General features: G+C 33.3%; 2 protein-coding genes across 5 annotated transcripts in view; both read left to right on the top strand.

The window, feature by feature from the left end:
• Positions 1-8,184: 8,184 nt before the first annotated feature.
• Positions 8,185-28,710, top strand: LOC139523390 (leukocyte surface antigen CD53-like). Of its 2 annotated transcripts, none has more exons than XM_071317403.1 (8): positions 8,185-8,436; positions 18,372-18,448; positions 19,220-19,453; positions 20,286-20,360; positions 22,854-22,964; positions 24,230-24,430; positions 26,395-26,478; positions 28,361-28,710. In XM_071317403.1, exons 2-8 carry the CDS (start codon positions 18,392-18,394, stop codon positions 28,418-28,420), a joined length of 822 nt encoding a protein of 273 aa, XP_071173504.1. In that variant the 5' UTR covers positions 8,185-8,436; positions 18,372-18,391; the 3' UTR covers positions 28,421-28,710. The 2 variants fall into 2 exon arrangements, with proteins under 2 accessions (XP_071173504.1, XP_071173505.1); XM_071317404.1 differs by lacking the exon at positions 8,185-8,436 and adding an exon at positions 13,112-13,163.
• Positions 28,711-53,682: 24,972 nt separating this feature from the next.
• The window catches only part of LOC139523388 (tetraspanin-9-like), a 16,251-nt gene continuing 8,985 nt past the window's right edge, over positions 53,683-60,948 (top strand). The window contains exons 1-2 of one of the 3 annotated variants that reach the window (XM_071317398.1): positions 53,683-53,856; positions 59,466-59,576. The gene's annotated coding sequence lies outside the window, so the exon portion shown is untranslated. The remainder of the gene's footprint in view (positions 53,857-59,465; positions 59,577-60,948) is intronic. The other 2 variants (XM_071317396.1, XM_071317399.1) reach the window with 2 other exon arrangements.

Genomic DNA, 60,948 nt, shown 5'->3' with positions numbered 1-60,948 from the left:
TTACTTGAGTTTTTATTAACTTTAAAAAATAAAGATGTGGTGTGATTGTCAATAACACAACTCTCTACATGAGACCAAAATGACACAAAAATTAACATCTATAGGTCACAAAACGGTCTTCGACAAAGAGAAAAGCCCACACTGCATAGTCAGCTATAAAAGACCCCGAAATGACAAATGTAAAACAATTGAAACGAGAAAACTTACGGCCTGATTTATGTACAAATAAATGAACGAAATACAAATATGTAACACAGCAACAAACGACAGGCATATACATACAGAATGTTGCGGGGTTACACATGATAGCGGGATCCCAACCTTAAATATGTCTTTTGTTTGATTTAAGCCAATTAAATTGCTATTTTACAGTGTGTCTTTTCATATTATATCTAGGTGAGGGTAAATGTTAGCTCTTGTTAAAACGTTTAAACCCGCTACATTTGTTTGCACCTGTCCTAAGTCAGGAATCAGTTGTAGTGGTTATCGTTTGTTGGTGTGTTTCATAAGTGTTTCTCGTTTCTCGTTTTTTTATATAGCTTAGACTGTTGATTTCCTGCTTGAATGGGTTTACATTAGTATTTTTTTTGGGTCCTTCGTAGCTTCTGTTCGTTGTGAGCCAAGGCACCGTGTTGAAAGCAGTACTTTGACCTATAATGGTTTACTTTTTAAAAACTGGGACTTGGATGGAGAATGGTCTCACTAGCAATCATACCACATCTTCAAATATTTAATTAATCTAATCTGTTTATAATTTTGATGTAGCAACCGTATTGTTGAAATTAATCAATAAGGAAACAGTATTATCACTATAAAATTATGAGCTTTTAATAGATATTTCAATCAGATAACATGTCCTTGTGGTATAAACGAACAAATAAGATGTACAGTACATGAAGGGAATGTATCAAACAATTACTTAAATGAATAAATAAGATATTGTGACGTAGATTGATTGACTGCTTGCTACTAGGTGACATTACTGCAGACCTATCATGTTAATCCAATTAATGTATGACTTCCTATCATTTCTACTCGGACTTTCAGTGATTGACCGAATCATGACAAAACGGACAGCAATTATTTAGATCGATTGAACGGCACAGTTTAAGCTGAACTACAGTAGTATGACCATGAAGCTAGAACTCAGATTTTTCCTCGTCATTAACATGCATGAAAGTATTTTTACTGGACGTTTAAGCAGGCAGAAATCAATCAACCAAAGTATTAATGGAGATCGACTTGTCTGAAAGAGGGTCGAAAGATACCAAATGGACGGTCAAACTCGTAGATCGAAAATAAACTGACAACGCCATGGCTAAAAAAGATAAACATACAAATATTATTGCCCAACACACAACATAGAAAACTAAAGACTAGGCAACACGAACCCCATCAAAACCTGGGATGATCTCAGGTGCTCCGGAAGGGTAAGCAGATCCTGAAAGCATATATATAAACCTCTGACTTCAACTTTTTGATATCTTAAAAACCCTTGCCTTACACATATTAGGCTTTTCTCGATGAAGGAAAATCCAGAAAAACACACGATCGGACGCCTAAAATCTATTGCGTGTTGCTTTTTGTCAGTCTATTATAAAGGTTTCCTTCAGTCTCTTCGATTTTTATGTAAAGAAAAATACTGCTATAAAAAGTACCAAAAGTTCAAGGATCCACAAGTTCAGGATTAGTTCAATGGAATATCTGATACCGATATCAAGTTGTAAAGGAATGTTAAAGATAACACAGTGCTAAAAAACCAATAACAAACCAACGCTACGTATATATTATCGACAGTAAAACGCTTGCTGAAGTGGGGCGTCCGTTTGGCTGTGCGGGATGTATCAAGTTCGCAGTCACGTCCGTCAGAAGGGGACGTTAAATCCGATGCCTCGTGTAAAGAGAGTGCCACGCTCTTTGCACGTTAAGAACCCTGGCAACGACTCTTTGAGGGGTCCGTAGGTGGCCTGTTGCAAGGCAAAATTTCTGTCCCTATCTAATATATTTTCCAGTGGCAGTCCAAATTTCCCCAACCATCATCCTAGATGGCATCTTTTACAACAACTTACCTATTGTATTTATTGTGAACTTGTTCTCGTCCTGAATATGCATGAAATATTTGCCACTGGACGTTAAGCAACCAACAATCAATCAATCAATCGTATATATTATCGTATCACAAAACGTTTGCAGCAGCTGAAAACAATCCTAAGGAACTTTACCCGATGATATTAAAATCAAGTCTTTATGCATGCACCATTAAACTTATATTGGCTGGGGGACTTTTTATAATTGAATTTAATTTAACGGTGACTTTTATGATAAACAAAAACCACAGTCTAGTATAAATGTTTATTCTGAGTTTGCCCTAAACAAAATGCTGAAAACAAAAATATATCATTATGCTGTAAAATAATTTGTATATCGATGTTATCTTACCCCCAATCATTCCTTTGCATGAGCAACACACACGACGGGTGCCATTATTGGAGTTGGAAATAGTATCATAAGTACAAATCAATGGTCGTTTGATGGAGGTATAGGGTAGGGTTGAGAATTCAAAAAAAAATATGTTAAACCCCGCCGCATGTTTACGCCTGTCCCAAGTCAGGAGCTTCTGGCCTTTGTTTGTCTTGTATGATTTTTAATTTTAGTTTCTTATGTATATCTCGGAGTTTAGTATGACTTCCATTATCACTGAAGTAGAGGCCAACTAAAGGACACCTCCGGATGCGGAAGTTTCTCGCTGCATTGAAGATCCATTGGTGTCCTTTGGCTGTTGTCTGCTCTTTGTTTGGGTTGTTGTCTATTTGACACATTCCCCATTTCCATTCTCGAATGTATTTATATCAGATAAGATTTCCTTGTGGTCTAAACGAACAAATAAGAATTCCTTGTGGTCTAAACGAACAAATAAGATTTACAAGAAGGGAATGTATCATACAATTATTTAGAATAAATAAAACATTATGACGTAGATTAATTTTCGACCTCCTTCTAGGTGACATTACTGCAAAACTTTCATGCTAACCTAACTAATGTATGACTTCATAATATTCCTCTTGAGATTTTCAGTGATTGACCGAATCATGACAATACGGACAGCATTGTTCTGACAAAGGCATAGTTTAAGCAGAACTACAGTTCTATGGCCATGAAGTTAGAATGCAGATTCTTACTCGTCATTAACATGCATTAAATTTTATATCTTTCCCTGGACGTTAAGCAAGCCGCAAACAAACAACCAACGTATTTAGGGGATCGACTTGTCTGAAATCATATATTCAAACCTTTGAACTTCAGCAAACGCTTGCTTTAAAAATATTCGGCTTTGAGTTTCCTTGGTAGAGGTAAATCCAGAAACGCGCATGATCTGACACATACAATGTATTACGTGTTGCTTTTTGTCAGTCTATTATAGCTGTTTCCTTCCCTCCACTTTATATGTTTCAGGTTGTTTTAAGAAAAAAATACTGCTATAAAAAGTGCCACAATATTCATAGCCAGTTCGATATTGACATGAATCTAAACAAGTTGTGAATCAGTTCATTCGAATATCTGATATCAATATAAGTTGGAAAGGAATGTAAAAGGCAAATCAGTGCTATATAAAATCAACACTATGTATGTATTATCAAATCACGAAATATTCGCAGTAACTGAAAAGAATCGTAAGGTATTATATCTGCTGTTAGTTAAATCAAGTCTTCTTTCCATCTATTAGGGGCTAGGGGGCGTCTTAATGAATTGAATTTAGCAACGTCTTGAATGTTAAACAAACATAGAGTCTAGTCTAATGTTTATTCTGAAATTGCTTTCAAACAAATACAGAAAACAATAATACACAAGTACCCTGTAAAGAAATTTGGGTATCAATGTCCATAATCTAACCTTAAATCCGAACTTGTCATGAGGAACACGAAGAGTGCCACTATAGGTGACCTGATAATAGTATCATCCGTACAACAATAGATATTTGAATCAGATTAGATTTCCTTGTGGTAAAAATGGACAAATAAGATTTACAGTACAAGAAGGGAATGTATCATACAATTATTTGAATGAATAAATAAAAAATTGTGACATAGTTTGATTGACAACTGCTTCTAGATGACAATACTGCAGAACTATCATGTAAACCCCATTAATATATATATATATATATATATATATATATATATATATGACTCTATATCATTTCTCCTGAGATTTTCAGTGATTGGCCGAATCATGACAATACGGACAGCAATTATGTAGATCGATTGAAAGGTACAGTTTTAGCAGAACTATAATATTATGACCACGAAGTTAGATTTCAGATTCTTCCTCGTCATTAACGTACATGAAAAATTATATTTTCTGGACGTTAAGCAAGTCACGATGAATCGACCATAGTATTTGGGGGTCCAATTGCAGGAATGAATATATCAAAAGACTTTTTAAGTTCTTATACACACTTGCCTTACAAATATTTGGCTTTGCGCATTCCTGATGAAGGTGAATCCAGAAAAACGCGTGATCGGACGCCTAAAATTTATTGCGTGTTGCTATTTGGTCCGAGTACACAGTCATTTCTTTTAGACAATAAATGAAAATTAAAACAATCCCACCTGCGCTTTCTCAATAATATTTTTACAGTGTGTTGTACTACTTTTGGGACAAATTATATCAAAATTATAGAAAACTTCATCAGCTCTAACTCAAAATATGGACAATTTTCTGTTAAGGGGTTCTTGAAATCTTTTGACAGCTTCCGAAGTGCTATTTTTTTACCTTTTTCAGCTGGACCTAATCACTACTTTACATTAATATTTATAACCCAAATCTTTTTTTACAGTGGTATTTCACCCCCAACTTGCTATATGAGGCATAAAACATGGAGAAATAAATTTGGAAGGGGTATAACAAAAATTGACAAGTAACACACTGTCCACACTAAGGACTATATACGAAAATCAAAGGACGATAACTGTGTACTCGGACTATTTGTCAGTCTATTATCAATGTTCCTTCTCTCCAATTTATATGTAAAGAAAATACTGCTATAAAACGTACCACAAGTTCAAAGATCCATTACAAGTTCGATATTGACATGAATCTCAACAAGTTGTGAATTAGTTCAATGCAATATCTGATATCAATATCAAGTTGTCATGGAATGTTTAAGAAAAAACCTATATAAAACCAACACTATGTATATATTATTGTATCACAAAATGTTTGCAGCAGCTTAAAACATTGCGAAGGAATGATACCCGATGATAATAAAATCAAGTCTTTAGTCATGCACCATTATACTTGTAGTGGCTAGGGGACTTTTTATAATTGGATTTAATTTACAGATGCCTTTTATCAAAAACAAAAACACAGTCTAGTATAAATGTTTATTCTGAAATTGCTCTAAACAAAAGCAGAAAACAAAAATATATCATTATGCTGTAAATAATTTGTATATCAATGTTCATTATCTTACCTCCAATCCTTCCTTTACATGAACAACACGCGTGATGTATGCCACTATTCGAGCTGGAAATAGTATCATAAGTACAAACCTATTGTCCTTTGATATATATTTAAATCAGATATGGTAAAATGGACAAATAGGATTTACAGTACAAGAAGGGAAAATATATCATACAATTATTCAAATGGATAAATAAAATATTGTGACGTTGATTTATTGACGACTTGCTTCTAGATGACATAACTGCAGAACTGCAATGCAAAGCCAATTAATATATGACTTCATAGCATTTCTCCTGAGATTTTCAGTGATTGGCCGAATCCTGAGAATACGGACAGCAATTATGTAGATCGATTGAAAGGCACAGTTTCAACTGAACTGCAGTATTATGAACATGAAGCTGGATTTCAGATTCTTCCTCGTCATTAACATGCATAAAATAAAAATAAAATTTTTACTGGACATTTAGCAAGCCGCAATCAATCAACCAACGTATATAAAGGGATCGACCTTTCGGAATGCTTATATAACAACATTTGCAACACGATAGCATATACATGTAGCAACACGACGGGTGCCGCATGTGGAGCATGATCTTCTTTCCCTTCCGGAGCACCTGAGATCACCCCTAGTTTTTTGGTTGGGTTCGTGTTGTTTATTCTTTAGTTTTCTATGTTGTGTCGTGTGTGCTGTTGTTTGTTTGTCTTTTTCATTTTTAGCCATGGCGTTGTCAGTTTGTTTTAGATTTACGAGTTTGACTGTCCCTTTGGTATCTTTCGTCCCTCTTTTTTGACTTCAACTTTTTAAGTATTTATACACCCTTGCCTTACACATATTAGGCTTTGCGCATTCTCGAAGGAGGTAAATCCAGAAAAAGTATCGGACGCATAATATTTATAACGTGTTGCTTTTTAAATGTTTATCATTACTGTTTCTTCTCTCCAATCTATATGTTTGGGGAGAAAAAAATACTGCCATAAAAATTACAGCAAGTTCAAAGATCTATTGCATGTTCGATATTAATATAAAACTGAACAAGTTGAGAATTAGTTCATTAGAATATCTGATATCAATATCAATATCAAGTTGTAAAGAAATGTAAAAGATAAAACAGTGCTAAAAAACCTATATAAAATCATCACTATGTATGTATTTATTATCGAATCACAAAATGTTCGCAGAAGCTGAAAACAATTCCAAGGCATTCTATATTTTGATAATTAGATTAAGTCTTCCTGAAACCTTAAAGCGGATAGGGGACTTAATATAGGATTTAATATAGCAATGCTTTGTATGGTCAACATAACACAGGCGAGTATTATAAATGTTTATTCTGAATTTGCCCAAAAACAAATGCCGAAAACAAAAATCTATAAGTATGCTGTAAATTTATTGTGAATAAATGTCTATATATTACCCCAATTCTTACTTGTCATAAGAAACACGACGAGAGAAAATAGCGGAGCAGGATAAACTAATCATTCCGGAATACCTGAGATCAAACCCAGTTTTGTTAGGTTAGTGTTGCTCATCGTTGGTTTTTGTTACGTGTTTTGTTTTGAAGACTGGTGTTTGTATTTGTGTCGTTTTCCTTTTTGGCAATTGTTTTGTCTTCTTTTCTTTACTATTTCTTAGATTTTTTGTCTCTTTTTTATCCCTGTAAAATTTGAACAACAATAGTTTACAAACATTTTTTTGTTAAACCGAAAAAGAACTCAAAATCGATATATTATGATTTTTAAAAAAGGTCATTGTTGTGATGTGTTTCAATAGTAAACTTTCCTCAGAATCAAAGATGCCACCGATAACACACAGACGAACAAATTGGGAATTTAAAATATAAATACGAAAAGACTGACGGAAAATCTCATATCAATGTTGAATTAAATTATTAAAAAAAAACCATTATTACTCCTACTGAGGTTACTAATTCTAGATTTAGGTCTTCAGATATACTTCATCAAAATATAAAGAACTAGATGTGGTGGAACAACACGAATGATCGCACTACTCTAGTGGAATGATGAAATATCCCGTGAATTCGTTCTAAGCAAATGCAATCATAATCCTTTATTGTAAATTGCTACGTCATTCAATTTATGTCTTGAAAACGACATATTACTTTCGATCCCTGTGTCCCTAAACCCGCTTTCGTAGAAGTTTCTACCTGATTTAACTTTCAGATTTGTAAAAACCCTGTCTTTATAAAGTGCTGCTAATTGTTTTCTATTCTGGACCATTCTTGTGGAATCATTTGCCAATACTGTTTCAAATACAAAATAACAGATCATTTATTGAAATCAACCTAGCTGAATAAATAATATTGAAAACTGATTATGTCATCATGTTTATTTTTTCATAACATTTTATCAAGTTGTATTGAACTTTATTATCATACTTGACTTTTTATACTAATGTATGCAATGTATATGTTTGCATTTTGTTTGATTTTTCATGATGAGGGCCTCAGGGAAGATTAGTTATATAGCTAACTGTGTAACCCTCTTAAAATAAAGTATAGTTGTTGTGGTTGTTGTTGTTGTTCCAGCTGCTACATGTAACTTGTGTAGTGTTTTGTAGATCGTTTCCTCATTTTTCGTTTGTTATTGATTTTGTCGGTCCCTCTTCTCTCTTAAGTATCTTCTGCCTCTTATTCTAGGAAGGAAACGTATAGTACAAACCTTTTACTATTCGATTTTTGTTTCGGAAGTGGGTGAATTGAGTTCAAATAAAATATACGATGATTCACTTTATTAAAAAAAATGTTTTTACTTATTTTTATTACATCTACTTAGTCATGCGGAAAATCAAAATAAATGATATACTCCTTATTATAACCTTAAGTAATATCTTCACATGTGACCTAGCAAGGCAGACATCGATTTATCTATCAAGATTCAGATTCTTTCTATAGACAGGTGTAGTAAGAGTATATCATTTTGATTAAAACTGGATGAAGTGTACATTTTAAGGTAATTTTTTTCTTCGTTGTTCTTTAAAAATGTATGTTGTTTGTACATTGAGATAGGCTATATCTTTCTGCATCAACGTGTTTATAAAAGAAAATTCATAAGACTGTCATGACAACATTGATGCTTTTAGAGTAGCTTTCAGTTTGGTAAATTCTGGTTATATAAGAACTAGCGTAAAATCTGTAATATCAACAACACAGTATTTTTCACCAACTACGTAATACTGTCGAAAATATGTCTTGAAGTCTGGTTACATGGTGTCCCTTGATTCACAATTGAACAATATCACGTAAAAATATTATTATATCAAAATTGTCTTCAATGGCAACATGTGTTACTGAATAACATTTTGATGTCATCGATTTGTAAACTTTTTTGTGAGTATATTCTCATAAAGACACTTCAAAGTTTATAAATCAGATTTTCTGATAAAAAAAATTGTAAAGCAATACCAGAGACCGAACATAAACGTCACCTTATCTTATGTACATATACTAGTATGTATATGGATGGAGAGTTGTCTCATTGGCATTCGTACCACATCTTCTCAGTATATGTATGCAGGTTGAAGGACATTAGACGGTGAGAGTTCCAAGTATGTAACGTAAAAAGCAAATACGTAGTGTTTGACCCGAACAGTTGCTTGATTAAAATTTGCTCTTAATATCGGAAATAATTTTAGATAAAAAAAAAATATAATAACACGGCCGGCACTCGGCTAACCGAGATTTGGTCGGTTAATCTATATTGAGTATGCGGCTATATCGGCGGTTGGTCTGTTAATCGGGTTGGCTAAAGTCTGTTAATCAGGTGTTATCGAGAAAAATCGGTGCACGTTCAGTATGTTTCATTGTATAACTTTTTAAATATACTCTTATCAAAAAAAATATTTATGTCTGACAAAACAATTCAATGTACTGAATCCAGTGGTGTAATTATTTTTTTTTTCTAGCTTCGATAAACGATCTTTAAAATGAAAAAGCGGGTTACTCATCAATAAATTTATACACATTTTACACACACAAAATGTACACAAAATGACACGTTGGTTGAATTTACTTGTATGCAATATTTTGAACGTCGAAAAAAGACAGGCATTATGTGTGTTAACCATATTAATATCATTGTGTGAAAAATCTACACGAAAATCTGTATTTTAAAATTTTAAATTTTAGTTTCTTGTGTATAATTCGGAGTTTAGTATGACGTCCATTATCACTGTACTATTATGCATATTTTAGGGGCCAGCTGAAGGACACCTACGGGTGCGGGAATTCTCGCTACATTGAAGACCCATTGGTTGCCTTCGGCTGTTGTTTGCTCTATGGTCGGGTGGTTGTCGCTTTGACATATTCACCATTTCCTTTCTCAATTTTATTTGGTGATATTAATCAATTTTTATTTAAAACCTGGTCTGTTAATGGGTCGGATATATAAAACCAGGTCTGTTAATTGGTCTGTTAAGAGTTATGAATGACAATAAAAGTATAATTGTATTGCTATATGGGGTGTTATCGGATCAAATGGCCCGGTAGGCTCAAGACGAGTGGCTAAAATATACGGAAACATTGAAACATAAATAAACGGAAACATAACAACCCATGAACAATGAACAATTTAGACAATGGAAATTGAAAATTGATAAAAATGGTTTCAAAAAGTGTAATATTAAAGTAATATAAATTTCATCCAAGAATAGTCGCATATATCATGCGGATTCTGTTTAATTGTCATGAATGTCACCAATTCGTCATCTACATTGGTAACCAGTATATAAATCAGAGATAAACGTCGTAATGTAACCAAACAACAGTAAGTAAAATATATTGAGATGCTAAAAATAAAGAATAGAGAAAGAATAATGAGTAAAATAAATAAAATCTAGGGAAAAGTGACATACAAATTTAAAGAATACAGAAATAAACAACACCCCCAATCTAGACCCCCATGGTATACACGAGAATCTGGATGGAGACGCATTATATAGAATAATATATAAGGACAGTAGAGAGTGATGCATTGCTTAAAAAAAAAGAGAGAAAAAAATATTATTGTTTAAGAATACAGACATGAAACATCCCTGGGTGTCGAAACAGTAACGGATTGCAATGTTCTCAAATTGGTGATAAATGCTAGACGTTTACATGCGGACAACTGCAGTTCCTCTGTACTTATGTAGAAAAGAACTAAACGGAATAAAATGAATTAAAATTTAAGATAACCAAATATAGCTGTATTTGCTCCTTTCCATTTACTTCTTTAGAATGATTTGTAAAAAAAACTTATGATGAAGTAATAGAAGAAAAGAATGAATTGGATGATGCTGACGAATTAGGGTTTAACGTCCAGTGACAAATAGCATGTGCATAGACACTTTCAGTCGGATTTTAGAACGTGCTACTTTGAACAGACACATAAATTCATGCATATTCCAGTGGCCATATTCACGCTATATTGAAGTGACACACCCTTCAATAAAATGCAAAGAAAATCAAAATCAAAATGCTCTTACTAGAAGGATACTGTTGCACCGTATTGTCATTTTTTTTACTCAAGAACATCTCATTCTTAACTTTTTCAATGGGAAAATATAAAGGTAGCAAAACTATTGTCGTGGCTAAATAACTCTTAACTGACACAATTCTAATTGTCCAACACATTAACAGACTTTATTCCCATATTTTTCCATAAAACGTGCTATTATTCACGTTATTTTACAATTATGAAATATTTACTAATGCCAATTTTTTTTTTAGAACCAAAGTACTATTTTGTGTCCTTTAAAAGATATCTAAAATTGTTTGTTTCGCCTTTTATTAAAAAAAAATGCTATACTTATAAGCATAAATACTGCATACTTGCGCGACGCCTTTTAGTTTTACTGAAAACTGCGCAGACTATGAAATTATTTTACAGGTGGAAAATGTTCTGTGATATATATCATTTTGTCAGACACTTTTCTTATTTTGATTTGGTTCTTATAATTTGCCAAAAAATCTGTATATTTAACAGAGTTTAACATTAAATTGTGCATTTTACTCTTAACAGAAGTATAACCAACCCGATTAACAGACCAACCGCCCATATAGCCGCATACTCAATATAGATTAACCGACCAAACACTCGGTTAGCCGAGTGTCGGCCGTGTATCTATGATGAGTTTATTTACAAGCACTGAAGTTTAATTTTAATTCCCCGAGGGTATCACCAGCCAAGTAGTCAGCACTTCTGACATGAATTATCATTGATATAGTCATATTATAAATTAACTGTTTACAAAACTTTTTAATTTTTGAACTACTAAGTTTTTTTTTCTACCTCAGGAATAGTTTAAACATATTTATTTATAGTGGATTGGGAGACAAGTTTTGCAACTTATATTAATCCCTTTCCACTTTGCGGGAATAGATTACCTTAACTGTATTTGAGAAAAACGTTTAGGAATTTTGGTCCTCATGCGCAATGCTCTTCAACTTCGTAATTCATTTGGTCTTTTTAACTTTTTTGGATTCGAGCGTTACTGATGAGTCTTTTGTAGACGAAACGCGCGTCTGGAGTGATTACAAAATTTAATCCTGGTATCTATGATGAGTTTATTTAGTATACTTTAGTAACAAGAGTCAACGAGGCAAAGATAAAAATAAAATCTTATAGAAAAAAAAACAATTACAACAAAGATACAAGATACATAAAAAAAAGTTACCACTGATTCCTGTGAAGAAAGGATATTTGTCAAGAGACAGCAACCTCACCAAACGATATCTAAAGGGCAAAATATATTTAAAAACAGACTGGTGTCTTTCGAATATGTAAATCTCAAAATGTCTTGATTATAGGGGTACATTCAGTAAATAAATATACGTCATCAGGAACCACCGATTTCGGGGAGAGCTTTTCTGTATAAAAAAAAAACTGAAGTCCTGTGCTCTTCTTGTTGGTAGATAATGTTTGGAATAAAAATTAAAATAAATGAATGCTGAATGTCATACTAACTTTTTTTTACTACAGGGTTGAAAAGTAATGGGGGTCAATAAAGGAATTAAGTGTGAATCGTCTGTGTTTGTAAACAATGCCATGTGAATGCCTAAAAATCCCGTATGACCCTACGTTTTATTGTTGCAAAAGATAGGGCTACATTTATACTTGAATGATATATGAAAGTTTTTAAATTCAAAGGTAAATCAGGCATAAACTTAATTCTAGACATAGATTTGCATTAAAGTCAATGGGAGATTATTTTTACTGAATTTACTATAAGTACATTACGGTTCCTATTTTTAATCAAGACGTGTAGTTCACAGTAGACGCGTCTTATCCTGTCGATGATTTCGGTCTCACTCCGATAAGAGTATATGCGATTCCCTTCTGGAAAGAAGTATTGTATATCGGGTAGGTCTCCTTGCGTCTTAATGACAAAGTCCACCACTTCCCCTAGTCAAAGATACGTGAAAGGAATAACAAGTATCCCCTTAAACAAGATCAGCCTCCATCTGCATCGTTAATAATAAAAATATAAACCGATATACATGTACTATTATCCACATTTATCTATATGTTTGTTTATTTTTGTGATCCGGATCTTTGTTATAAGCAACAGGATCTGATGCAAAAATTAAGTCATTGAGATTTGACGATTTGTAATTGGTATATATTTATATATATAAAGTCGGATCACGTCAAACTAGCAGTTACTATACTTGACTGGATTTAACTTTTTAAAAGCTACAGTAAGTTTCTTCCTTATTTTTATTTCATTTTTTGATTAACGAAAGATTAATTTATCAAATATAAATGTATTTCATTTGACACCACCAGCCTATTTGAACATAATTTTAAAGAGGTTGGTATCATTTTCCATGATATTTGTCAAAACCCTTTTCAATCTGTAGTAAATTTTCGCAGCATAATGTACTATGAACTTTGAAGTTTGAAATATGATAAGTCTTATTTTTACCAAATCACTAAATCATTTTATAAACGACTGAAGATAGACAAAAAAAACAATATTCATAGATATGGACATTTTTTTAGTATTTATCCCCAGAAATGTACAAAAGAACATCATTAACCTTAAGCAAAATTCTACTGGACGTTAAGCTGTATATAATGCCAAACTTAAGAATGAAACAAGTTTTATTTTGTATCAAAATACGTTCATCAGTAAAATGAAGCACTGAATAATACATTAAAATTATGAAAATATGTCAAATTGTAGAATAAAAATTTTAAGTTTATGAAATTTACTTTTACATCTTTAAATTCAAATTTGTTTAGATTTTTGACGCTCTAGATGAAATAACTACAGGTATTGCAAGTCTTTACATATTCGGTTGCAAAGGAAAACACCCATTTTGTATTAAATATATATACGTACTACAGTAAAAACAGTTTGTTGTTTTGTTCAGAAAATTTAATTAAACGTATTACTTAAAAGTTAGTATTCAATTTTACTCAATAAAATCTTGTAGGAGGTTTGCGTGTATCTCTTTGTAAATAGACCCTTATCCAACGTTATATTTCGATAACAAAAAATTTCTGTTAAAAGTGTTTATAGAAATATAGGTACATAAGATAACTAGGCATTGCTCTTTGATTTTTATAGCCTTTTGTTGAATTTAAAATGAATGTTGTCATGTTAAAGATTTTTTGACAACTAAATTTAAGAGATGATGCAGTTGGTGTAAAAAAAAGAGGTTTAATCAACTATCGAATATGTATGTTTCTAAGGTAAACATTAATTTATGTCTGCATCATCTACAACTATTTATTTGAATTTGTTTTGTTTTTTTAAGTTAGAAAAAGATTAATGTTGCATGTCTTAATCAACCCATTGAATCGATAACGTCATCAAGATTCATAACACGTATAAATAAAAAAAAAAAAAAGATGTGGTATAATTGCCAATGAGACAACTCTCCACAAGAGACCAAATGACACAGAGATTAACAAGCAAACTGTAAACTGTATTGTATCGTACTATTAGGTATTTTGTTATGTATCCTAAGGGCAGATGCATGGGCGAAGTTGAACGTCATTTTTTTTTATGTCATTGGTAAATTTCAGTTCATGTTGATTATTTGGTCCTGTCTCCCCAGACATGCTATATCAACTTTGAATCTTTTGCTTAGCTAACATGTTAAAGTAATTCAATTATAATTCAATATTTACTTAATACAATCATTTGTTAAAGTCATATCACACTGAATTAACATTTTTATAATATATAATCATATATGTATCCCTGGAAATTTTTATCGGTGGCTAGTGGCTTTAAGTCAGGTCAATCTATGTCGGAAAGGCTTAAACATCTACAAAATTGCACCAGGAACTACTTGAGTGTTGATTGTCCACGATGACATCAAATTTGATATACTAAAAGTCTACAAAGTTTTGATTAAAACTGTCGATTTTTTAAAAATTCAATGAAAACTTGGAAAGTGTTATAATTATATAAATGGGGCTACATTGTTTGCGAAATATAAAACAACTCAATATGTGAAACACCACAAACAGGATTATACAAGGAAGTAGAGAAAAATTGTCATGAACAGAAATTAGAATAGAATAAGATTATATCATAAAATCGACGAAAAAAGGAAACCATTAAAATTTGTCAAAAGTAACTCTATTTTATAGATAACAAAGATAATCCCATACGGAAACTTACAAAATTTCAAGACCAGTTATTACTATTTTGAGGCAAAAACTAAGATTATTATCATGAAATCTCAGAAAACAGGAAACCGGGAAATTTGTCAATTGTTGCGCAACTTTACAATCAGTTATTTAAGTTCTTTTTAGATATTTAGTTTACAGTAAAATTGACATTTACACAGTCAGTTTGTTAATAATTATGTTCAGGATGTCACTGATGAAATTCACAACATCATCCCTTTCATGAATCGAGTCTTTTAATAGTTACTATAAACTAGACTAAAGTCAATTCTTGGAAAGTATTGATAGTAAAACAATTTTTAGAAACATGCATCTGTATTCGAAAAAGGGATGTTTCTAGTTATTATGTAAATGTATGAGAGGAAATGAATAAGAAAGTGTATGCAAAATGTAAAATATGTCAATCATGCGAGACACTCAGTTGTAGTAAATGTCAGTTTACCTCATAATAGTAAACATAGGAAGATGGGTGGATGGATGTTTAATGTTTATTGGCAAATAAAAAAGAATATCAGAACCAGTATATGATAATAAAACCTACTTTCTACTAGACTGACACTCGAAGCCGGATTTTGACCAGCTAGTTTACAAGCTGAAGATAAAAGTCCACAGAAAGACAACCCTCACTATACCTAGACACATTTTTCTGACTCCGAGCCGACAAGTCTTTGCAACTTAGTTATATTCATAAATGCCGCATACTAACTGTATTATCTTTGTACAACTTTATTGACATGTCGTAAATGTATTTAAGTGATACCAGATCATGAGATGCTGTTGAAATGTTTATAGCACATCCTGTTTTGCTTGCCCAGTTAAAAATAAAGTATGGAGAAAAACCGTTGAAATATGAAATGACTTCAGTAATTTGTGATAATATCCTCTTAAGCAACCCAGGCCTTTGATATGTGATTGCGGCTGTAAACCTTTAATGAATAGTGGTAGTGCGAATCTGTTGTTTCTTTTAAGCCTCTCCTATCAACTTCTGTGACAATACCTGTGGTATGTTAAAGGCCCAATATACTTCACAAAGGCGCTTTTATACAAAATAAGTAATGAAATGTTAACACATATGCCAGTACTAATCTCTATTGAAATATTCCGTGACTTTTGTAACGGTCGACAAGATATTGTTATCCTTGAACTTACAGTATATGAAATTCAGAGATACATGTCTTTATTGTTAATGTAGTTGGATATATGTCGATTTTACAACAAAACATTACCAGTTATAATAAAATCCACTAGAGATTAGTTTCATTTTCTAAAATAAAAAAATCAAGGTTTGTCGGAAAATTTTTAATTAAGAAATTATCAGGAGTACATATATCTAAATAATATTGGATGAAAAGGAAGATACTAGATTTAAGAAGATGTGGTATGAATGCCAATGAGACAACTCTCCATCCAAGTCATAGTTTGTAAAAGTAAACAATTGTATGTCAAAGTACAGTCTTCAACAAGGAGCATTGGCTCACACCGAACAGCACGTTATGAAGGGCCCAAAAACATTATTAGTGTAAAACCATTCAAACGGAAAACCAACTGTCTTTTAAAGACAAAATGCGCCTAGAAAGACTAAACAGGGAATATACATTTTGGGAAATACCAGAGAAGTTAATTCCAGACGCCTTCATATGTGAAAGGTACCGAAGGGATAATCCAACTCATAAAGCGAAAAAGTAGATATATGTCACACAGTGAGAAACGGAGAAAACATGTCAAATATAGATCTAAAAGCAACAAGATCGGGTTTTTCCACAAAAACGAAATGTGAGTTCTGCATTTCTACCCGGCCCTTTTTATAGAGGGGATGCAGCTAAACTGCATGGTACTAATAAAGAAATATATTTTCATGGAATTTCATGTTCTCTTTGAATATTCCAACCATTTGTTTCGAGAGAGAGAAATACTTTTGTCGGACTCAATAAATATACAAAAAAAATCAATGTTAAAATCAAATTATATTAAATTCCATTGTATCCCTTTGGTGTTTTATTGTCATTGAAATCAGGCATTTAAAGACACTGGGGGGAGGGAGGGGGGATAATGATGAATATCCCACGTCTCTTATTATTCATATCTACTGTTTGTGATTGTAAAAGTTTGCGGAAAGATGACTCCATTTTTTCCTTTGATTTATTATGGAGAACCTCGTAAAACTGACATACAAGCACCAGAAGGAATTGGTGTCATGAAACAGTCGATTTCAATTTAAGTGCATAAACATTTGCGCCAAAAAGTTAAATGCTGGTTGCGCCACAAAATAAATACTTCTTTGTGCTATGAAACAAGTTACACAAGTGGCGATTGAAGTTTCAATGCAAGTTTTATCCCATATACAAGGCTCTTGAGTAATTATATAATCTGCAGAGTAACGTCTTTTGTATTGCAAGATTTCAAACCCATTCCTCATAACACAACTGAAGCCACTTAGGTATAAAATGTATATTTTTTTAAGTGTTCACATGTATGCGGTGACACTACAGACATTGTTTCTTTCTAAGGGAAACAGAGGAAATAAGTGCTGTACTTTTTATGGCAAAATGAAGATTTACCAATGTATTGAAAAATAAAGAGAAGTCTTATAAATTCCCTCAACACACACTAACACAATGTGACATTCACATTTGCAAAGAAAGCAACAAAACATAGTGTAAAATCAGAAGTGTTGTAAAAACATTGAATAAAGGAAAAAAAAACAACAACCTGATTTACGACAAAGCAATAAACGAAAAACAAATATGACAATCAACGACGGAATATTTCTTAAAAGTTTTATGGAAAGATGCTCAAAAAAGTTAAAAACTATCAAATATCTAGTTTCCATCAATCTTTATCATTTATTATTTGGTCATACACAAGAAAAGTCGTAACACTAAAAAGAACCTCACACACACAATGCTGCGATACCGTAAAACAACTCTTGTACGAAGAGGAGTTGGCTTTTTATGCCCCACCTACAATAGTAGAGGGCATTATGTTTTCTGGTCTGTGGGTCCGTCCATCCGTCTGTCCCGCTTCAATCTAAAGTTTTTGGTGAAGATAGTTTTTGAAGAAGTTGTCCAATGAACTTTAACTTAGTACACATGATCCCTATGATATGATCTTTCTAATTTCAATGCCAAATTACAGTTTTGATCCCAATTTCACGGTCCACTGAACATAGAAAATGATAGTGAGAGTGGGGCATCCGTGTACTATGGAAACATTCTTATTTTTCCTTCACAATTTATCTTATCATCAATCTTGTATTTCAGGTAACAAAGATAATAACAAGATGTGCAGTCCTAAGTGTGCAACTACACTTCTAATTATCATAAACGCTATATTTATAGTAAGTATGTACATATTGACAGTGCCTATAACGACTTAAATGTCCAATCATCTAATGTTAGTATTAATAAATAAATACGATTTTAAATGGTGAAATCAATCTCGTCATAGATACATGTACCAGATGGAAATTTTGTATTTGCACCAGTCGCGCGTTTCGTCTACAAAAGACTCACCAGTGACGCTCGAATAAAAAAAGTTAAAAAGGCCAAATAAAGTACGAAGTTGAAGAGCATTGAGGACAAACATTCCTAAAAGTTTTGCCGAATACAGAAAATCCTTTGTATTTCAAAATTTTAAAGGTTAAAAGATTGAAATAAACCTGAAAAAAACACAGAAGCAAAGAGCGAAGTTTAATGACAAGACACAAGTTTAAAAGAAACAGACTACTAGTATTAAAAGTGAACTCTCCAAAAAAGGGGACATACTTAGGGAGTATTTATCTTTTTTCTCACTTCTTAATCGTACAATCTTCTTTAATGAAAAATTACATATTGTAATTCTTTACATGGCAATTCTAAATTTATAATTGTTTTAATTTTCAACAAGATTTTTTTTTAAAAGCATGGGTGTATAACGCACACTCTTAATTATCATTTTATATCAATCAATATCTAAAAATACCACATTTCCAATACTAATTTAACAACCACATGTACACATATAACCTTAAATGAGCGTAGAGCGAAGCAGTCCATAGCTTTTTAGAAAGCTAAAACTTGTTATTATTAGATTATCCAAACTTATGTTAACATTCTTTAATAATTTTCAGCTGCTTGGTATTGGAATTATCGTCCCTGGTATTTTACTTCTTGTTGACAACGATGCCATCAATGACAAGATAATACCATTATTCAAAGAACTAACTTTAGGATCCTCGAACTTTGGAGATCTGGCTAAAAACCTGCCTACAGCACTGATAGCTCTAGGATCCTTAGTGATCGTCATTTCAGTAATCGGATTAGTAGGAGTATGTTGCTGTAAAATTAGATGCTTCCTTGTTGCGGTAAGTAATTGCAGTTAAATGTCACGAGACAATGCAAAACAACATCCTAAAAATTACAAGGAATAAATGCAACCAAATCATAGACTAAACTCTGAAATTCCATAAAAGGATCTTCAGAAAAAAGTGATTTTTTAAATGGTCTCTAGTAGATATTTTTAGATACTAGTAGATCAGTGGTACTCATAGAATGAAAATATTTTAGATACTAGTAGATCAGTGGTACTTATAGAATGAAAATATGTTAGATACAGTCTTAAACCAATTCAATAATAAAACGAATAGATGATTCAGTAAAGTTTAAATATATTTCTTTTAAAAACAGCAAAATAGATCAGAAAGAAGTAAATCGTTCTTCCCTCATATATAATGATTGTTACAACTACGCTACCATAAACGAACAAGTTACATGTATATGCAATTCCCTATTATACTCTTTTTTTTTTAACCATCAAACTAAACATGTTGAAATGATTTTATTCTAATATCTTAATAATTTAAATATTATTTTGATTGCTCTTAAAGTCAGACTTCCGCATTGCCAAAAATCCGAACTAAGAGTTGAGGTTTATAGAAACATGTCTTTTATCGCTTCAAAACACTTCAAAAGAACCAAATAAGTAATGTTAATTTAAAAATGGTTTTACTCAATATTTCACTGCTGTTTATTAAGCGCAACATCAAGATTTTTCTACAATATAAATATTAGTATGAAGAACATCAACACATGTGTCGATCTTTTTTTTTATATATATTTCCACATTTGATTTATCAGTACAAGAAATTGTAGTCTTGTGGTAAAACGATTATTATATTTTTTACTGTCTGATTTCAGTATGCCATTATCGTTATGATACTGCTGATTGGGAAGATAGTTGTTCTGGCACTGTGGTACTTCATGAATGACAAGGTGATATATACTTTTATTATTCTTTTTTGCGCTGGAAGAAACGAGTTCCCCCATAACGTTTCTAAACCAGAATCGGGACTCATCACTGAACCCAATTATGAGCCAGTTGCGGAATGTATAGTCCCTCAAACATCTGTTACACTAGATGAAATTCCTGGATGTAGCGATTTTATCCAGGAGTCGTTTAATAGACGAGGTCGTCCAATCCTCCAGCCGTCTTTATTACAACCAGTCTGCTTGCATCTGTTTCAAGGCCGCGAAATAGTGTTCTGGTAATAATGTTCAGTTCTTGCTACTTTACTATGGAACACACTGGTCTGGAAACGACTGATGGAGATATTTCAAATAGCAGGGCCTAACCTTAGCTTGTATGCTTAAAAGTATAACAGTTGTGTTGACCACAAAATTATCAACAACGAAAAAACGTCAGCAAATTTTCACTGCAAAAAAGGTTATATGCACTTTAAGCGAGTCGCAAATATCATTAGACAGAAAGCCAATTAAAATAATGGGCATTTAAATCAAATCAAATCAAATCAAATCAAATATTTTATTGTCATATAAACTTTACAGTTTGTGACCAACATATATTAATACAATAAACACAATAAACATATATACATACATATTAAACATACAAAATATCAACAGCATTAAAATTTATAACAACAAACAAGTTGTTAAGAGTCCCCTGCCCTCAGTTCTAAAGACTAACTTTAAAACTTAAAACGTAGATTCAGATTCAATAGTTTATTAAAGTCTCACCACATACATACAAGCATAAACACAATATAATATCAAGTACACAATATAAAATTTAGAATTGCATGTGCCATTCTTAAAAGAACTATGAGAGACTGTTATATACAATTATAATACAACAGACTTAAAACATAAGTTTTGTTATTTATACAAAACATAAAAGTGCAATATCACCATGCACATCCAAGGATAAAACCTGATACATGTACATAATAAAAATAACTTATTTTTAACAGTATAAGATACTATTTCGTCGTAATAAAATATTATTGCAGGTTTTGGCAACAGAACTACAAACATTTTCTTTTTTGAACAAAAATATAAATTTTTCATCATCTGACAAAGTTAAAAACATATCATTTTGTTGAATTATATCAATAAGTAAAGACTGCCTTAAATCTTCATATAATGGACATGTTAACAATACATGTTTTTCATCTTCTATATTATCACAATTGAAACATAATCTTTTATCTAAATCTAATCTTTCATCACCATTAGTTTCAATTTTTAAAGGTGCTACTCCATATCTAAATTTCTCATTTGCACTGCGATATCGAATAGGTATATTTTGCAACAAATATTGTTCAGTAGAGTATGAAAATTTAAACAATTTATAAGTTCTTAACTTATTTCCTTAACCATAAGAATCAAGCCTTGTACTCCATTCAGTTTTATAATATCAAAAATATTAACTTCTAACTGATGAATTATATTTTTATCCAGTATATAATCATCTACATTACAAAATCTGTCCATATTGTAAAGTTTCAACATTTCAATCACTTTATAACTCCAATTTCTAATTTTATAGCTACTTTTTCTAATTGACCATATAAATACATGTACTTTATAATTTATCCTGTCTTTATCCATTTTTGTACATCTTGCCCAGTGTCTAAAAATGCTTGACCACTGTTTAACATATGGAGGCTTCCAACCCATGTCACCTGAAACAGCATCATTGGGGATATACTTTCAAACTCCCATATACAATCTCATGGCTGGGTTCTGAACTGCTGATATGCAGGAGAACTCACTTGTACCCCAAATAGCTGAGCCGTAATTGATGACTGACCAAACTAAAGTGTCAAACAATTTGGTGAAAATATTGTGTTGGAAGCCACCATGTGCTTTACATTTTACTATAAGAAGGCCTAATGCCCGAATTGCTGACTTTTCAACTGCCTTTGCCATAACTTTATAATCTAAAAATTCATTTAATACTAATCCTAAATATTGATAGCTAGAAACATAATCAATGACTTCATCATTTATATTAAAACAAAATCTCATCTTATCACAGAGGGATTTCTAAAATGCATGATTTTTGGTTTATTTAAATTAACTTTTAAACATTTTGCATTATGAAAAATTCATCCGACCTATTGCGGTTTATTTTTTGCACAGTATATGTCAATACACACACAAAGAAAAACATATTTCTCACGCGAAAAATGTTTCATCCTCTAATTCTGGTGCACTGCATCATATTTCATCATATATGCATGTATGTTTAATTATTGCAATTATTGTTTTCAAATTTACTTAAAAGTATTTACTTTTATATAAATAAATACAATATATGTAAACATACTTTTGTCATAGTTCAATACAGTTTGCTCCTGGCTACGTTGTACAAATTTAGGATGCACAGCCAATATTTCGCAACAACATAGTTCTAGAGAATACCAGTTTTTTTTTATTATTATACATGCTTTTTGTTTTCAGTTCGAGACTACAATAAAGGGTGAAATGTTGAAGAACTTACAAGAGAAATATACAAATGATGTTTTAGAAGCCAATGATCTATCTTCAGCCTGGAACCATTTACAGTTAGCTGTAGGTAATAGTATTGTTAAACAGTTGCCATTTAGGGGCTTATTATAGCCGACTATACGGTTTGGTCTTTGCTCATTGTTGAGATCCGTTCGGTGACCTATAGTTGCTAAACTTCTATGTCATCCTGCAGGGGTTGAAGTCATAAAACTTTGCTCAGTGCTAGGAACACAAAAATAATGCTCGAAACATGAAATCCAAAATTTTGATTGGTTGATTTTGGAGTATGATACAACAAACTGACTCGAAAGTTTTATGACTTCAATGGTATCTATAATGAGTTTATTTGGTAGCTGGTGGAGAGTTGTCTCCTTGGAAATCATACCAAATATTTCATACTGTTATGTATACATAGCATAACAGTTTAAACTTCAAAGTAATCAAACTGAAATGTATATGACAGACCATTTTTTGAAAGCACATGTTTCAAAAATCTCCGTTAACTTTTAACACCTGACTAATTATAAAAAAGAAGATGTGGTATAATTGACAATGATACAACTCTCCACAAGACACCAAATGACTCAGAAATTAACAACTCTAGGTCACCGTACGGCCTTCATCAATGAGCAAAGCCGGTATCGCTTAGTCAGCTTTAAAAATCCCCGTAATGACAAATGTATTTCTAGCAATTCAAACGAGAAAAACTAACGGCCTAATTTATGTTAAAAAAATCCTTTTATCTTGTACTTTTTAGGTGGAAACATTTATTCGCTTATAAACGTTATTACACTTAACATATTTTGTTCTACTTTTTTGTTAAAATAAATACGTTATACCAAAAACTCCCCGGGTAGCATTACAGATTCTTTCGCATACTGTTCATTATGATTTCGTATGAAGAGTTTATGTTTTATTTGTATGTAAGCCTTATGAATTTAGGGATTTGCTAGAATGAAATCCACTTTAAATTGAATTTTTATTTCTTTCATTGATCACGATTACAGATATGAAATGAGTTCTTATTACTCAAAAAGTTGTTTTAGCGGACATTTAGACCGATTCTGGATTCGCATGACGATGTTGTAGCATTGAAGGTCTTAGCACTGACCATACATCCGTAGCGGAAAGGGTTTCTGTCTTGCATATATTTCTGAGACAAACATTTTTTTCCAATTGAATTATCCCATATCAATAATATTTAATACCTGGCAAAAGCAAAACTGTATGAAGATCCATAAAGATCGCAAATGTCAATTTTCACACAGGTTATGAACTTATGATGCTGTGATAATTTATCTATATTTGGAATAATTGAATATTTTCAGTTTGAATGCTGTGCAATTAATGCAGTTATAAATGCCACTAATGATTATGACAGTACACCTTGGCAAAGCGGTGCTAATACTACTGACATACCTATATCATGTTGTCCAGGTGTGACGTCATCAAACTACACTATCGGAGCTGCAACAAATCCATTATGTACAGCGCTTAAAAACGCTGATCCATCCGGGCAATACTCAAAGGTAATTTAAAAACAAAAAGTCAATGAAATATATTGCAATTGAAGATTATAACACAATGTTGACATTTTTACCTTTTATGTCTGTTTTTTTCTTTGTTCACGCATCGTTGCTAATATAATGGAATTTAGTGCGACTGTCATAGAAGTGAGATGTTTAGCTAGCTATAAAACCAGGTTCAATCCACCATTTTCTACCTTAGAATAAGATAATGCCTGTACCAAGTCGGAATATGACAGTTGTTATCCATTTGTTTGAAGTGTTTGAGCTTTTAATTTTATCATTTGATAAGGGACTTTCCATTTTGAATTTTCCTCGGAGTTCAGTATTTTTGTGATTTTACTTTTACTAGAGGAGCTTTTAAGATTTTAATTGGTATTGCTTGTACTTAGATACAGATTGTAAGTATTTGAATATATTCATCAATAATAATTTAAATGAGGATTTTAACTAAAAATCATCAAGAAGAGAACAAAATTAGATTTTGTAAACTGAAACAAGCAATATTTGATGAATAAAATTATTATTTAGTTAAGAAAAAAATTGAATGAAAAGGAATTTAAAACAGAATGATAGAAACGAATAGTTATTCAAACCCTCCAAGTATCACGCCTATCAATAGTAACCCAGTAATCAATAGTAACACCACTTAAAAAACACAGGGAGACACCAATAGCAATACAATACCATGAGTTCATAAGATTGTTTGAGTCGCGTGTGAATAATATCATGAATTATAACTTAAAGATGACAATATTTCACAAACAACCCAAGGTTGTTCGCATTTGACCGAGTTCATTCGCCGCAGATAGCATCGAATATTCTACCCGGACTTTGGTTTGTAATTAATCAGTAAAGGAAATCTATTAAACATTTAGTACTGCTAAATCAGCATGACTCCAATGAACCGTGATTAATAGTCAATTTTATACGGGGATAGACAGTGATAATGAAAGGGATAAAAGCATTTATGTTTAAGTATTTTGATAGCAATTCAAAAACGTTATTAAGTATTGTCAATTCGAAGACATGATTGTACATAAACTCGTACATGATAATGATCATAGTTATCAAATGATAACATTATTGGCCTCAGAACACAATTATTCTTCCCCTTGGCTACAATGCATTTTTAAGTTAAAGTCAAATTGAATTAAAAAAATTGCACCGCCACAAACATGAAATAAATTTAACTGCTTATAGACCATTATTATTCTAATAAAATATGCTTGTCCCAGTACAATCCATCAGTGCTTTTTCTTTTGAGGGCCCTATTAGCATGCCAATGGTAGGATTTGAATCTTGAACAAATGACGAAGGCTGATTTCTACCCTACTTTCATTTTGGCCAAATCACTACTTTCACTTTCAACAATCAATTTTATCCACATGTTTTACTTATTTAAATATATATGCAACTGATAGGACCACTCAAATAGTAAACATTTCAAAGAAAACAGTAGACAGATTACTTGGGAAGAAATACCCCATATAATAATTGGGAACTATATTCCTAGACCACGAACAAAGGGAATTAATTGTGATCTGAGGCCTATTGGATTGATTGATTGTTGGTTGCTTAACGTGCAGTGGCAAATATATCATGCATTACTGGAATGGTGAATCTGTAAGTTAAGGGTATCCTACTTTGCATTCAAGATCCTTTGTTTTCCAAAGCTTTCAAAAGCAGCTAAATACAGAACGCGTTCACTATTTTGGAAAATATGCTAACGAGTCACACATCGAAACATCAACATCCAAATTATAATTCAAATAAAATGTTCAAATTCGTCAGAACTGCAGCTTACATAAATATTTTCACTTTATTTTTTCTGATTTGAAACTTAACTCAACTCTTAGATATAAACTTATAATTTTTAAATCCTATAGTATTTGGTCATATTTCAGCATTAATAGTACTTTTATAATATTTACCATATATGTATAATGCTATTTTGTTTGTTCTAGGGATGTTATGATGCTATAAACGACTTTATAAAGGGATACTCGCTGTGGTTTTATATTGGAGGTCCTATTTTATTCCTAATAGAGGTAAATATTAACATTGTCTGATAAAGAACATACCAAAATTGTGGCTGTAATCAGATGAAGTATATAAATTAAGTGATGCCTTTATTTAAACTATGAATGGAAGACCATTTATACTTTTCTTGATATACAAACAAAAAGAATCACGTTTGCATGGAATAGAAAAAAAAACTGTACAGCTTAAAACAAAATAAGTCTTTTATTTTTAAATGTTGTACACGATATTGCTGAGAACACCTCTAGTTTTTTTGGTGGGGTTCGTGTTGCTTAGTCTTTAAAAAATTTCTGTTGTGTCTTGTGTACTATTATTTGTATGTTTTTCTTTTATAGCAATGGCGTTGTCAGTTTATTTTCGATCTATGAGTTTGACTGTCCCTCTGGTATCTTTCGCCCCTCTTTTCTAGACAAACTATGTACTTTATTCTGCCTGGCTGTCTTTCTCCTTGGTGTCAGACAAAAGGGAAGCTTTATGAAAAACAAAATTTAACTCTTACTCGTCATGCCAAAACTTTCATCTGAAATTTTAATGTCTGAATTGTGGAAATTGGGACTAGTGCAAAATCTTTTACAACGCTAGGAAAACATCGCATGTGTAAAAGCAATGTTTATATATAGAAAAGACGCGGAAGCTTTAGATAACAGTGGTACATTTATTAAAAAAATGCAAGTCGAAGAAAAACTGACATCAATGGAAAAAAACCGATTAGCGACTATAAGATGAATAAATCTAAAACATTACATAGAAAACTGAAGAATGAACAACAGGAACACCCCCCCCCCCCCCAAAAAAAAAAAACCCGTATGTGAACTCAAGGGGATAACACAAAAAATAATCTATCGACTAAAATCGACCACGGTATGTAATATCAGGGGAATATAAGTAAGGGGAGGGAAACTAATATTGAAATGAACGTGACTTGCGATCAATTTTAATGTAACATTATTTGCACAACGTGATCGAGATGCTCCGGTACATAAAATGTCAACGTATAAATAAACAAATATTTTTTTTTTGTAGAGTTACACTTCATCTCTTAGTGGATTCTCTATATAATAAACTCTGTCATTAAGGAAGCTGTCTTGTCATGTTTTGGATTTTTTGTCAGATTTTCGGAATCCTCTGGTCTTATCTATTTGAATGCCTTGAAAAAAAATTGCCTGGTGACCCCCATTTTTCTTTTTGTAAATCTTTTACATGTATAATGATAAGCCATCTGTAAAAGTCTTATAAAATTTTAATTATTTTTTAATAGTTTTTTAGAACTTAAACTTGTCAATGATAAAGCTATGAAAAGTCAAGAGAGAATAGTTTCCCGCCAAAATTTTAATGGCTTATATCTCGAAAACAAGCACGGTGACATATATAATTTTGTTTGCTCTTTGGATTCCTGGAATAAGAAAATCCTTAGTTTTTCGAAAATTCAAAGTTTTGTAAACAGGAAATTTATAAAAATGACCGGCTCTAAATCGGTATCCGTATCGGTGCAGTAAATACGTTTCAAGACCTTGGTCTCAATCATAACGGAAGTGATGAAAGGGTCAATTATATAAAACTACGTCATATATATTGTACAATTTTTCATGCCCCACCTACGATTGTTTTTTCTGGTCTGTGCGTCCGTTCGTTCGTCTGTCCTGCTTCAGGTTAAAGTGTTCAGTTAAATTTTTTGGTCAAGGTAGTTTTATGATGAAGTTGAAGTGCAATCAACTTGAAACTTAGTACGTGTACATGTTCCCTATGATATGATCTTTCTAATTTTAATGCCAATTTCACGGTCCACTGAACATAGAAAATGATAGTGCCTGTGGTGCATCCGTGCACTGGGGGTACATTCTTGTTTTGTTTTTTTTAAATATTTTTAACAGTTCCGATTTTCGTTTTCAGATCAGTGGAATTGTATGTGCTCTTTACCTGTTTTGCAAAACTGATAAAGAAGATGATTAGGAAGCAAGATAATTGACTGGTTCCTAACTGGAAAAGTGTCTAATATGGAGTAGAGGACTACTTTACAATCATGCATGATATCAGTTATGACGCAGTTTTTTATGATAAAAAAAAGTGCAGAACTACGATATTTGTTATCAGTATGTGTTCCTTGAACAAACTGTAAATAGGTTTTTTAATCATAATCATTCATACATGCTTTTTCGAACAAAAAAGTCTCAATGGACTTTAAAACATTTTATAATAAACCCATTATTTTGCAATAAAATATTGTCATAAACCTATTTTAACATGATTTAATGCACTTTATCGTTCTTGTTTTTCAAATATCCAGTGTACATGGTTGATGATGTCATATTTGGTCATATTGTTCCAAACGGATTCAGATATTTATAGATTATCGTTGATCATATCAACGACACTGATTTTTTCGCTTGAGCCGGTAGGGCGAAATTTCACAAAAAAAGATCAAAGGAAAAATGCAAAAATAAAGCGATAAGATATGCTTCTCATTTCGGATCATCTGATATCACTCCTTGGTTTGACGGGAGTTTCAGTTTTTGTATTTAGTTGGTATACGTCTGGATTTTTTTTTATTCGAGTGTTGGTTTCGGGTTATCGGTTTATAATTAACATAATTGGTTTGGTATCATCTCTGTCATTTATTAACGCTAGTTAAATATAAGATGTGGTATGGTTGCCAATGAGACAACTCTTCACAAGAGACTTAATGGCACAGATACAAACAATTATATGTCACAGTAGCTTTTAACCATGCGCAAAGCCTATAACGCACAATCAACTATAAAAGGTCCCGGAATGACAAATATAAAACAATTCAAACGAGAAAAATAAGCTGCCAAATTTAAGTACAAAAGAATGAACAAAAACAAATACGTTACACAGCAACAAACGACAACCACTAAATAACAGGCTCATGACTTGGGACAGGCACATACAGAATATGGTTGGGTTATACTTGTGTGTAGGCGGCAACTCACCCCAAGCTTCGGACAGTTGTCTAACCGTGCAACATAAGAGCAAACTACAAACAAACAAGTTGAAAAGGGCTAATCTCATCAGATGGATACAAATAGAAACTTATCTAAAAACAAAGTGGACGTGAACGGGTATTTATACATCCCACAACAAAATGACTCAAAGTACGTATACAAATCTGAGAGTACTAGTTACTGTGACAGCTAGTTCAAAGTCAATAACAACTAATAAAAAAATCATGCATCGAAGACTAAAATATCAATCAGATTACAGCCGATTTCATTGAGTGTGTAGGCAAAGGTATGTATCTTTGTTTAGCTTGCTTGCTAGCTAAACCGTGAAGTCTTTATCAAGTGAGATATACTACCCTCCTTTAGAAGTAGCCTAGTCCTACAGACAAATATATTGGTTATCTGTCGGACTAGTCTACTCTTAAAGGAGGGAATTTTACTTAACCTAACAATGACTTCACGGTTCAGCTAACAAGCAAGCTAACCAAATATATTACCTTTGCCTACAGTTGAACGGCAAACGATTTAACGGCAAATCTAATTGGATGATCTCCAAAAATCAATAATAAAATTGCTAATAAATGATTGGATACGAAATTGTGTCAGATTATAAATAGAGGAAAAAATGTAAACATTGAAATCCGCCATTTTGACGTAGGAAACAAACTAATTTTCAATCTTCGATTAAAGGACATTGCGCACATTGCCAGCGTATCATGCATAACCAGTCAGCTGCAAATATATCTTTCAATATGTTTTTTACACTTACTTTTCTATGTTTTAGTTAATTTCATGTTTTAATTTACTACAGAACGAGACATCGTTCTCAAAGATGCCGTAGAAAAAATTATAGGTGGCGCTGTTTGTGGGCGTAAACCTTTTACATACGGGTCCTTTTTGTGTCGACAAATTGACCTTTATCTGTCAGATTCAGGCGTTTGCCTTCCAACTGCCTACACACTCAATGAAATCAGATGAAAACATTGTATGAATGTAACAAATACTATTATGTATCTGCCATCAACGCCATGTTCCCCACACCAACTTTTTTATCCGAAAGATGATAATAGACGAGGTTCATGACAATTGCTTGAATATGTTGCGGTGTTTTACTTATTATTTTTTTAGATTTCAACACTTCTTAAATTAATCTCGATCAGTAGATAATAAAGATCCACGAATGTGAAATTTTATACAACAACACAAATACATGAGGTACTATATGCCATACCAATACAATATGTTATATTTACTTTCATAAGTGTATCTGATTTACACCAACTGAAGATATTATAATTATGATTAATACAAAAGCATAAAAAAAAAATCATAATGTAGGTGAAAAGATCGTTCATCATTGTGATATTTTGTTGTAATGCAAGGTAAATAAATGCATGATATCCAATTACATTAATGACATTTTGGTTTTAAAACACACAAGGGACACTGGGAAATAGAAATATTGTCAATTGTCGACTGTATTCTTCCAACCGGAAGTAATTGTACCCTTGTTAAAGTCAGGTATCAACTGATTTGGCTGTGCAGAATGTATAAATACGCAGCCACGTCCCAAAGGAATGGCGACGTTAAATCCGAAGCCTCGTGTAGAAAAGAATACCGCGCTTGGCTGTGTGGTATGTATAATTACGCAACCACGTCCAATCAGAATGGGGATATTAAATCCGACGCCTCGTGTAGTTACGCTTGGCTGTTCTTGATGTATTAACTGAACACGTGGACACATCCAGTCAGAATGCAGACGTTTAACCATAAGACTCCAATCGGCAATCAACGGGTGTATCCGCTACTCTCTTTCTGAAGGTACGGAATCGGCCGAGTTGTGCCGAATGCCTAAGCTTTGTGTAGAGATGAATGCCACGCTTGGCTGTGCGGAATGTATAAGTACGCAGCCCCGTCCGGTCAGAATTGTGATGTTAAATCCGAAGCCTCGTGTAGAGAAGAATGCCTCGCTTCTGCATGGTTTGTAGCATGTTGCAAGGCAAAATTTCTATCCCTACATGTATTTTATATACCATATTTTTTTCAGCGGCAGTCCAAATTTCTCGTTCTTCATCTCGGACATCCCCTGAATACAGTACCAACATATTGTATTTTTTCTTACTTCTTCTCATCCTAAATATGGATGTATAATTGCTACTGGACTTTAAAAAACAACAATCATCAACGTGTTGAAATGAAGATGCAGAAGATGCACAAGGGAGAGTTTAAACTTTCACTTCGACTTTAAAATCTCGATCAGTTGAATAACAATAACAAAAGGATCATATAAGGAATAATAAAGTAAAGAAGCTTTATTTGAAGTGACATAATATCGTGCCATAAGATTTTTATTTAACTCGTTTATGGTTTATAATAAAACTACAAGTTATTTTGTTGGTTTAAAGTTATTTTGAAAGATTTATTAATATCATCAGTGGGGTTCGTGTTGTTTATTCTTTAGTTTTCTATGTTGTGTCATGTGTACTATTGTTTTTCTGTCTGTCTTTTTCATTTTTAGCCATGGCGTTGTCAGTTTGTTTTAGATTTATGAGTTTGACTGTCCCTTTGGTATCTTTCGTCCCTCTTTTATAAATAAGAAATAAGAAACAACACGAACCAAATGACACAGATATTAACAGCTATATATAGACGTACTTATATTTATATATATATATATATATCTTTTAAGGAAGGATCATTTTCAATAAGACGCCAGTGTTATGCATCCGATTTCACCTTGAGAGATGCACGAGCCTGATGAAGCTAATTTGTTTAGCGAAATATTGCGTATTTCTATTTAAAATCTAATAGAACTTTTTAATGTATTAATTAGCGTGTTTAAGTTATATTCTTAGACGCTTATATAATTTTAATTCACTAACTGTATCCACGCTTAAATAGATTGAATGTTGATTGTTGCTATTTTTAGACATTATATATATGTAGGTTACTATACGCCTTCAACAATGAGCAACCACTGAATTACAGGCTCCTGACTTGGGACAGGCACATACATACAATTTACATTATGTGGCGGGGTTGAACATGTTAGCGGGATCCCAACCCTCCCCTAACATGGGGCAGTGGTTTAACAATAAAACATAAGACCGAGTTATAAAAATCAATTGAAAAAGTTTGAACTCATCAGATGGATACAAATAGAAAAAAATATAATAAAACCACAGGGCGGACGTGGCCGGGTACTTGTACATCCCAACAACAAAACGCCACTAAGTACAGATCAAAGAGTACTCGCAGTTACTGACATCTAGTTCAAAGCAAATAACAAACAATAAAAACAATCATGCATCTACGACTTTATTATCAATCAGTACATATCCAACTAAGTTCATTTTTCCATATTATTATAATGTATAGTTATGTGCAAACAATTTACACCAAGATATTATGATTTCCAATTACTTTATTGACATCTCGGTTTAAAAACACTAAATGGACACTGTGAACTAGAATGGTCAATTGTGGTATCCTTCCACTCAGAGATAATTAAGCCCTTTTTAAAGTTAGGTATTCATTTGGCTGTGCGGGATGAATAAAAATTAATACACAGCCAGGTCCGGTCAGAATGAGGACTTTACATCCGAAGCTTCGTGAGGAGAAGAATATCAGGCTGTGTTGGATGTATAAATACGCATAGGGGAAAAGTGACTATATGTGTACGTTTTGGGGAAAGAATGGCTATATAACACCGGCAAAATAGCAAATAAATTTACTATTTTTCCGGTACCGAGACAATACATTTAGACACTGCCTTTAATTAAACATTACTTAAGTCACATAATCTTAAGCTTCTCCTGTGTTCCGTCAATCATTGTCCGTTCAACCTTCAATAAGAATGCCTCCACATCCTCTATAGTAACGTCACAATGCAGGCGACGTCAGCGTGCAGCAACAACGAGCATTTCGGGAGAGCGCAAAGCTCTGTTGCATGAGATTAACGACGTTAACACTAAAGCATAAAAAATGGGAGCTAATTGTGGAAAGAAATGTAATTCAGGCAGAAAACAACAAGGAAAAGATATTGCTTTGATAAGGTTTGTTCAGAGACTTAGACACATATTTAATAAGAACAGAGTTGTACCTTTTAGTGAGCCCGGATCATGTTCTGTGTCAAGTGTTTTAAATAACACAGCAGTAATAACACGAAATAATAAGAATGAATAAGTGCAGACGTCTCTCTAAGGAAGAAAGAAAGTGTCAAACGGCATTGAACAAGCCCTGTATAGATCTAAATCCAACACCGCTTCTTGGTAATGTTGAGTTCAACAACGATGATTTACCTTCCGCCAGAGATAAACCGAATAGTGTTCACGACATTCGAGGAAAAGAAGGAGAAACAAAATAGACCAACGCAAAGCAGAAAATCAGCGGTATAATTACATGTTATGCAAAATTTGACTGTTGTCTGGTACAAATGAAACAACAAACAGAAAACGGAGACCTAATGCAGCGAAGGGTGTGGAACCAAGTATGACTATAACGTTGGCAACTAACTCAGACATGGATGTTAGGTTACCAGGAAAAGTTATCCCATCCTCAAACACTTCAACTGTCTCAAGAGCACAGTTGACAGCCCCTGAGATACCTACTAAAGAAAAGGTTTATTTGGACAGTTGGATGGAACGTCAGATCAAGAAAGATCATTTGAAAAAATAAAATGTTATGCTTTAAATTATTTCCTTAGCTTGTTTGTCTAAGGTTGTGTGCCTCATTTTTCAAATACCACATGGCAAGTTTTGCTTTTATAGCCGTCTTGCATCTTCGAAAAAATGTGTAACCCCGCCACAGTGACATAAGTATGGAGTCTATATATAATTCAGTGGTTATCTTTTAAATTTGTAAGTCATATTTGTTTAATTGTTTTTCTGTATTGATTTGTACCAGGCCGCTTTTTTTTTTAATTATCTTTTGTAGCTTGCTATGCGGTGTTAGAGAGTTGAAAGCGAGGCTGAGAGAAAGAAGACGTCTGAAAGATCCTGAGAGAATTTTTCGATTTTTCCAGTGTTTAGTCCATATATTCCCAATTGTATTATATCCGTGTCACACCTTGTATAGTGCACTTAAATATTTATAAGTTTTTCTTTAAAAAATCATAGTAATTTTTGATATTTTTAAGGATTTAGTTTTTCATTTTTGTTTAAACTTCGCGCCCGGGGTCCGCAATCTTTTCCCGTGCTAAAGACACCTGGTAAATACCGGTTGTACATCACTATAAAACCTATGTCACTTGTTAAAATCAGAGGCAACTGTTTTAAAATAAACTTGGGTGATGCCAGAAATAAAACCTGTAAAAGAAAAGCTATTCTAATTTCCGATAGCAAAGGAAAATACATCCAACAAGAAATATCAACAGAGAAATTCCTGGACCTTACAATTATTTCTCATCCAGGGTTACAAATAGACAAAACAAATTTTATTTGGTCAACATTGAAAAGAACTATTAAAAAAAGGAGAAAGCTATTCTTATGGATTGGGACTTGTAACCTTACAACAAAAACCGACAAGCACATTCAGCTGACCAACGATACCCCAGAATATCATAATAAAATTGATGACATAGCAAACCGTTTGTCAGACTGGAAAGCACAAATCCAGGCACGCTATAAACACACAAGAGTCATAATACTTGAGTGTCCGCCTTACAGTATTGTAGCATACAACGACGTAAACGGTCACCCAAATCCTACAGAAGCATTTTTAGGACAAACTGCTAGACTAGAACAACAAATGATTTTATCTATTACCTAAATGCACTTATCAGGAACATTAACAACAAAAACCTGAAAGTTCCGACAAAAGCAAAACAAAGTAAAGTAGATTTAAACAACAACCTAGTGGAATCCGACAAAACAGGCAAGACCAAACCGAATCGCCACACCTCGCCAATCTTCTCATCCGACGTTTTACGTCAAACAAAGTTTCAAAGACAAAAAACTAAATATTACGTAGACTATAAAGTATACACAGACGGAATTCACCCAGTTCCAACATTGGCAAAACTTTGGCTAAGAAGAATCTGCCAGAATTGTACAACTATGCTATTGACAGATTTAAACCGAGCAAGACTCAAGCTTGCTAACAACAAACATCATTTAATACAACCCTGCTATTAACAGATTTAAACCGAGCAAGGCTCAAGCTTGCTAACAATAGACATCATTTAGTACAACTCTGCTATTAACAGATTTAGGCCGAGCAAGGCTCAAGCTTGCTAACAATAGACATCAATTAGTACAACTCTGCTATTAATAGATTTAACCCGAGCAAGAATCAAGCTTGCTAATAATAGACATCATTTAGATACAATATCCGCAGATTGTTGTCTCTTTTTCAACTATTACTCCACATCTCAGAACACCAGTCAGTAAACCTAGCTTTAAAATCAATCTGTGATTTAACTAAAACAAAGAGCTACATATCAACCCATCAGACAGAACAACATAATTAAATGCAACAAAATAATACTGTTATGCCAATATAGCAAGGATATAGCTTGCTGGGTACAACTATATCCATAGTAAGATAACTTCTACTTTAAAAGCAAGATTATAACTTGCCCCTATGAAAACATACTGAGCTGAGAGCCTGCCTGAACTACAAATATTCAGAAACCATTAACATATAAATATACCAATAAAGCAAGGTTGTATCTTGCAAGGTAAAACTATCCTACATTTGAGTAAAACCTTGTACAAGCAAGGCTATAACCAAAACTAAGTATTGTGCCAATATAGCAGGGATATAGCTTGCTGGCTACAAATTTCTATATCAAGTACACCAAGATTTGAAAAGCAAGATTATTACTTGCCTTTGTAATACCATAGTGAACTTAGAACATTCATCTACAATCAAGACTAACCAAAACTTACCATTGTGCTAATATAGCAAGGATATAGCTTGCTGGCCACAATTTCCTATATCAAGTACACCAATATTTGAAAAGCAAGATTATTACTTGCCTTGGTAATACCATAGTGAACTTAGAACATTCATCTACAATCAAGACTGTAACCAAAGCTTACCATTGTGCTAATATAGCAAGGATATAGCTTGCTGGCCACAATTTTCTATATATATACACCAATATTTGAAAAGCAAGATTATTACTTGCCTTTGTAATACCATAGTGAACTTAGAACATTCATCTACAATCAAGACTGTAACCAAAACTTACCACTGTGCTAATATAGCAAGGATATAGCTTGCTGGCCACAATTTCCTATATCAAGTACACCAATATTTGAAAAGCAAGATTATTACTTGCCTTGGTAATACCATAGTGAACTTAGAACATTCATCTACAATCAAGACTGTAACCAAAGCTTACCACTGTGCTAATATAGCAAGGATATAGCTTGCTGGCCACAACTTTCTATATATATATACACCAATATTTGAAAGGCAAGATTATTACTTGCCTTTGTAATACCATAGTGAACTTAGAACATTCATCTACAATCAAGACTGTAACCAAAACTTACCACTGTGCTAATATAGCAAGGATATAGCTTGCTGGCCACAATTTCTTATATCAAGTACACCAATATTTGAAAAGCAAGATTATTACTTGCCTTGGTAATACCATAGTGAACTTAGAACATTCATCTACAATCAAGACTGTAACCAAAGCTTACCACTGTGCTAATATAGCAAGGGTATAGCTTGCTGGCCACAACTTTCTATATATATATACACCAATATTTGAAAGGCAAGATTATTAATACCATAGTGAATTTAGATCAGCCGTCTACAAATAACAATAGACCAATATCAACACAAAAGTATACCATCATAGCAAGGGTTTAACCTGCATGATACAACCAAAATTTACTCCTGTACTTAAATAGCAAGGATATAGCTTGCTGGCCACAACTTTCTATATATCAAGCACACATATATATTTAAAAAGCAAGATATTTACTTGCCACTGTATTAACACATCGAACTTAGATCAATTATCTTCAAACACCTATAGACCAATACCAATACAAAAGTATACCATCATAGAAAGGGTGTAACTCGCATGATAGAACTAACATTTCTATACAACATCTGAACAAGCAAAAAAGTTTAGAGACCAAAATGGCCATGGCAGAACAAGATGAAAAACAAGTATCAAAAACATTACGTAGAAGTGAAAGGTCGAAAACTTTATTGCGACCGCCATCGCCAGATAAACATGAAATAGAAGGAAAAAATAAAGGGTATAAACTTAACAGGCAAAATGCTCTCTCCAAGAAGATAGACAAATGTAAGTCAAAACACATAGAAGTCAATCTTAAAGCTGGAAATCTGTATATAGAACTCAGCACAGCAGCATACGAGGTATTCAGAACCAAACTCAAGAAATACATATTTACGACCCCTTTAATAAAGCATACCATGCAACACGACACCAAAGTCATGAAGAAAAGGGACTGCAAGTTGAAGACATCTATAAGATATACAAAAAGAAGCCTGATGGAACCTATGGGAAGCAATCAAAATGCACTATAAACTCATACAGGACGAATAATTCCATCTTAGGTAATGGCTCTGAAATCAATATATTTGCAGAAAACATACTAGAGCCAATACAAGAGTTCATTCAGCAAACACAACCTGCATTAGATGAGCTGAATAGAAGTATGGCTGAAACTATGAAGCTAACTATAACAGCTGCTTGTAATGTCCAAAATGAAGAAAAAGAGGATATAAACCACAAAGACAAAGCAGCACCAATCAATAAAGAAATTGACAAGAACCCAAAACAACAAGATGATGAATTTGACAAAGGTGAAGACCAACAACAACAGAATGAGAATAGCTACAAATGCCAAATATGCTGAGAAGAATAAAAAATATAACACAATAGCCTGTGACGAATGTAATGAATGGTTCCACTACACCTGTCTAAAGCTTACAGAAATGGAGATACGTAAGATTGATCCAGACATACCATACATTTGTGATCTATGTAATGACGAGGCTCTCTTTAGGAGCACAATCACAAAATCTGACAGAGACTCCAATCAACATCAAGCTTCTAATCAACAACCATCCAAATTTGTAAAGTTACAACAGCAACCAACAAATGCTATAGTAATAGAAGATAAGAGTGAAAACAATGAAGCTCGACAAACAACCAACCTGGATTTAACAATTATAGAACTAGACAATGATGAGGGAACTCGGAGTGCCTTGTACAAGGAAGAAGATAATATTATTAGAGAAACAAAACAGAGAACAGCAAGCCTTGAACAGAAACATACTCAAATGAATAGTAACAATCTTGAGGGAGAATCAGATATTATGAATAGACAATCTCGGCACCATATGGAGGAGCAAACCTCAGTAAAACAGCCATTAGAAAGTGCTAGTGTAAATGCATATGAAAATAATAGAAATATAGATAAATAGAACCAGAAACAACCGGTTAAAAAAAGCAACATGAATAACCAACAAAACCGAAAATTTGAATTAGAACAGATAGCCTACATAAGCTCATTAGAACAGCGTATTAAGAATCAAGACAAAACAATAGATTTACTAAAGAAAAACATGGAGATGATGCAAAATAATGGACAGCCAACAGATAACATCAATAGCATGAATAGGCAACCAAATATAGAACAAGGTAATCCGAATAGAAGCAATATAGATCAAATGAGAGATGAGCTTGAAAATAAGATAAGACAAGAAATGCATGGGCAAATGATGGATATGAGGCTAAAGCAGCTAGAAAGTCAGATTGTCCAATTCATGTGTCTTAACACATCCATCACAACCCAAATGATGATACAGTCTCAAAAAGACCCCACTCATTCACATAGAGGAGAGAGACATACTGATAATTACAACTAGTTGCAACATCACCATGCCATGGAACAATCTAGAATATTTCAAGAATTGAGGCCAAGTCAATTTCATCAAAATGACCCAAGATGGTATAACTCTGGGCAAAATGATCCAAGATGGTATGACTCTGGACAAAAATAAGGCAACAGTAGTATACTGCTGTTCAAAACTCATAAATCCATGGACAAAAAACAAAATCGGGATAACAAACTAAAACCGAGGGAAACGCATTAAATATAAGAGGAGAACAACGACATAACACTAAAATGTAACACACATAGACAAAATCCCACGAGAATAATATATATAACATCAAAACCAAATACATGAATTTGGGATAGACAAGTACGTGACACGTCTTATCGCAATGTGAATTTACACTCAAAAATAAGAGAAAACAAACGACACAACGTTATAATGTAATACACACAGAAACGAACTATAATATAACAATGACCATATTCCTGACTTGGTACAGGGCATTTTTAAAGGAAAAATGGCAAAACCAACAGCAAACAGATCCACAAGGGTATAACTCTAGACAAACTCAACATCAAACTGATCCCAGAGTGTATAACTATGGACACAGCAAACATCAAACTGATCCAAGAGGGTATATCTCTGGACAAATGCTTCATCAAAATGACCAAAGAAGATATAACTCTGGACATTTTCGACATCAAACAGATCCAAGAGAGTATAACTCTGGACAAATCCAACACCAAACTGAACCAAGAGGGGATATCTCTGAACGAATCCTACATCGAAATGACAAAAGAAGGTATATCTCTAGACAAAATCAACATCAAATGAGTCCAACAGGGTATAACTCTGGACAAATCCAACATCAAGCAGAGCCAAGAGGGTATAACTCTGGACAAAATCAAAAACAACGTCAAAATGATCCAAGAGGGTATACATTTAATTCAGGGCAAAGTCAAACTCACCAAAATCATCCGAAAAGATTTAACTCTGGACCACATCTACAACAACAAAAAGACCAAAGATGGTATAACTACGAACAAAATCAACATCTTCAAAATGATCCAAATAAACTCATCATAGATACCAGGACTAAATTTAGTATATACGCTAGACGCGCGTTTCGTCTACAAAAGACTCATCAGTGACGCTCGAATCAAAAAAAGTTAAAAAGGCCAAATGAAGTACGAAGTTGAAGAGCATTGAGAACCAAAATTCCTAAAAGTTTTGCCAAATACAGCTAAGGTAATCTATGCCTGAGGTAGAAAAGCCTTAGTATTTCAAAACATTCAAAAATTTGTAAACAGTAAATTTATAAATATAATCATATCAATGACAATTCATGTCAGCACAAAAAGTGCTGACTACTGGGCTTGTGATACCCTCGGGGAAATAAATCTCCACCAGCAGTGGCATCGACCCAGTGGTTCTAAATAAACTTATCATAGATACCAGGACTAAATTTAGTATATACGCTAGACGCGCGTTTCGTCTACAAAAGACTCATCAGTGACGCTCGAATCAAAAAAAGTTAAAAAGGCCAAATGAAGTACGAAGTTGAAGAGCATTGAGAACCAAAATTCCTAAAAGTTTTGCCAAATACAGCTAAGGTAATCTATGCCTGAGGTAGAAAAGCCTTAGTATTTCAAAAAATTCAAAAATTTGTAAACAGTAAATTTATAAATATAATCATATCAATGACAATTCATGTCAGCACAAAAAGTGCTGACTACTGGGCTTGTGATACCCTCGGGGAAATAAATCTCCACCAGCAGTGGCATCGACCGAGTGGTTCTAAATAAACTCATCACAGATACCAGCACTAAATTTAGTATATACGCCAGACGCGCGTTTCGTCTACAAAAGACTCATCTGTGACGCTCGAATCAAAAAAAGTTAAAAAGGCCAAATAAAGTACGAAGTTGAAGAGCAAGAGGGTATAACTCTGAACAACATCACCAAAATGTCACAATAGGGTACAACTCTAAATGATCCCTATACTAACGGACAAGATCAATCTTACTTAAACAGTCATGATCAGCTCCAATCTCATTCAAGACTAGACCAAGTCAGTCAAATTGATCCAAAACACTACAACCCAGTGCATCAAAATGATCTACTAAGACAAGAAATGCCGAGAGCTCCACCACCACCCTATCAACAAAATAGTCATCTCTACTACCATAATAGAATATCTATGGGAAGACACAGTAATAATGAGCAAAGAAAAGAAAAGTCCAACTCCGAAATTAGCTAAAGTCCGCTAAGGCATGCCGAAATAGAAATTAAACTGACCCAAGCAATTGATCAACTTACAAATCCAGAATCTCTGCTAAATGAAGAACAAAACCTAAAAGAAACACCAACAATTACTGCAACTCCAGACAATGAAATAACAGTTCCTAATAATCAACATGTTGACCACCCTTCAATGAACCTTCCTCAACATTCAACAGAAGAAGAAAAGCAAAAACAACAGCATTTTTTAGGGAAAATAGGCCAACCAAAGGAACCACCAGACATCCAAAACTTGGACAGGAGACCGAAATACTACTGAGACAATGCTATATATTGTCTCAATGAACATTGAGGGAATCAAAGGCAACAAGGTATATCTGAAAAAACTCAATCCTATGCCTACAAGAACATTGGTTACATGGATATGAATCCGTAGCACTAAAAGAAATTCTGACAGACTGCGACTATCATATCTCGAGCTTTGATGATAATCTAATTGATTTGGAAATACAAAGAAGAAGGGGGAAAGGGGGAGTAATAACCATATGGCCTCAATCAATCTCGCAAAAGGTCAGGAAGCTAGAAAAAGAAGAAAGAATAATAGTCACTGAAATTCAATCTGAACCAATTAAAATCATACTAGTTAACAGCTTTATGCCAACAATGGCAAAAGGATCAGACAAAGAGTACAGAGAACATCTTGATAAAATTACGTCAATGATTGATAAATATGAGCAAACACACAATGTGTTCATAGTGGGGGGGATTTGAATGGAACACTCATGCCAATTAGAAATAATAACCATGACAAACTGCTTAAGAACTTCTGCAGTCAGCATCAGCTAAAGCATACAGTTAGAAATGCTCACAAACCTACATTTTATCACCATAATGGAAATTCAACCTCGCAGATAGATTACATCCTAGAAAACATCAGAGGCAATAATCTTTTTGGATTCAACGATTATGGACTAAAATCCACTTAACAGTTCAGCACATGTACCAGTAAAGGCAAAACTCAACCTGATTGTTAAGGGGAAAACTAAGATTAACAGCACAACAAGCAAAAAGACAACTATTCTGAAATGGGAAGAAACAAACATTGAAAACTACCAACAAAAAGTAAATCAAGTAAGGAAGAATAATGAAATGCAAAATGAAACTGATATAGAACAACAAGCAATTAATATCATAGACATTTTACAGGAAGCTACTGAAATGAGTGTTATGAAGAAAATAGTTGCCCTGAAAGGACCAAAGTGGAATGCCTCGCCAAAAGTAAAGGATGTATAGAAAAGAACAAAAAAGGCATTCTATGCATGTAAGCAAAAAGATCGACCAAAGAATGAAGGAAATACAGAATATCAGGAAATGAAAAAACATAAAAGAGAGCTAAGGAAACAAATAAGAAAAGAAGATCATATTGATAAACAAAACTTTTATAACAAGCTAATGAATAAACCTGATTCAAAAGCCTTTCATAGACTGATCAGGAGAAACAAGCATGAATCCAAAGATGCAAACTCCAAAGTAATTAAGAATGAGAATGAAGAAGAAATCATGAATCCAGAAGAACAGACGCGTATATTTGCAGACTACTATGAAAAGCTAGCAGTTCCATCAAATGAGGAGCACTATGACGAGGAGTACCTAGAGGATAGCAAGCACAGACTGGAGCTAATGAACAACATTATTAAACATCAAATAGATACCTGTAACATTACAACATTTAGTAAGGAGGAAATAATAAAAGCTGTAGGCAAGCTCAACCCAGGAAAAACAGCAGATGAATACTCACTCACCGCAGAACATTTCATCTAAGCAGGTAAAAGCATAAGCCCAAATATAGTGTCTCTATTTAACAACATAATGCTTATAGGAGAAATACCAAAACAGGAATCTTGACACCTGTACACAAAAAAGGAAAGGACTCCACCCTACCAAAAATTATAGGGGAATAACTGTTACATCAGCCCTAGGGAAAGTATTTGAATATGCCTTACTTGACAAAATGATAGATCTTAACAATAACCAATCCGAGCTACAATTCGGATTCACTGAAGGACTATCTCCAATTATGGCAGCATTGATAGTTTCAGAGGGCATAGCACATGCAAAGCAACAAAACCTGAACCTGTTCTTAGCTACACTTGACAGTCAGAAAGCATTTGATGTGGTCCACCACATGATTCTCATGGAAAAACTGTTCTATGAACTGCCACCAGAAATCTGGAGAGTGGTTCAAGATTTATATACCAATATGTCATCACAAATTAAGTGGAACAGCCATCTAAGCGAGCAATTTTCAATAAAGCAAGGAGTAAGGCAAGGGGGAGTATTATCAACCCATTTATACAAGTTATATATAAATGAACTACCTGAAGAGCTAGAAAAAAGAGGTTTAGGATTAAATATAGGGTCTTGATTACTGTGGAAGTCCATAATGTGCTGATGACATTGTTTTAATGACCACAGATGAAACAGAAATCCAGGCAATGCTAAATATTGCCTACAAATTTTCATGTCAACATTGCTACGATATTCATCCAGAAAAGAGTACACTTATCAAAACAGAGAGGATAAAAACAACCAAACAACAACATCCTATAACTCTGGGAGAAAAACCAATAAAAGAAGACCAACAGACAACCCATCTTGGCATCATCAGAGCAAGTAAGAACGAAACAAAACTGAATATTCAAGAACATATCAGTGTAGCCAGGCGGACACTATATACTTTAATTCCTGTTGGACTAAATGGACAAGAAGGGCTAAACCCTATAACAGATATATACAAGATATATCAAGCTTATGTGCTCCCAAGATTACTATATGGATTAGAAGTACTATCCCTAAATGCCACCCAAATGTCAGAGTTGAAGCAATTCCACCTCAAAACTCTCAGATGCTTCCAATCATTGCCAATTAGGACATCTAGTGCAGCAGTTTACATGCTAATTAGAGCCCTTCCAAATGAGGCAGAGTTACACAAAAGACAGTTGAGTCTCTTGTATTCCATACTAGCATCAGAAAACACAAAACTGAAAAATGTAATGGAACGACAGATGACCATAAATGCAGCTTCTACTCAAGAGCACAAGAAATCCTGTATTTCTACAATCTGCCATCAATAGCAGAATTCAAAGAACATCTGCCCTCAAAAATTCATTGGAAAAAAGATACTAACAGGAGCATTGTTGAGAAATGGTCAAGTTTCTTACAAAAAGAAATGGAAGAAAAATCCACACTGAAACATTGTAACATCCAACTGCTTAAGATACACGAAGTCCATCCCGTATGGAGAACATTACCCCCAGTAACATACGAGGTCAAAAAGGCAAACATTAAAGCTAGGTTACTGACAGGAACATACCTATTACAAGAACATATTCAAAGGTTTAATGGAAATAGTGATGAGCAAAAATGCCTGCTTTGTCAAATAGAACAGGAAGACTTAAAGCATTTCCTACAAAGATGCCCAGCATTAAATGAACAACGTCAAAAAGTGTTTCTGCACTGAAACAAGCTATAATATGCAATATAGGCCAGAATAAATGGCAAGAACACTTCGATGGAAACAAAGAACTATTAATGCAAGTAATTATTGACTCAAGCAAAGTACGGGAAAATATTCTAATTCTCAACGAAGAAATTTCAACAGAGATAGAAAGAATAAGTAGAAAACTGTGCTATGACCTCCATTGTGGAAGAACATTATTACACAAAAGGATAGCAGTACCAAAGCAGTTTGAGGCAAAAGACCCCGGGTGCAATGTCTAAATAACTATTAATCTTTATCCCCCCCCCAAAAAAAAAATTAAGTTAGATAATTATCAGACAAATAACTTAATAGGAAGCTTAAGAGTAAACTTAAATGGACAAAGTAACACAAAAAGGTATATTCAATATTTTAGATTTAATAAAAAAAAAAGCCTAACTAAGTAATGTTTCAGACTAAATATTTTAGATTTTATAAAAGTTCTATGATTCCTTTTAATCCACTTCTATTTTAACTGAAGAACAACTGGTAAAATAGAAATATACTGATATAAATTCTGCATGTTCTGTACAGGAAAATAACAGTTAATTTTAATTTAAGTGGTGTACATAGTAATGATAAATCCCAGACCATTAAATAGCAATCTATATTTTTATTAATCCTTTTATTTTTTTCTGTCAATAAATAAATAAATAAATAAACTTTGTCCTTTTACCTTTTACTAGTAAGTCTATTTCATTCCTTTTTAATCTGTGCGTTTAAGGGTATTTTGATTAACATTATTTTATGCTTAATGTACATAAAACAGGTACATTGAAGACCTGTTGGTGACCTTCTGCTGTTGTTTTTTTTCTATGGTCGGGTTGTTGTCTCTTTGGCACATTCCCCATTTCCATTCTCAATTTTATAAAATTGTAGGTGTAAATATTCTTATGATAGATTTTACATTACTACATGGGTTTAAGACAACAATATTCTTGTAAGGATTGTATATATTCTAATCTGGTCTGCTCCATGTTTTTAAACAGTATTGAATAAAAAATAAGGGATTTTTTTTTACCGTGTGACACGGGTGCTCAGTGCGGAGGAATTTACTTAGAGAAGAAGTTAGTTCTTTGTTGAAGGCCATACGGTTGCTAACTTTTTTATAATTTGTTCCTTGGTGGCGATTTCTCACATTTTGCAATCAAACCACTTTTTTTTCTTACTTTTATATATAATAACCATGAACGAGACGTCAACCTTAAAAATGCTTAAGAAATACCACACAAATCAAAGTAATGAGATTTATAGATGATGTCAATAAAAATATTGAAAACTCAAAACAAACAGATGTACTTATAATAATCTTTATTGCAAAATTACACCCATAAGGGTCAAGCAATACAAACAAACAAATATACATTTTAAATACAATGGAATACAATGAAATACAATACAGTACAAGAGAACATATTTTAAAAGTTCAATTTTAAATTTATGTATAAAACACAATCATGAGCTTGTCTGACATGGGTCTGACCCCCTCAGTTCTAAAGACTGTTTAATGAAGACTCCAATATGACAAACAAGTTCAGGAATGGGGTTTAGAATGTGTTTTAGTTTATTAAATTCATAAAGATGTTGAAATGATGGTACATAGTCTTTTAGATAATCCAAAAAATTAGAACGCAATGATATGTTAATGTCACAATACAACAAGAAATGGAATTCGTCATCTAGGACTCCACATTTATTACATAATCTCTGTGCTCTTGGAATGTTTCTGTACCTTCCCAATTCAATGCCTAGGGAATGATCACTAAGTCTAAATTTTGAGAGTAACTGCCTATGTATAAAATTATTACAATTTAAACATTCTTCAGACTGACAATTAGTTTTTATTTCCCATAGAGACAAAGTTTGGATGAGAAATTCAATTTTTAAAGTTTATTTAAAGTAGTTTTTTTCATATTCCTCTGAAACACACTTTTTAATATTACATTTTAACACGTTTTTTGATTGTTTAAAAGGTACATTGATATTAGAGTAATTTTCGGAGTTTATTTGCATATCTTTAAAATTTTTATCTGCATATGAGTACCAAGAATAAATTCCTGCTATAATGGACTTCTCTAAAGCTTTTGATAAAGTCAGCCATAACTTATTAACAAACAAATTAAATTACTATGGAATATAGGGGATAACAAATGCATGAATACAGGGCTTTATTTCATGTCGTACCCAAGCAGTTATCCTAGAGGGTGAGACTTCAGGCTATGTCCCTGTAAAGTCTGGAGTGCCTCAAGGCTCTGTTCTGGATCCAAGTCTGTTCTTATTTTACATTAACGACACACCAGTTGGGTTTAATTCCACCATACGCCTACTTGCAGGTGACACCAATGCATATCTGGTAATAAAATCAAACAGTGATTGTGAACCCTTCAAAAAGACCTTAACATACTAGGCATTTGGGAAAATACATGGAAAATGTCTTTCCGTTCGGACAAGTGTAATTTCATGTCCATCAGCCGAAATAAAAATCCATTCGCATATAATTACACTCTACATGTCCACATTCGTGAACATAAAAATAAAATTGAGAAAGGAAATGGTGAATATGTCAAAGCGACAACCACCCGACCATAGAGCAAACAACAGCCGAAGGCAACCAATGGGTCTTCAATGTAGCGAGGATTCCCGCACCCGTAGGTGTCCTTCAGCTGGCCCCTAAAATATGCATAATAGTACAGTGATAATGGACGTCATACTAAACTCCGAATTATACACAAGAAACTAAAATTTAAAATCATACAAGACTAACAAAGGCCGGAGGCTCCTGACTTGGGACAGGCGCAAAATTGCGGCGGGGTTAAACATGTTTATGAGATCTCAACCCTCCCCCTATACCTCTAGCCAATGTAGAAAAGTAAAAGAATAACAATACGTATTATGTTGATAAGGCAAAATACCTAGGTGTGACAATTCAATCAGACTTAAAATGGCACAGTCACATAAACACCATCTGTAATAAAGCCAACAGTACGAAGGAATCTTAACATCAGTTCCACCTCAGTATAAAGGAAACAGGCATATTAAATCTTTAGTCAGACCATCACTAGAATATGCCTGTTCAGTTTGGGACCCTTACTTTACTGAGGATGTTAACAAAATAGAAAAAGTACAAAGAAGATAAAATTGAGAATGGAAATGGGGAATGTGTCAAAGAGACAACAACCCGAGCAAATAAAAAACAACAGCAGAAGGTCACCAACAGGTCTTCAATGTAGCGAGAAATTCCCGCACCCGGAGGCGTCCTTCAGCTGGCCCCTAAACAAATATATACTAGTTCAGTGATAATGAACGCCATACTAATTTCCAAATTGTACACAAGAAACTAAAATTAAAATAATACAAGACTAACAAAGGCCAGAGGCTCCTGACTTGGGACAGGCGAAAAAATGCGGCGGGGTTAAACATGTTTGTGAGATCTCAACCCTCCCCCTATACCTCTAACCAATGTAGAAAAGTAAACGAAAAGTAGAAAAGGGCTGCTAGATATGTCACTAACCTACACAAAAACACATCAAGCGTTAGTGACATGATAGATTATCTAAAACGGAGAGACCTCGCACAATGAAGAACAGATGCACGCGTACGCCTGGCCATGTTTTATAAAATCACATATCATCTCATTGCAATCACTTAACAGACAAACTAATTCAACCGCATATCCAGTCCCGGACATGCACACACACTCATACCAAATTCCATCCTGCAGAACACAAATAAGGCAACAACCATTTTTTCCACGCACAACTCAAATCTTGAACAGGCTTCCCCTGAGTATTTTTGAGTCGTTCAAATCAGCCATCTCAACATACACATACAGTCAGTAAATTAAATAGTTTTATTTTATTATTAAAAATTGAAAATATGCACTACCACTATTTTTTTTTTTTTTTTTTATTCACAAATTTGTTATATTTCACTGTATATACGTCTTCACAAAGCAATGCGCAGTACAAATGACGTAAACTTCAACGTGTTGAATGCGGTCCTTATATAGTAGAAGTAGAAGAAGTATGTGAGTTACCATAAAAAAAAGAAGATTTGGTATGATTGCCAATGAGACAACTCTCCACAAGTGACCAAATGACAAAGTACGTGTAGCTCTTTCAATAATTTGAAATGGTGGCTATTATATAACAGTGGCACTTTTGTATAACTTTTACAACATTTATATTTAAGAAGAAATGTTGTTCATGACCGTGTTTTATCTTTATCTTTAACCTCGATTTTTTTTAATTCTATAAATGTTGTTTTCCGAAGCAATCACTGAAATCAGTTCTGTTTTTGACTGGGTAAATTCTGAATGGATGGACCACACACTTGCAATTAAATCTACTAGTTGAATTTGTAAGTTCACCGTATATGTATAATAAGAATTGTAGTCACGTCCGGTCAGAATGCAGACGTTAAATCCGAAGCCACGTGTAGAGAAAAAAATTCCACGCTCGACAGTGTGGAATGTATAAATACGCAGACACATCCGGTGAGAATGGAGACGTTAAATTCAAAGCAACGTGTAGAGAGGCCTGAATGCCACGCTTGACAGTATGGGAAGTATAAATACACAGACACGTCCGGTAAGAATGAGGAAGTTAAATTCGAAGCCTCATGTAGAGAGAAATGCTACGCTTGGCTGTGCAGAATGTTTAAATAAGTGGACAGGTCCGGTCAGAATGTCAGGCTTGGCTGTGTAGGATGTTTAAATACGCGGACACATGTGGTCAGAATTGGGACGTTAAAATCGAAGCCACATGTCGAGAGGAGTGCCACGTTTGCAAATTGGCTGTGTGGGATGTATAAAAACGCAGTCACGTCCGGTCACGATCTGATAACACTGGTGTTGCACCTTTGAAACAAAATGGCAAACTAGGTACAGACACTGAGGAAAAGCGAACATTTTAAATCAACAGTTCCAATCAGTATTCACAAATGAAACAGATGATAACATCCCAGACAAAGGTAGAAGTCCCCACCCGAAAATGCCCAACATAACAATCACTGAAGCAGGTATTACTGTCGAACCTTAATCCACATAAAGCTTACGACCCCGACAATATCAATGGCAAGAGTCCGTAAAGAACTAAAGGACCAAATCTCACCAATCCTTACATTTATATTTAAAAAGTCGCTTGAAACTAGAGCAACACCTTAGGACTGGACACTTGCTAATGTAGCCCCAGCCTTCAAAAATAGGGAAAAATACAAACCAGTAAACTACAGGTCAATATCTTGCTTATGTTGCAAGCTCATTGAGCATATCATTACAAGTAGTATCATGTCTCATCTTGAAAAAAATCAGATATAACACGATCTTCAGCATGGCTTCAGAAAATCAAGGTCGCGTGAAACACAATTCAAAGATTTTATTCAAGAACTAGCACAATCAAATAATAGTAAAACACAAATTGACTTGATCATAATGGTATTCGCTGAAGCGTTCGACAAAGTCTCACATCGTCGCCCCCTTTACAAGCTCTAATTATATGGTATTCAAAATAACACACTAAATTGGATTCAGGCATTTTTACAGGACATAACACACACAGTCGTCATCAATGGCATTTCCTCCACCTCAGTACCCGTACCAGCTGGTGTACCACAAGGAACAGTATTGGACCCACTACTTCTAATCTATAAAAATGACTTACCGGAATACCTACAACACAGCAAGATTAGACTCTTTGCAGATGACAGCATAATTTACAGTAAATTAAGAACACAAGATGATTGTACTGCTAGTAAACTACAACTTGATCTAGACTCAGCAGCTCGATGGGAGTCAGATTGGCTCATGGCATTTCACCCTGAGAAATGTACCAACCTTACTATCTCACAAAAGAAAAATAACTACCGGCATAATTACATCCTCCACAATCACATTCTCGAATCAGTAACATCTGCAAAAAATCTCGGCATTACCTTACAATCAAATCTAAAGTGAATAAAATTGAGAATGGAAATGGGGAATGTGTCAAAGAGACAACAACCCGACCAAATAAAAAACAACAGCAGAGGGTCACCAACAGGTCTTCAATGTAGCGAGAAATTCCCGCACCCGGAGGCGTCCTTCAGCTGGCCCCTAAACAAATATATACTAGTCCAGTGATAATGAACGCCATACTAATTTCCAAATTGTACACAAGAAACTAAAATTAAAATAATACAAGACTAACAAAGGCCAGAGGCTCCTGACTTGGGACAGGCGCAAAAATGCGGCGGGGTTAAACATGTTTGTGAGATCTCAACCCTCCCCCTATACCTCTGACCAATGTAGAAAAGTAAACGCATAACAATACGCACATTAAAATTCAGTTCAAGAGACGTCCGAGTCTGATGTCAGAAGATGTAATCAAAGAAAATAAACAAAATGACAATAATACATAAATAACAACAGACTACTAGCAGTTAACTGACATGCCAGCTCCAGACTTCAATTAAACTGACTGAAAGATTATGATCTCATCATATGAACATCAGGCACAATCCTTCCCGTAAGGGGTTTAGTATCATACCATCATAACATATATGAGAAGAACATAACCCGTGTCATGCCAACAACTGTTTTTAGAATAAATGTGTTTAGTTCCGATGCAAAGACCTTATCAGTGACTCAATATTAACGCCAAAATATGCAATCTTTAATGACTTGACAACAGTATCGTAATTATATCCCTTCTTAATAAGTCTATTCAAAGGTTTTGTAAGTTTCTGAGGTGAATACTGACACCTTTGTGCTTTATAAAGAATATTTCCATAAAAAATTGGATGTGAAATACCTGAAACAAACATATAGACAGTATAGTATCAAATGTGAACAGATCTCTTGTTGTTTTAAAGAAATTTAAAAGTTACAAACACAGAAACAAAATCAAGAGCATACCAGGTACTAGTAAGACCCAAACTTGGGACCCCAATATGAAAGAACAACAGATACAATTAGAAAAGGTACAGGGACGAGCTGCTCGCTACGATTACACGAGCAGTGTCACAAACATGCTAAATCCGTTGAAATAGCCACCACTAGCTGAGAGACGCTTAAAACCCAGACTTATTTTATTTTATTAAGTTATACATTGTCTTGTAGCCATTCCATTGCATATTCTGAACAAACAGACATCAGAACAAGACAAAATCATACTCAGACATTTTCTATGTTGTGGTGTTATGCTATTGTTTCAGAAAAAGGGAGAAAGTTTGGTACCATTAAAACATTTAATCCCGCTGCAAATGTTTGCACCTGTCCTAAGTCAGGAATCTGATGTACAATAGTTGTCGTTTGTTTATGTAATTTATACGTGTTTCTCGTTTCTCGTTTTTTATATAGACCGTTGGTTTTCCCGTTTGAATGGTTTTACACTAGTAATTTTGGGGCCCTTTATAGCTTGTTGTTCGATGTGAGCCAAGGCTCCGTGTTGAAGGCCGTACATTGACCTATAATGGTTTACTTTTATAAATTTTTATTTGGATGGAGAGTTGTCTCATTGGCACTCACACCACATCTTCCTATATCTGCATTCAAACTTCAAAGGACACATACAAATGGTCATACTTCCCGCGAACATTTATTCAATGGAACTTACTTACTACCACAAACTGTCATTGAAACCACCACTGTTGACAGCTTAAAAGATCGGCTAACACCAGCTGTTCTCTCCAGCTTCAAGTAAACAAATTCAAACCAAAACATGTACATATATCTTTTAATCAATATCTGTATATACAAACACTTAAATTGCTATAAGATATTTTTATGAATTTGTATAAATTTTTGTCAATCACGCATGCGCAACAACATGTATTCTTCAGTATTGAAGCCTTGTTGACCTAAAAAAAAAAAAAGAAGGTCAGAATTGGGACGTTTAATCCGAAGCCTTATGCAGAGAAGAATGCCAAACTTCTGCATGTTAAGAATCCTCGCTACAACTGTTTAGGGGTATGTAAGTGGCCCGTTGAAAGGCGAAATTTCAATCCCTATCCAATATACAAGAACCCTCTTTTTTTCAGTGGCAGTTTAAATTTCTCGTCCTTTATCTCGGACAACCCAAATAATAGTACCAACCTATTGTATTTTTGCTAACTTGTTCTTGTCCTGAATTTGGATGAAATATTTGCTACTGGACTTTGAACAAACTAAAATCACCAACTTGTTGAAATAAAGATGCAGAAGATGCATAAGGTAGTCTAAGAGATTGGATAAGAGATCTTAACACTCCTCCTTTAAATTATTTATCAGTTGGATAACAATAATAGAAAGATTATAAAGAATAACAAAGTAACAATTAAGTGATGTTTTAATTTTTTTTATAGCAAGTATCCAACGCATTTTTTTAGACATTTATCTAGTAAAATGTTTTCAGCATTTTTTGGAAACGAAATATCTAACTTGTTAAGTTCGTTGGAACACGAAGCCTCACTACAGACACGAACATAGCGTACGAGCTGGAAAATAAACAAACCGTACGTATATAACTTTTTTTTAGGACTGAAACCGTTATGTATTATTTTGATTTATTTCATTATAATCGTAAAATTATTTACTGTTAATAAACATTAAAATCATACATATACAGCTTTAATATTAAGTTTTATTCAACCCGGTGACGTTTAGTTCACATTTTGTTTACTTGAGAACTACTCAGGTTGTATTCAATCTCAGTTGGTCATTTTATGTTGACCAGTGGATAAAGTTGGTCAAGTTAGACAGAATAAATGGATTATTGAGGATGCTATCAGCAGGTCCCCAGCTTTACATTTGAGGATTCAGGGATTCGACGACTGAATAATATCTACAGTCCGAGGTATTTTAAACTTTCACATTTCTTTTTTTTTTAAGAAAATCTCATTTTCTCTATTTTTCGTGCCTATAACTGTATCAAATACATGTATCCTTTCGGTTGTTCTATAATATAAGACTTCGAAGTTTCATTTCATTTACATTCAACGTTTTTAGTCGGATTTTTTTTTTACGTTCAACATTGATAGTAAAACCAAATGTCTGATAAAAACCGTTGAATGTAGATGATATGAACCTTCGAAGTCTAATATTATAGGACAACCTTTCGGAAGCATTTCTTAATCCACTAATTCCTAAAGATCAAACTTGTTACCAACTTATGTATGTTCAATTTGTTCCCAACCTTGTCATGTGTGTATATATTTGCCACTTGACTTTATAAAAACAACATGTAATCAAATCTAATAAAAAGAATTTATTTAGACAAACCTAGTATGGTTACCTAAAAATTTAAAAAGTTTGATACTACAAGAACTTTATAATATGAAGTTAAATGCACATAACTTTGATTTTATGTGCAATGAAAAGTTACGATATCATCTGATGATCATGATATATACTCTTACTACGTTTACTTAATGCAAAAGCAAAATGGAAAATGTTACTACAGTAATATATATTATAAAGAATAACATTTTCTAATTGAAAAAAAGTAAGTAAGTAAAACTTTATTTGGATTCGGCATATTGACAAACAATACAAACATAAGCTCTAATGAGCTTTTCACCGAATATAAAAACATATGCAATAACAAATAAAACAAGGGATGCAGCATGCAATAAATAATAAAAAGCAGCACCAAAAATTAATGAACCAACGCAAACTATTACTGTAAGTGGTTTCTGATCATTGGTTTGTTTCTATGAAATAAAATCATATTTTAATCCATATAAAGAAGAAAAACATTGTTGCAGCTTGTCTTTTATTTGAGATTCTGGGAAAAAATCCCTTTAATCTCTATTGACTGAATGTTGGGGGTTCATAGGGAAGTCTTCCAGAGATTTAATGATAGGAAGGCCGTATTAATATTTTAAAAAATCCGCCCGAGAACCAAGTGACAAAAAATTTCAAAATAAACCATAAAATGGAAAATATCACTTCAGTTTTTACTGACTTTTATAACAGTGGTGTTAGTTGTTGTATCGCGTGCGACTTCGTCGCAGTTTGCGAGACATAAGTATTACTATCAGGCGCGGCCGCGGCTATGTACCCTATTTTTATAAAGCTTTGTGTTTCAGAAGGTAAAAGACCAGATTGCTTCATATTTTGATTGCATATACATTATGCTACGAAGCTTCCATCTGTCATATGTTCATTGTCATTGACCTCCTTTTCATGGTCCAGTGAATTCTTGAAAAAAAAATCATTTTTCAATTTTATCTGTATTCCTTATATTCCATCTCCTTTAAGAAAATTGAATAAGTAAACGAAATTTCATGTCTATGATCAACGGTTCGCTGGTTTAATTTCATACGTTATCTATTCGTAAGAATTTTAATGCATTTCTAATGGACGATAGGATGTGATTTAAGTAGATTATTTCCCGTTTAAGAATAAAAAAATAACTAAAATACAATAATGTCTATCAGCTCATTACAAATGCATTTTGTGTATACTATGGTAGGTTCGAGCTTTTATCAAATGAGTATACTTTCTGTAAATTGTCATTTGGTCACTAAAGTGTGACTGTCAATGATGAGCAGCTCAAGAATTGCTACCGAACACTGAATAGTCCTTTCTCCATGAATATGGTTATTGCTCTTCTTTCTTCGTTTCTTTTCTCTCCTTTTTGCTTGTTGATACCTTAACGTCCAGTAGCAAATATTTTAAAACGTAAAAGGGAATAAAATAGTTGGCAATGTATTTATAGATGATCTTAAATCACAACTAAATATTGTGCAGCCAGACTTCAAAGAAAATGACGATTTTAACTACAATCGATAAAAAAAATTAACCGTACAATTGGACACTTCCAAATTCATCAAATGATTTGCCTTGTTAATAGTGCATTTCATTATCCATTGGATTTAACATTTTTCAGTATCCAACTCTGTAAATTGGATATTAAAAATATATGTAAATTTAAAAAGAAGGAAGTTTTCTATTTTTAAAAACAAACAAAAATGGGCCCTTTAGCGAGGACTAAATGAATAAAGAAGTAATATTTCTTACAGCAAATATACCGTTGGGTTCATTTTATCCTTTTCGATGTTCATTTGACCAATAAAATGTTTATTTTTTAATACATAGATGAGCTGGTTTTTTTTATGGCTTCTTCATTCGCTTGCTCGTATTTTTTGGTGGTCTGAGATGTCAAAAGCAACCACATAACTAAAATGATTTTGAATTTGGTCTTCAAAGGGGCTATTTTTGTATTCTTTGTGAATTCCGCTTAATTTTTTTTCCGTTTACGTCTTCGATGATGGGAATTTGGACTACCCTACGTGCTTATGGCCGTTTCTGAGCAAATCATTTCTGTACTGAATGTTCATTTTCAGATAGAGGAAAATATAATACCAAGGGATTTTTCAAAACAAATCAATCGAAAAGAAGCAACTCCATGACATTAAACGAAACATAAGTACACAAAACATTGCATAACAAAAACTCAGATGTAGACACGGCCAGTCTTTGTCATATACATTCCTTTAGTTGTTTTTCATACTTAGTCCCATGCATAATCTCAATAAAATTATATTATTTTAAAATTTTATTCTGAACTGTTCTGGTCTAGGTATATTTGAGAAGCCTTTATATTAAATTACATTAATCTGTGAAAATTAATTTTGATCGATATTTTCAACAGAAAAAAAGAACCAAATAATTCAAAAATAATTCTAGGTCAAAAGACTAATTTGAAAATACACAATAAAATATACTGTTATACAATCTATAATTAGAATTATTTCTCACGAAGTTAGGGTAAATATTTACCACTTCCTTGGTTACGGGTGTATTGTGAAACATATATTTATTACGTGTGTACAAAATTAGTATCACGAACCAATGCATGTCGATAAAATGTAAAAAAGTAAAATATTTGTGTTTACTAAAATTATATGCAGGTACAATAAATGTATACCGTTCCTTTAAATCACATTATAATGGGATATCGATTGCGTGTCTTGTGATCAAACTTATAATAATCAACAGAATAAACCAATATCTATAACACTTCGAAATTTGGTGTCACCCGGTGCATCTTTATACTACTTTTATTTGTTATTTTTACAAAATAGTCCCCACTGTGGCAAAGCCCTGCGTGCTATTACTTGAAATACGACTGGCATTCACTTATATTTGTCCCAGACTCCGATGTCCAACGAACATTGGACGAGCATTGGACGTCAGAGTAATCTTGTCTGGCAAAACAGCTGTCGGACATCAGAGTAAGCTTGACTGTTTTAACTGATGATTAAAAACAAAATTTAAAACTGCAAAAATTAAGTACGAAGTTTGAGCATTGAGGACCGAAATTTCAAAAGGGTTTTGCCAAACACAGTCGCATAAAATTGAGAACAAAAAAAGTAATTTATTCTTGGGGTATACATACTTATTATTTCGAAAATTCAAAGTTTTCTTAAAATCAGTTGATAATTATTACCACATCAACATGATCAATGAAAACTCGTGTCAACGCAGAAGTGCCGGTTACTGACGTAATAGACAAACTCAATGTTTCTTAACGGATGGAATATTTGTATTTATACTTTACTAAAAAAATTGTTCTAGGCCAATTTATGTGTATGATTATACATTATCACTGAACTAGTATTTATTTGTTTAGGGGCCAGCTGAAGGACGCCTATAGGTGCGGGAATTTCTCGCTACATTGAAGACCTGTTGGTGACCTTCTGCTGTTGTTTTTTCTATGGTCGGGTTGTTGTCTCTTTGACACATTCCGCATTTCCATTCTCAATTGTATTCATGGGTAACAGATTTGTGAATAAATATATCAATTGAAACAGTGATATTACACAAGCCTTTTAAATATATATTGCGTTTTCTTTAGAAAGAAAAACTTATCTTGACGAGGAAGTCATGTGCAATTTCTTTCGATCCATTGTAATCAAATTTAATGCGTCACTGATAAGTTAACTAAACATTAAACCTCAATGAAAATGTAATAAATCTGGTTTTGAATAAAGAAAAGTCCATGACCTCGATAATGGATAAACTTGACTTGTTCTACGTTTTATAATTCTTGTCCATTCCAACCCATGAATTAGTAAATGCTGATGACAATAATTATGGAGTTGAGTTAATTGTGAATATCACGTGTACAACATGTAGTTGCAAAAAAAAGTCAAAATATCTGGCAAAAGAGAATTGTGTTATTCAAAAGATCAGCAGAAACATCAGTGTTAAAGTAACATTAAGTTAAACCTTTTTAATACGGAAAATTTGAGTATAAAATGCGAATAAGCTAGTCACAAAAAATGTCTGAGTCTGTCGGTCGTCTCATCAAAATATGAGTCAATATATCTTAAATCCACGTTTCTGTTTAGGACTCCCCCCTTTTTTCCCCTCAAAATCATTCTATCCATTTATTTGATTATTAGGTGTACAAGTTCATATAATACAGAAAAATCTTGTGAAAGTTCAGTCGAGCTGTTTCCTATCAGCTTCATATTAACAACAGAAGTATAAGTTATAACTGACATGTTTAAAAAAAATTGTTCTCTAAAAAGTGTTCTTTATTTGTACTGTGAGAGAGAGAGTACAAAAACAATATGTCTAACCCATAAATCTCTTTCTTGTTGTCATACTTGAGTTTTTTCATCATCGTGCTTCTGTAATTGACGAGGGGAATAGAAACATTGTCTCTTAGGTGTTCTCCCGACGTTCACTAAAACCCTTGCCAAAGTGGAGAGTCTGTTTGGCTGTGTGGGATGTACAAGTACGCAAACACATCCGGTCTGAATGGGGAAGTGGAATCCTTTGTCTTGTAAAGAACATCACGCTCTGTACACGTTAAGAACCATTGTAACAACTTTATATACTAGGGGTCCGAAGGTGGTACATGTATGTTGTCAGGTTAAACATTGGTCCCTTACAATATACCCAGGCACTTGTCTTTGACATTCCCCCCCCCCCATAATAATAATGACATATCTGTCCCTTAATATATCACGTGTTGTATTAAGGTATATATATACGGGAAGAAACAGATGCAAGTACATACGCATCGTTTTCCAGTGTCATTCTGAGTTTCTGACCCCCATCAAAGCCAGCCCCTATTACAATACCTACCTATTGTATTTCTTGTAAAATTGTTCCCTTTCTGATCATGAATGAAATAATCGCCACTGGACTTTAAGCAACCAACGATCAACAATTATAAGTCTCGATTCTTTTACAATAAATCGTGCTTCATTTTGTGTATTCTTTTTCGTATGAAATGACCCATAGTGTCAATGATCAAAATATTATTCGTTTGATCGATGTTTACTCATACATATTTAAACTTATAGGTAATAAACTCTTTGTCCGCGGTATTCAAGCGTTTAAGGTATCTGATAACTGATGTCAGGTATTGGTATTGCGTTTTATAAATAGATGGTATTTACTAAGTACACACAAGTTATTACATTTTGCAATACGTATTTACAGGAATCGATTTCGAAAAATACCGGAAAGCGTTTGCTAAGTAAGGACTGAATTTGATAAAGGTGAGTTCTGTTTCATCTAAGAATTATTTAATCTAAGTCTATATTGACTCAGGTATGTTTTTGAATTTCATATTTCATAATTTCTCATTTTATTAGCTGTTTATGCGAGTTTGGTCGAACACAGGTAGACTATGTTTATAAATTTCATATTTCATAAATTATCATTTAATAGTCGTTTATGTGAGTTTGGTCATTTTATTTGTAGTTAATGTGTGTTTGACCAGTATGATTTAATTGTTTGTCGAATTATAAATTAATTCTTTTATCATTTGATAAAAAAAAAAATCCATATAGATCGAATCATATAATTGGATTTTGTTTACTTTTCTTGTTTTCATAATTTCGCATTCATTTCTGTTTCACATATTTGCCGTCCGGTTTCAAACTGTATATGTCACAATTATTCAGATTATATTTTAAAGATTTAAATAAATTCTAGAATGTAAATGACCTACATATTTCAATCATGGATATATGTGTTTCTATTATTCGCTTAGATGTAAATGACATAAAGATGAGGATTCTGTTCTATTTATTCACCTAGGACATAGAGATCAATAAAATGTCCTACTGTTAAATTAATATTTCATATCCTTGCTCAATCAGGTGTGTGTTTGTGCTGATTGTCTTTACTCAATACGCTGTCAATTGTGTTGAAATGTTATGGCATATAAAAATGTATTACAGATAGAAACGCAACAAACATGTGTCATTTCGAAACAACAAATATCATGCATATACATGTATACAGTGTATAAGATAAGACGAGTACTGTAATAAATAAATCTGTATGAAATTTTGGTTTTTCCAACGTTTAACTTCCCTCTTTGTTCATCTGTTGTAAATTTTGAAAAGACCCGACCCGAAAATATTTGAGGAATTATACTTTCATCCGACTTTTAACTATGTTATCGTTATTGTCTGCGTGACAGTTAGAATCTATAGGTAATCAACATCTTATTTGTAACAAGGTATATAACATTACAAATCCTTGCTGATTAAAACATAATTATTCAACAAAACGATGTACATGCCTCTATCTATTTGTGTTGTTGAGTTGTTTTCTTATCGACTAATATCCTTTTTTCAATTTTCTACCAATGAATGCGCACATTTTGAGGCGGATAACGGTACAGACCTAATTTTCAACCGTTGAAGGAACTGTTAAGTTTAAGTTAGAACTGTATAAGGGAAAATAAACCCCAGGGACATTTTTGGAATCTATAGTTTCGTCATGCTGAAATATAGATATATATATGATTTAATGGTATCTTCCTATAAATCATGTCGTTAGTCTTCCATTCCACTCTCAGAAAATTCTTTTGTCAGAAGGGTATTCCAAAAACAATATAGTGCTAATGGCTTATCATTGAACAAGTTGTACTGTGACTTGTGTTCGAAATTCAGTTGTCCAAGATTATGCA

Source organism: Mytilus edulis, chromosome 5 (genome assembly GCF_963676685.1).
Source record: "Mytilus edulis chromosome 5, xbMytEdul2.2, whole genome shotgun sequence".
NCBI classification, from domain to species: Eukaryota; Metazoa; Mollusca; class Bivalvia; order Mytilida; family Mytilidae; genus Mytilus; species Mytilus edulis.
The sequence above is the reverse complement of the archived record's forward strand: the minus strand, read 5'-3'. Positions and strand labels throughout refer to the sequence as shown.

Bases quoted from the DNA above. Each gene is read 5' to 3' on its own strand.
- LOC139523390 (XM_071317403.1), top strand. From the start codon at position 18,392: ATGTGCAGTCCTAAGTGTGCAACTACACTTCTAATTATCATAAACGCT. The intron at 22,965-24,229 runs GTAGGTAATAGT...GAATATTTTCAG, and splicing joins GGAACCATTTACAGTTAGCT to TTTGAATGCTGTGCAATTAA. The intron at 24,431-26,394 runs GTAATTTAAAAA...TGTTTGTTCTAG, and splicing joins CATCCGGGCAATACTCAAAG to GGATGTTATGATGCTATAAA.